This window comes from Salmo trutta, chromosome 23 (genome assembly GCF_901001165.1).
Source record: "Salmo trutta chromosome 23, fSalTru1.1, whole genome shotgun sequence".
Classification (NCBI taxonomy): Eukaryota; Metazoa; Chordata; class Actinopteri; order Salmoniformes; family Salmonidae; genus Salmo; species Salmo trutta.
Window position 1 is genome coordinate 15,030,536 of NC_042979.1, and position 72,089 is coordinate 15,102,624.

Genomic DNA, 72,089 nt, shown 5'->3' on the forward strand with positions numbered 1-72,089 from the left:
AGTCAATAAGTATTCAAACCCTTTGTTATGGCAAGCCTAAATAAGTTCAGGATGCAATTGTCTGTATGGTTCCTCAGTCGAGCAGTGATTTTCAAACAGAGATTTAACCACAAAGACCAGGGAGGTTTTCCAATGCCTAACAAAGAAGGGTACCGAGAGCAAGGAAACCGGTCAGGGATTTCACCATAAGGTCAAAGGAGGCTTTAAAAGTTAGAGTTTAATGGTTGTGGTAGGAGAAAACTGAGGATGGATCACTAACATTGTAGTTACTCCACAATATTAACCTAAATGACAGAGTGGAATTAAGAAAGCCTGTACAGAATAAAGATATTCCAAAACATGCATCCTGTTTGCAATAAGGCACCAAGACAACATTGAATGTTCCTGAGTGGCTTAGTTACAGTTTTGACTTAAATCGGCTTGGAAATCTATGGCAAGACTTGAAAATGGCCAATGGTCAACAACCAACTTCACAGAGCTTGAAGAATTTTTACTCCGGAAGACTGCCAAAGGTAATTAACATGTGTGAATACTTATCTGAATGAGATATTTCTGTATTTTATTTTATAACAACACTTTCACTTTGTCATTATGTGGTATTTTGTGTAAATGGGTGAGAAAATTTATAAATTTTTATACATTTTGAATTCAGGCTGTGACACAACAAAATGTGGAATAATTTCTCAAGGCACTATATGTACTCAGAGTGCCCCCCCTGTGGCGTGTCATTTATCTGGAGTCGACAGTGAAACTTCTACCGTAACTACTTGACACTGATTGGTATGACAGGTGATGGTACTAGCAGAGGTGCATAAATATGGCAGCCCCCATGCACTTACCACAAATTCCTCTTTTTGCTAAGGTCCGTTGCTCTTTTTTTGTATGTTCATTTGCATAGTATTCATGATCCCAATTTTAGCTTCAAAGTTGATTGTGCTGATTTATTGGCACACTGAACCATGTTGCGCACCGTAGTTTAAAAACTCAATGTATAGTGCTAAAACAATGACACCATATCTGCCATCCTAATACACGTTCGCCATTGATAGCACAGGAAAAAGGCTGCTCCTCTACAGGGATTCCCTATGCATGGCAGTTTCCCAGGGTCTTCTGGGTCACTCTACCTGCAGGTAAGTCACACTTTATAAGCAACACACTGCTCTGTCATCATGGGTGACATCTTTTCCATGAATGGAACGATGGTCATTATGATTTAATGAATGTCATTCATTCATAATGCCACAGAATGTCCCTATATATTATCACTGGGTTACATCAGTCTTTTACAATGGGTGGCAACATCAGTGACTCATCAATAAGCCACACCGATTGTTGTTATTTGTTGTTCAGATCCAAATCTCCTGGATCCCATACTGCAGTATAGTTCTCATCTTCACCTTCTTCTCCACTTCAACCAGTCATTCAAGTCAGCAGCCTTCACCATCGGCGCACCCTCAACTGGCTGGTGCTGTTCGTCCACCTCATAGTGGTGAGCACATCAGCCTCTCTCTCATACCTTGTCACGTACACAAACAGGTATAACAGGGGTACTGTAAGTATTATGTGACGGGGAGTATCTAGATTGTAATTACACGGTAATTCCATAGGTATCGGGACTCTTATTTGTTAAGTGGGACCGTGGCAGCTGATGTCATACACATGCATTCACAGTATGTTTATACACAGGATAAGTTGGACTACTACTGTTTGCTGTCTGGGGTGTTTGGGTGGTACAACATGTCTGAGACCAGGAACCTCACCACGATGGAGATATGATTTATTTCACCTTTATATAACCAGGTAGGCAAGTTGAGAACAAGTTCTCATTTACAATTGCGACCTTGCCAAGATAAAGCAAAGCAGTTTGACACATACAACAACACAGAGTTACACATGGAGTAAAACAAACATACAGTCAATAATACAGTAGAAAAATAAGTCTATATACAATGTGAGCAAATGAGGTGAGAAGGGAGGTAAAGGCAAAAAAAGGCCATGGTGGCAAAGTAAATACAATATAGCAAGTAAAACACTGGAATGGTAGATTTGTAGTAGAAGAAAGTGCCAAGTAGAAATAGAAATAATGGGGTGCAAAGGAGCAAAAATAAATAAATACAGTAGGGGAAGAGGTAGTTGTATAGATGGGCTAGATCACTGGCGAGATTCACAGGATGCATCCCAACAGGGGATCCTCAGGGGAGGGATAGACTTGACCTCATTAACCCCATCATATCAAGGCACGCACAACCATCAAACTCTGAACATTTGCCATCATCAATGACATTGTGTCTGACTTGTACATCGTTGTGTCCTTCCTGTTAAAACTCCTCTGTAAAGATCTGCCCCACACCCAAGCCATTTCCAGTCTAATGACACCTTAATGACAAATCAATAACTTTCACCTTTGGGATGGTGAGTACAGTGTGATAAAACTGTTAATTCTCTGGGTCCTCTTTAAGAAATGTGTTTAGTATTGTGATCAGGCCCAGGTCTCTGTGGTTATCAGGCTCTGGCCCCAGGCAAACAGGCGCTAATCAGGGAGGGAGAGGTTTTACCTCTGACACTCCTAAAGTCAGCATACTGTATGTGGTTTACTGATGAACAAGTTACATCCCTTAGGGAATGATTCAATCAGCTCGCCTTGAGTTTCTTATTAGTGAGTCTAGGCTGCCATACACAGTTTAATTGTTTGATTTATTACACTCATTTTGAGATAGTATTTTTTTTTCCATTACTGTGGTGTTTAGGATTATTATCAGAATGATTCAATGTGTTCTCTCTCTCACCTGTATTCGGGAGTAAGTGTTATAGATATACAGGTAACTGCAAACATAAAGGAAACAATTGAGTAAATAAGGGATACAAAGTGTATTGAAAGCAGGTGCTTACACACAGGTGTAGTTCCTGAGTTAATTAAGCAATTAAAATCCCATCATGCTTAGGGTCATGTATAAAAATGCCAGTTGCCCATTATTTTGGGTACCACGGCTAGAAGAGATCTCAGTGACTTTGAAAGACGGGTCTCAAAGGAGCATATGGGGGTGTTTGTGTGTGCGCGTGCGTGTGTCAGCCACCCACCCATCAGAAATCTCAACTCAATTGAACACTTATGGGAGATTCTGGAGCTGCGCCTGAGAAGGGGTTTTCCACCACCATCAACAAAACACCAAATGATGGAATTTATCGTGGGAGAAGGGGGTCTCACCCCTCCAATAAAGTTTCAGACACTTGTAGAATCTATGCCAAGGCCCATTGAAGCTGTTCTGGAGGCTCGTGCTGGCCAACGAACTATTAAGACACGATGTTGGTGTTTCATTTATTTGAGCAGTTACCTGTATGTGGCCTAATGTAAAACGAATTGTTGTTTTCTTTAGTACTTTCATTGTGTTGTTGTTTTTTGAAAATCTTCACTCATATCGCAGAAGTGATATCAGCAAACTCAAGCCATACGCACGTTCCTCTCTGCGTGTGTGCGACTGATTACATTATCTCGGTATTTTAAGCCAGTTTCCAGACCGCTGTGAGTTTGACCAAGTCATAGACAAGATAGGATGCAGTAGGTCCCAGAGTCCCCGCACCCACTTTTAACTACCGAACCACGAAGCTTAAAGCAAGGGAGTGGCTGTTTACTGACGTGTAGTGAAACCCTTTACGCACAGATCTGCGTATTTTGGAGCATTAAAAGCCTCTCCAGTTAGAAAGCTTCTAGTGAGATGACAGCTAGGACTTCGGCTACCCATGTCAGATCTCACTATCCCCCTATCTAGAGAGGCTGTTACAGCGACGACTATGGAGTATCCGACTCGGATTGTGACAGATCAACCTACTAAATCTGATAGAGACCCGAGCATTTCACCCGATGTGCCCTTGGTGAAGAACATGGAATATCAGCACAAGTGAGTTATTATTTGATGTAGCATAATATTTATTACACCCATAAAGATATGACATGTGTAGCTCAGTATTGGGCCCAATCCTACACTAGTGCTTACAAAACTGGTAATGTAGTATAAATGTGACACAAACTGTAGACTGTAGAGGCCAGTCCAGGTATGGTTATATCATACAGGTTTGCATAAGGTCATAGGGCATGTCCTGTGTCATATACACTAATTGGCTCAGCTTATTTTTTTTTCTTCATTTTTCAAATACTTGGAGAAAATGTGCTTTCTGTTTTTTACATGAGCATTTTATAACTGTGAAAATTTTGGAAAATGTAGCCTATATGCTTTGTTACTGTGATCCAACACACTTGCTGTATCAGGTTCTGACAATGCACAGAGAGATTTTTGTTATTTAACTAGGCAAGTCAGTTAAGAACAAATTCTTATTTACAATGACGGCGTAGGAACAGTGGGTTAACTGCCTTGTTCAGGGGCAGTTGCCAGCTCAGGGATTTGATCTAGCAACCTTTCAGTTACTGGCCCAACACCCTAACCACTAGGCTACCTGCCACCCCAGATATCTGTCAGACAGATTCACATGACCTGTTCTGATTGGTGGATGGGAGTGGAGATTAGGAATGGTATGTGAGATCAGGGACGCCTTCTCTTTCACACCTCGATTGTAAGAGTCACTCATTTCTGTTCTTCCTCCACATTATAGGCTAGTTGTTTGGCTGTGCTCTAAAAGAGAAGAGCATCTTAGGTCTTTTCTAGCCTTGATACAAGTTCTCAGTCACCCAGGTGTAAACCACACTTGGGGGGACACTTCAATATCCCCTTACACCAGTGTTAGGTATATTATTTAACCAATTACTGTCAGTGAACACTATTCATGCTTCAAACCAGATATACTCCACCAGTAGCCTTGTTCATACCTCCCAGGCACCCACTGTCTCAGGGTGACTGTTGTCTCAGGGTGACTGTTGTCTCAGGGTGACTGTTGTCTCAGGGGGATTGTTGTCTCAGGGGGATTGTTGTCTCAGGGTGACTGTTGTTGTTCGCTCAAGTGAGGCTTCCTCAAGTGAGGCTTCCTCAGCAACACGCTTCCAGAACACGAGCTGTCAGGTGAATTATTAACAGCAACCCCATATGTTTGAACTGGCTGCTATTGGCAGGAGCTGGGGACAGACAGACAGACAGACGGGGTGAGGTGTAGGCCACTCTGACAGGAGGGAGATGGGGTTCTCTCCCCGGGTGTCACTGATAGAGGCTCCATATCACCTGGTGACACAGGAACCCCCTCTGAGGTAACCTTGTGAATGACTGAACTGATCAGAGTCCTGATTTGATATATACGAAAGCAATCTCTCTTTAACTAGTTTGGTAGTTCTTCTGAATACAGCAATCTATTTTCAGAAGTTGCCCATTCTGTCTTTTCATTGTGGTTTCCAAGTCTTTGTTCCATTCTTGATTGAACAAAAATATTTTTGTTCTAACATATGGATTTAGTTATTACATAGGCTATCCGTTACTGAAATATAAACCTGTTACTGATGATTAGGTGGAGTTCTGTGTGGTAGAGGCTAGAGAGAACTGACCACAATTTCTGCTGCGGCACCACCGACTGCAAAGTTTGATCACACGCAGAGTGTGCTCAATGAGTTGAATCAGGATACATTAATCACGGTACGTGACTGTCATTAAAAAATAAGCAGTGCCAAGTCTCGGAAATCCTTGCCAATACCACTGCAGCCTCCTAAAAAAAACATCACCTTAAATGGGTTTCCTCTAGAGTCTAGATGGACGTGGCTGTCCATGTTGGCAGGGTTGAAGACATATGTTAATGAACTGATAAGAGTAGGACTGTGATGATGTGATGTAGTGCAGTAGGATATAGAGCCCGATACGGCACTACGAGCTGAATGTGCAGCATAAGATATTCTTTAATGGTTGGTTCCCAAGAATATAGTTGGTGAGGCATATCCCAATGTGACCAGCATTGGGCTCAAGTTGATTGATTTCCATGGGCTTGAAGCAAGTTGAGTCAATTTGGCAAAATGAGTTCTACTCTTGAAGGTTTCAGCAACTGGTCTTTGACAATAGGTCAGATTTGGAGCCACATTCAAGCCATGCCATTAAATACTCTTGTACAGCTGATTGGGTATTCTGAAAAGCTTTGACATGCCCATCTGAGATCTGCTTCTCCTCAACTGGCCCCTGTTTGTCTCCCAGATAATCACTTCAGAAACTCCAACTGTCCTGTTTTCCTTTGATTACAGGGTGTTTGTCAATAGGAGTGTACCATTGGAGAACATCAAATGCTATGGCTTTGACATGGACTACACTCTGGCAGGTAAGTTCATCTATACTGAACAAAAATATTAAATGTTTCATAAGCTGAAATAAAAGATCCCAGAAATGTTCCATACGCACAAAATGCTTATTTCTCTCCAATGCACAAATTTGTTTAAATCCCTGTCAGTGAGCATTTCTCTTTTACCAAGATAATCCATCCACCTGACAGGTGTGGCATATCAAGAACCTGATTAAACAGCATGATCATTACACAGGTGCACCTTGTGCTGGGGAAAATAAGGCCACTCTAAAATGTGCAGGTTTGTCACACAACACAATGCCACAGATGTCTCAAGTTTTGAGGGAGCGTGCAATTGGCATGCTGACTGCAGAAATGTCCACCAGAGCTGTTGCCAGAGAATTGAATGTTAATTTCTCTACCACACGCCGCCAACAACATCGTTTTAGAGAATTTGGCAGTACATCCAACCGGTCTCACAACCTCAGACCATGTGTATAGCGTCGTGTGAGCGACGCTATACACATGTGAATAGAATCCCAGTGGTGGAGTTATGGTACGGGCAGGCATAAGCTACGCACAGCAAACACAATTGCATTGTATCAATGGAAATTTGAATGTGATCCAGAATGTGATCCAGAATGTGATCCAGATGTGTACAACAGCGTGTTTCAGTTCCCGCCAATTTCCAGCAACTTCGCACAGCCGTTGAAGAGGAGTGGAACAATATTCCACAGGCCACAATCAACAGCCTGATCAACTCTATGCGAAGGAGATGTGTCCCGTTGCATAACGTGAATGGTGGTCCCACCAGATACTGACTGGTTTTCTGATCCACGCCCCTACTTGTTTTTAAGGTATCTGTGACCAACAGATGCATATCTGTATTCCCAGTCATCTGAAATCCATAGATTAGGGCCTAATGAATTTATTTCAATAGACTGATTTCCTCGTATCAACTGTAACTCATTAAAATCTTTCAAATTATTACATGTTTTGTTCAGTATAGTAGCCCAGTAGACCTACTCCAACAAAGAGAAAATGTGATTGTACTGGTAAAGGGCCAAAAAAGGCAGACTTTTGGAGAAAATCTGAAAATCTATGTCTCATAGATTTCAGGTGTGTAATCAGGGGGGTATACTACAAAGCAGGATTAATGAGTAAACCCACTAACTTTGGTAAACAACCAGAAATAACTAGATTTCCTGATTCATTAAGAAAGATAAACTTAAATTTATTTTTGTTTGTTTGACTATGCCCGTTTCAAGCTTATCCTTAAAAAAAAGAAGTTATTTTAAAATATTTAGGCATGTTAGCTTGATCCTACTTTATAGTATACCGCTCAGAGCTATATTGAAAAGTATATGAGGATAGCAACATTGTTACATTTTCACTGATGAATACTGATTGTTCATGTGTCCTGTGTGTGTAGAGTACAAGTCTCCTGACTATGAGGATCTAGGCTTTGAGCTGCTCAGAGACAGGCTGGTGTCTATAGGCTATCCCCATGAGCTACTGCATTACACCTACGACCCTACCTTCCCCACACGGTGAGTTCTCTCTTCCTGTTGATCCCCCACACATTTGCATACTGTTTATTTTTACATGGTCAGTTTGGTAATACATAACATGACCCTTTACTCACAAATATGTGTTTTTTTTTTTTTTTACTTCTGTTCTACATGAAATAGAACTCCTTAGCATTGTGTTGACGCAAAGCTTGGTTAGTTAGGATGGGGCTCTTCATGGGAGTCTACTTATGAAATGACCCCTAATTATTTTTTTTCAAGTCATTTGTTGCTCTGTGCATTCTATTTCCTGTATCCTTGCCCCAGGGGGACACTATGCTGGAGAAACAGCTGACATTTTATCACTTCATCAGCAGATAGACCTCCTGCAGAGATAGTTTCTCCAAAGGCCTGGTAACAGTAGAATAACAAGATTGGTCAAAATAGAGCAGAAATAAAAAGTAACCTACTGATACTATCAAGAGCAGCCACAAATCTAAAAGATATCATCCTCTATCCCTCTCCCATCCATTCCTCTCTCTGCTTATCTCTGCATAACCATATCCACCCCTGGCTCTCTCTTCCTCCTTTTCATCCCAATCTCTCCTCCCTCCTTAGCGGCCTGGTGTTTGACACAATGTATGGTAATTTGCTGAAGGTGGACTCCAATGGAAACATTCTGCTGTGCAGTCATGGTTTCACCTTTCTAAAAAGGTGAGTGATACATCACAGGAAATGCAATAGTTTGTGTGTGTGTGCGCATGTGGACGGGTTTCATTATACATGAATAGTAAACAAACAACAATTTGACCCACAAGGTCAAATGCTATTTCTAGAGGGTATAGGGTTAGAATTAGTTTTAGGGTTAAGGTTAGGAGCTAGGGTTAGTTTTAGGGTTAGGAGCTAGAGTTAGGTTTAAGGTTAGGTTTTCAGGTAAGGGTTAGGTTAGGGAAAATAGGATTTTGAATGGGCCTAAATTGTGTGACCCCCACAAAGTTAGTTATACAAGACTGTGTGTGTGTGTGTGTGTGTGTGTGTGTGTGTGTGTGTGTGTGTGTGTGTGTGTGTGTGTGTGTGTGTGTGTGTGTGTGTGTGTGTGTGTGTGTGTGTGTGTGTGCGCGTGTGCGTGTGTGTGAGTATACGGTTTGTAATTCTGTAACAGGATGTCCTTGGGTCAACACTGTCACTGAGGGCACATCTGCACAACCACTTTGCAAAGTCATCTAAGCAGGGGAATGACACACACACCCGCACGCGCACACACACACAGCAAATCGGCATGTCTACTCAGTGGGTCATCAGGGTGAAACATGCTTCTGTCAAACATCAAAAGAGCATGGTCACAGAAAACCACAAGGTCAACATGTGACTATTTTCATGTCTCATTTAAAATACCATGTTTTCTGAAAGACCAATATATTATACACATCTTATCAAACTGAATCCACTGAATTTTGTAATTCTCTGCTGGTTTTTACATTTCATAGAAGAAGCAGAATACACTACCTGTGTGTAGGCTATACATTGCAGCTGTATGAAGGAGTTGTTTTTATCTTGTTGAGGGTACAGGAGATGGACTGACTGAGAAACTAGGCTATGAGATGACAGGGGGATGGGCTGTGGGTTGCCCTGCTCTACCAGAGAACGGAGGATGTTGGAGACCAAGGGAGCCTGATCCTGACCTTGGTCAGATCCAACTGTGAGCATCTGTCTCAGTAGGCCTACATACTGCCGTTATATTCAGCTTACAACATAAAACAGCCCCCGTGTTCCTGGTTGTTTCACGGAGGACTGAGAAATGAACGCAAAATATCCCCTGAAACTTGTGTTTCACAGCTAACATGATACTCCACAAGGTGTGCAGGAATGTTAAACGTTTTTTCTAAACATTAGTTGGATGCAGATATGCAGATAACCAGCTCACAAATATTAAAAAGTAGATTTATATCCACCGCCTGGTGCCGTGGGATTTGCGAATGAATGTCTGTATGTGTTTACATGTGTGTTATTGCATGATTACGTGAGTTCCTTATGAGTTCATCTTTGGGTTATTGTGAGTTGTATGTAGGACTATGTGTATTTAGTTTTTTTTATCATGAAAGATGAAAGACTATATTGATTATACTTTAGCTGGACATGTACATAGAGGGCCTGTGCCCATCTTCCAATCATATATCAGGATTTAGATGTCTTTGGGATCCCCTACCAGCAGCGGAGCTATCAAGAGGCTCTGGTTCCAGTTCAAATCCACTCAATCGCCACTGTATCCTTGCCTCATACTCTTATAGTGAGGCAGACTACAGTGTTACTTCAGTGGAGAAGGCCAGTGGATGTTTCTCCAGCTCTAGCTGAACGTCATAGTCAAGAGACTCCAAAAAGAGAGGTCTTGTGACGTTGATAGTGCTGGTGGGATACGTACATTCTGTCTGTTATCTTGTTATCTTCTGGCTCAGTGGGTTCTCTCTGAATGACTCATCATCCAGAAATGCTCCAATAGTAGCTGTTTGGTGTTATTGGGGAGGCTGTCAGACCAGCTTACTTAATGAGGTTCTACTCACAGTATGCATGTTTTTATCATGTTTACACGTCTTAATATGCATCTGTGGCTACTCCTTAATTTGCTAGTTGTACACATACTTTCCTACTCTACAGGGACAAGATCCAAGACTACTACCCCAACAACTTCATTCAGAGAGGCAACACTGACCGCTTCTATATCCTCAATACTCTCTTCAACCTTTCAGGTAGCAACAACAGTGTTATTTTGTGTAGTTCTGTACAATCATGCTGCAGATAAAGTGAAGTAGAGTTACTTTGTAACGGCCCTCCTGCTCCTCCCACAGAGACCTATCTGGATGGCTGCCTTGTGGACCTCTTCACCAGATGCAGCAGATACGAAAAGTGAGTGGACTCTATTATCCTCCTCCCTCTTCTCGTTGCCGACTCTTTTTCTCTACAGCTGTGGGAATAGTAAATCATAAAACATAAGTGAATAATGTGACTGTAGTTTCTGTCCTTATTTTCTTTATTTTTTTTAGCTGCCAGAAAGGCTTCAAACATGGTGACTTGTTCATGTCCTTCAGAAGCATGTTCCAGGATGTTCGAGATGCAATGAACTATGTTCATGATACGGTCAGCATTATACAGTACATTCACCACCCCATCCCGACACACATACTCACACATTATGAAACGTTACTGTCTGTGCCTTTGTGTAAAGACCGACTCTCTCCATTTTGTCATGTAGGGCAGTCTGAAGGAAAGCACTCTGAGGAATTTGGATAAATATGTCGTCAGAGACGTGAGTGAAAATAACTTTGAACCTCCCTTAATTGCTGTTCCATATTGGATACCTTTTTTGGATACAGTATATTGACCAAGTGCTTTGGACATCATTTATGAGACGATACCTCAACTAATTAGTGACGTTCAACAAAGTCTCTGAGATGACCTAAACTTTCTCTATCCAGAGGAATTGACCCGCTCCTTTTCTCTTCTTCTCGATAGCTAAACTTGCCTGTTCTCCTGACTCGTATTAAGGAGGTGGCCAAAGTGTTCCTGGCGACCAACAGTGACTACAACTACACGGAGGTCAGTTGTTAATCAAATCAAATCAATTTGTCACATACACATGGTTAGCAGATGTTAATTTAAGTGTAGCGAAATGCTTGTGCTTGTAGTTCTGACCATGCAGTAATATCTAACAAGTAATATAACCTAACAATTTCACAACAACTACCTTATACTACACACAAGTGTAAAGGAATGAATACGAATATGGTACATGGTACATGATGGTACATGATGGTACATGATGTCCATTCTATATAATACATGATGTCCATTCTATTCAATACATTCTATTCTATTCACTTTTATACTAAGGATGTGTCTTTGTTCTTTTCCCTAGGCTATCATGAAATACTTGCTTGAAACTCCACCAGGTGCCAAGGTTAGTCTAGGTGTCTCCAGTTTCAAATTAAGGAAAAGAGTTTTGGGGAAAAAAATACCATTCATTCTAATGAGCAATTCAACACTTTTTTTCTTAAGTACCCAAAGAAACCGTGGCGCGCCTTCTTTGACCTTGTCGTCGTGGATACCAGGAAGCCACTGTTCTTTGCCGAGGGAACTGTGCTGAGACAAGTGGACACGGTAAGAACGTTTCACTCATCATCACATGGTGTGTATAGAAAATATCCTTTAACACACCTCGCAATTAGATTCATGTTCTAATCCAGAGCCATATATTTAGAGTTATGGCAACTTTTAGAATTGTGTATATTGTTCTAATTCTATACATTCAGTTATATAGCATTGTTTAAATATTCCCCATGTAATGTTAATGGGGAGCTAACATGGCTGCCAAAGAATGTTGAATGTCATGTACAGTGCCTTCAGAGTATTCACACCTCTTGAATTTTTCCACATTTTTTTGTGTTACAAAGTGGGATTAAAATTGATTTAATTGTAAAAAAAAAAAAAAATGCTTATAATAATAATCTACACAAAATACTCTGTCAAAGTGTTCAACTCCCTGAGTTAATACATGTTAGAATCACCTTTGGCAGTGATTACAGCTGTGAGTCTTTCTGGGTAATTCTCTAAGAGATTTCCACACCTGGATTGTGCAACACATGCCCATTTATTATTTTGAAAAGTCTTCCAGCTCTGTCAATTTGGTTGTTAATCATTGCTAGACAATCATTTCTAGGTCTTTCCATTGATTTCAAGTAGATTTAAGTCAAAACTGTAACTTGGCCACTCAGGAACATTCACTGTTTTCTTGGTAAGCAACTCCAGTATAGATTTGGCCTTGTGTTTTAGGTTACTGTCCTGCTGGTAGAAACCAGATTGAACCAGGTTTTCATCTAGGATTTTGCCTATGCTTAGCTCCATTCTGTTTATTTTTTTATCCTGAAAAACTCCCCAGTCCTTAACGATTACAAGCATACCCATAACATGATGCAGCCACCACTATACTTGAAAATATGGAGTGTGGTTTGCCCCAAACATAACACTTTGTAATCAGAACATGTTTTGCAGTTTTACTTTAGTGCCTTGTCCCCCAACAGGATGCATGTTTTGGAATATTTTTATTCTGTAAAGGCTTCCTTCTTTTCACTCTGTAAAATAGGTTAGTATTGTGGAGTTACTACAATGTTGTTGATCCATCCCCAGTGTTTTCCTATCACAGCCATTAAACTCTTTAACGGTTTTAAAGTCACCATTGGTTTCCTTCCTCTCTGGCCACTGAGTTAGGAAGGACGCCTGTATTTTGTAGTAACTGGGTGTATTGATACACCATCCAAAGTGTAATTAATAACTTTACCATGCTCAAACGGATATTCAATGTTATTTTTTTACATTTTTACCCTTCTACCAATAGTTGCTTTTCTTTGCAAGGCATTAGAAAACCTCCCTGGTCTTTGTGGTTGAATCTGTGTTTTAAATTCAATGCTCGTCTGAGGGACCTTACAGATAATTGTATGTGTGGGGTATAGAGATGAGGTAGTCATTGAAAAAACATGTTAAACACTATTATTGCACACAGAGTCCATGTAACATGTTACAAATTTACTCCTGAACGTATTTAGGCTTGCCATAACAAAGGGGTTGAATACTTATTGACTCAAGACAATTCAGCTTAAATGTTTTATTAATTTGTAAAACTTTCTAAAAACATAATTCCACTTTGACATTATGGGGTATTGTGTGTAGTGGGGGGGGAAAAAACAATTTTAAATTCAGGTTGTAACAACAAAATTTGGAAAAAGTCAAGGGTGTGTATACTTTCTGAAGGCACTGTAAATGCGTCATAATGCAGAAACCACATTGGCCCAACTCTCTAAATACATGGCTCTGTTCATATCTATCCAACATAGAACACAGGGAAGCTCCGTATTGGAACATACACTGGAGACCTCCAGCATGGAACTGTCTACTCTGGCGGTAAGAATGAAAATGTTAATCCCAGCTAGCACATAACGATATGTTTCTTAGAGCTTGGTGAGAGTGTGGTTGTCCTATGGTTATTTTCCATACAACCTTCCCACAACTTTCTGGGAATTATGCAGGATAGTTCATTGGCTTTGGAACATTCTCAGCACATTTAAGGAACTTGACAAAAAACATGATATACTTTAACAGAATGTTTCCTAAAAGTTAAAACATGGTTACATGTCATTTAAATTTTGGAAATGTTCTAGGAACATTGGGAATGTTCTCAAATAGTTACGAGAACGTTAAGAAACAACGTTCTTCTGTGGAAATGTCAGTACTTCAGCATGACATTTCCTACAGGTTTTCTCATGGTTCTATTTAAAGTCATGTTCTCAAATTGTTCTGAGAATGTTAAGAAAACTTTCCATAAAAAACACAAGAAAACTTTAGTAACGTACAGAGAACCGTTCTAAGAATTTATTTAAAAACATATACATTCTGTTTTCAGCATCAACAAAACTCTATCTTAAGTGTGTTGGCCGCGCACACTAATTGGCTTAATGAGTGTTTATTTTCTTTTGAAATGGGGTCTGTTTGAGTAGACTAAAATGACCAGCTTTGTATGAGTAAAAAAAAAACATGGCATGCTAGCTCCATCCTGGTGGCACAGTGGACTAATTCCATGGATAGATAACAAAAGATCATAGGTTCGAATCTGACTGGCACCGTGCCACAATTAAAAAGAAATGCGTTTGCATGATTAATACCTAAGTAAATTAATTTCCATGTGTCCTATCTGTGCTGGTGTTCAAAACAGTTTACCAAAACTAAGCTATCAGTCTTATTGAAACATGTTCTCAGAACACTATTTAATTATCTTCATATAACCTATCATTTCTATTTTCAGAACATTACTAAAACCTCCCAGGAAAACTTTCAGGGAACCATAGTAAAACGTTCTCAGAACTTCCCTGAAACCTAAACATGTATGTTTCCAGAACAGGCAAAGTTTTCACTTCCGTTCTCAGAATTTTACCAGTCAGGAAACATATGGCTTCATTCCCAGAACCAATAAGAAACCAAAAACGTACATTCCCCCAACTTCCAAGCAACCAAGCTGGGATATTATCATCAAAAAAGGTAACATTCTAAGAAGAGGGACAGAGAGGAAATGGGAAGATAAGATAAAGGGATTAAGATGGTATTAAATTGAGAGAGGAATAGTGAGTTTCACCCATCTTGGTTTCAGTGGGAGTCATATCAGTGGGTGTCACATCTCCTCAACTTTCCATCCTCTTTTATCGGTCTCTCCTCCCTGCAGGCTCCTCAGACATTGTATGTGACCTGCTGGACGTGAAGGGGAAGGACATTCTCTATGTGGGTGACCACATCTTTGGGGACATCCTGAAGTCTAAGAAGAGGCAAGGTTGGAAGACCTTCCTGGTGGTGCCTGAGCTGGCCAGAGAGCTGCAGGTGTGGACAGAGAAGAACCGTGAGTACAAACATGGTCAACCTCCTCTTCATGACCTCACAGTGACCCTAAAACGGACCTATCATATACCACATACCACATAACGTGGCCACTTTACATACCTTGGGTAATGTAATCTTGGACACCATTTTGATGAGTGTCTCTTTTTCCTCAAGATCTCTTTGAAGAGCTGAAGCATCTTGATATATTTTTAGCTGAGTTGTACAAGTGAGTGGGCTTTTCCTTTGTTCTATGAGTGACACTCGCCTATTATTGCACTTGACAGAGCTGTGCATGATGTTGTCAATCTGACTGGCCTCTCTCCTCAGGCACCTGGACAGTAGCTGTAGAGAGTGCCCAGACATCACTGCCATTCAGACCAGGATGAAGGTAAACCATGCCCACTGACACATAATCCCTCTCTGAGAAATGTTCTAATACAGTGGTTCCCAACTCCAGTTCTCGAGTACACCCAACAGCACACATTTTTGTTGAAGCATCTGACAAAAAAAAAACCTGATTCAATAATAGTATTTACTGTGGTGTTTTTGCAGACCTCACTGTAGTATTTACTATAGTGTTTTTGTTTTATTATCTTGAACATAGAAGTGGAGGCTTTCTCCTAGAGGGCATCAATACTAGAGAAATAAGGTATATAGCTAAAGTATACTTAAGTAATAAGGTATGAGGGGGTGTTGTATATGGCCAATATACCACACCCCACCGTACCTTATTGCTTATTAAGTATACTATAGTTTACTACAGAATTATATAGTAAGTACTGTAGTATTTTATAGTTAACTGTAGTATTTTTTAATGTGGGGTACGTTGCCTTGTGTTTTACAGGTGGTGACCTATAGGATGGATCTGTCCTATGGGCAGATGGGCAGCCTGCTGCGGAGTGGCTCCAGACAGACTCTGTTCGCCAGCCAGCTCATGCGTTACGCTGACCTGTACTCTTCCACCTGCGTCAACCTGCTCCACTACCCCTTCAGTTACCTGTTCAGAGCCCCACCCGTCCTGGTGAGTCCCACCTCAGATATCCCTGTGATAATAACAAGGACATGCATCTCTTCTTGCATAAAATCTCTTGCTGAAATGACCATGAAAAAAAAAAAAATTCTTCCTGATGTTGTCCAGATGCCCCATGAGTCCTCGGTGGATAATCACCCCCTTGACTTCCCTTCACCTGAGTTCTCTGTTCTGGATCAAATCCAGAAGATAGCTGAAGCCAAGGTTGGACACTCATACCTACACAGCTATCTGTTAATTACAAATGTTGCATTTTCCGTTTAAATAAACACTGTATTTATCTGTTAAAATAGACAGTCTTGCTTTAAGTCCTGAAAAGGTATATCTTCGTAGTCCATATTGATTTTAAAATATAACCTTTATTTTCTTACAGAGGGCGAGTGAGGATAACACAGTGGAACTGAAAGACACGTGAGGATGTATTTGACAAAACAATTATTCCGTTTTGACATGACTGTTCCTCCAGATCAAGAAAAAAAGGTGTCTGTGTGTTTTTTGGACTGGCAATTTTTTTAAGACACAATATAAGACATATATAGCGCCACCTGCTGGAAGACAATTTCATAACTCGTTTTTCATCAATCACCCCTGCATTTTCCCCATGTGATCAGTTTGCCAAGGGTTGGGGAAAAGACCATTTGGATAGGCACTGATTCTAGGTTAATGTATATAAGTGAATATTTGTCTTAATAATATATGTATTTTTTTGCTTATCTATTTAGCTACAGTACTTTTACACGTCATATATGCAATACTGATTTTGTTCCCTGTGCAAATGTATGTTAACTTCAATGAGCATGTAAACTAAAACATGTTCAGTGACCATTTATAAAATGTCACTTGTTTGTGATGAATTATTACTCAGGTTGGCTCATTAGCCTATGTTCAATAAGGATGTAGCGAGCTCCTTTGTGGTAGATATGCTTGTTTGGTGGTTATTACTTGACCAAGGTTAGATGGATTTATGACAATTATTACATACAGTATAACAAATATTTACTTTTTCTCTTGTTGGCTACTCTTCACAGCATACCCTATTTTATTTTTTAGAATCCTAACCTAGCCTATGGGGACCATGTAATTAGCTGTTTGTCCTAAACATTCATAGATCAAATAAAAGTAAGGAGTCCAAAACATGTATCCTTTCTACAACGGTGAAACAAAATTACAGCATTTTGACATTAATTTGAGTGTAACAAACAAGGTTATTGAGGTGTATGTACGCTCTCTGCCCATTGGATGGCATCAAATCGCTGTTCTGCGCAAAACGCTTGCAGCCAACTGCACTGTATGCAAACCTATGGGTGGGATGTCATTTCTATAATCGAAACTTGGAAGACTATACTGTAGGTTCATAATGTGTTTCTTCCACATTCAAAATAACAGGGATTTAAACCCCTTTACCATCGAAAGCATTGGTTCATTGTAATGTGAAGTGGATAATGTAACTGAATTAATCGAATAACACACATATTGAATGTTCAAATAAGCTACAGTCATATTGAGGTGCAAGCGTGTGCTACTGGCCCAATGGATGTTTTTTTCGTTGCCTCTCGCCAGATCGTTGAAAATGTTAATAATATCCGATTACTGCATTTGCTGTCAAAATCATTTTCTTAAAGATTTGATTTTAGTAACACAGATTCATAGGCAGAATTTAAGCACGTAAGCTAAGTCATTTGCTCGTATATCCTAATCTTCCAAGTTTTCAGCAGTTTTAAATGATTTATTTAATCAACCTTCAAATGATACAAGAAATATAGGCTTAGTTATATTTACTACATCTCATAAATGTAGAAACCTAGGCCTAATTGGTCTTTTCCGGTTGAAAACATATGGCATATTCTTCCTATTTTCACTGCTAAAGGTGGCCCCACAGATTGAAGCTGGGTCACGTTTGGGAACACGGGTGCGTCATGTGTATCCACTTTGCCCTTGTTCCTCATTCTTCACGAGCCCTTTCTATACAATGGCCAATCATTGCAGTTAGCCGTGACTACAGTTACACAAGATTTAATTGCATATCATTGCTTTTCAAGACAAAAACAAGACAAAACTGTTCAAGGCAATGTGGCCTTTACATAGCCTACAATTTCCCAAATAGATCAATAAATAAATGAAATACAAATGATTCTTTAACTATACAATGAAGACCAATTTCAATGATGAATCAAAATATTTCAATGTACACTATTAGCATTTCATTATTCAGACTCAATCTAAATAAAGACAAAATAAAGTCAGGCATCTAAAGAAAATTAATACAACTATGGCAACAGTTCATTTTAACCTAATGATTAAATGTTTGCAGTTTTTTTTTAATCTTATTTCTCTCAAATAAACATATTTATTTGAGAGACCTCATTTATTCTAACAGCAGACCAACACAAAACCCCGATTAAAACCATAGCTTTTATTCACAGCACATGTACTCACTCAAAAGCATACATTTTAACATTATGAAAATGTTTTTGGGAATCAATTAAAAAAACGGTATTTTGTTTTTGGTGAAACAATTGGGAGTACTTTGTGTCTCAGACAGCCTTGTGAGACCTCTGTATGACTAGCTAATTAACTCATTAACTTATCCTCTGCAGTTAACAGGGTGTAATGGAGCTTGCCTGAGCCACACACAAGTGGTGCTCCAAACCACTGACCTGTTGGATTCAGTGCAGGACTCTGTGCTCTACCCAGTCAGATATGACTGCAGACACACACACCCATGGCACCGTCCCCCATTCCACGCATTCCAGGATTTCCCAGAAAGCAATGCAAGCAAGCCTCAACAAGTCACATTCTTCACTCTGGGGGAATTTCGCACAGTCAAGTGGTTGAGATAGATCTGCTCCACCTTACTAATACTGACTTCACTTCAAGATGAAATCAACTCAATGATTAATAAATATCTTGTCCCTCCCTAAAGCAAACAAAGTCGCTTTTTAATTAATATTCTTCAAAAATGTACAAAGCCTTGGTAAGTACACTACATGACCAAAAGTATGTGGACACCTGCTCGTTGAACATCTCATTCCAGAATCATGGGCATTCATATGGAGTTGGTCCTCCCTTTGCTGCTATAACAGCCTCCACTCTTCTGGGAAGGCTTTCCACTAGATGTTGGAATATTGCTGCGGGGACTTTCTTCCATTCAGCCACAAGCGCATTAGTGAGGTCAGGCACTGATGTTGGGCGATTAGGCCTAGCTCGCAGTCGGCGTTCCAATACATCCCAAAGGTGTTCGATGGGGTTGAGGTCAGGGCTCTGTGCAGGCCTGTAAAGTTCTTCCACACCAATCTCGACAAACCATTTCTTTATGGACCTTGCCTTGTGCACGGGAGTGTTGTCATGCTGAAACAGGAAAGGGCCTTTCCCAAACTGTTGCCACAAAGTCGGAAGCACAGAATCGTCTAGAATATAATTGTATGTCATTTATATGCTGTAGCGTTATGATTTCCCTTCACCTAGCCCGAACCATGAAAAACAGCTCCAGACCATTATTCCTCCTCCACCAAACTTTACAGTTGGCACTATGCATTTGGGGCAGGTAGCATTCTCCTGGCATCCGCCAAACCCAGATTTGTCCATCAGACTGCCAGATGGTGAAGCGTGATTGATCATGCCAGAGAACGCGTTTCCACTGCTCCAGAGTCCAATGGCGACAAGCTTAACACCACTCCAGCAGACTCTTGGCATTGCGCATTGGCGATCTTAGGTTTGTGTGTGGCTGCTCAGCCATGGAAACCCATTTCATGGAGCTCCAGACGAACAGTTCTTGTGCTGACATTGCTTCTAGAGGCAATTTGGAACTCGGTAGTGAGTGTTGCAACCAAGGACAGACGATTTTTATGTGCTCAGCTGTCCCGTTCTGTGAGCTTGTGTGGCCTACCACTTCATGGCTGAGCCGTTGTTGCTCCTAGATGTTTCCACTTCACAATAACATCACTTACAGTTGACCGGGGGAGCTGTAGCAGGGCAGAAATTTGACGAACTGACTTGTTGAAAAGGTGATGTCCTATAACGGTGCCATGTTGAAAGTCACTGAGCTCTTCAGTAAGGCCATTCTACTGTCAATGTTTGTCTGTGGAGATTGCATTAGCTGTGTGCTCGACAATGGGTGTGGCTGAAATAGCCAAATCTACTCATTTTAAGGGGTGTCCACATACTTCTGTATATATAGTGTAGCTGCAGAAATATCAAATAGGCTCAGTAACAGAAAATACATGAACCTAATATATTAATGGGACTGTCTGCTCAGACTGGCAGTTGATGGGGTTTTAAAGAGAAAAATAGAAACAAAAGTACACCAACATTGTGTGACATTGATCAAGGAGCTCGCCTTGAGATGTTCTCCAACACTTACACTTTTTTCTCTGTACAGTTAAGAAATGTTTAATCTTCCACTGAAAGAGAATTGCATTTGGCAGTTGAATGTTAGCTTAAACATAAATTTGATTTAGTTTTGTGCTAAAAACAGAGCTGAGTTTATAATTATTTGAAGCAAAACAATACATTTCCTGATGACACTCACAACCAACTTCCCAGCAGTCTGATCCTTTGAAGGGCTCCCAGATGAGGCACACACAGGAGCGCTCCCTGCACCCCCATCCCAGCTCACCCCATTCCCCACCACCACCATACACAGAATAGGACCTGCCTCACTGCATTCCTCCAAAACACTCCCCTCCCCCACCGATCTGCCTGCCACTACCAATGATGTATATACACCCTGGATTGCTGATCCTGTGTATTGGCCATTGAAAGGCTTTGAAGCCACTGGTCAGCCACATTGGCACTCCCTAGTAAGAGCAGTTCTACATAGGAATTATTTGAATTCTACAATATTTAAATTGAATGTTTCAAGGACAAAATGATGTGTATTTAAGTATTTATTTGTTGTTGTAGTGGGGACAGTAACATTAATAATCTCTAAAAATTTAACTTTAAGGAAAATATATTAATGTCTTCATTTTTTAATATGTTTCGCTAACATAATCTAATTTAAAAGTATGCATTGGATTAATGTGTCTGTAATAGAATAAATGTGACAAAAAGTAATGTATACATAATAATAAATGCATTTCTATGGCTTCCAATTTTTTTTTAAACTTACAACAGTGGGGGAGTGCCAAAATGGCGGCACAGTGGCTTCAACACAGCACCCCCTAATAGTCATCTAGTGTATATATAAACTATTGCCCAGTACAGAGGGTGCTCATTTACTTTGGGGAACTTACACATGGGTACACAACAAGATACTATCACTAAGTTACTGTACAACTTTTTAAACTGGCTTAAGAGACAGAAATTGAAGAATTTAATTTTTTTGCATTTTAAAAGGACATATTTTAGAAAACATCAAGAATCAGAATACAAAACAACTACACAGAAACAAATGTTGTCTAGTGTCTTGCCTTTAACTACATTGAAATATTTTCAGTCTTAGGATGTCATTTGTTTCCTAATTTATACAACTGTGCTCTACTGATGTTTCACTCACCACTATAACTACTTGGAATCTGGAAAACATATTTTACTAAATTAAATTAGGATGTTGGAGTGAGCTATTTAAATCTTTTTACAGTGCTATGTGGGCTACTTTTAGATGCTCCTGTTGAAAAGCACACTGGGGCCACATGTCTATAGTTCACAAGAGTTCACTACTATACTTCTGAAACACAGACTTTGAAAGCAATAAAACTATTCCTGTCTCACCCACCATCCCCTTACCACCAATTCAGAGAGGGCTGAGGCCAAATGCTATGACAATACTATTGCACTGCTAGAATGAATGGTACAGTAGTGCAACATTGTCAAAGCAGCTGACCTCAGCATGTGTCAGCACGTGGACATGGGGACAGCCATTCTCCATTGCCAATAGAAAAGATTCAGCTACAGCTAAACAACTTTTACATAAGCAGCCGTGTGTAGCTCACGTTTCCCATCAATAGTTTGAACATTACTTGGGTGGTTAGATTGCCATAAAATAGAATATAGATTCAAACCTAACAATTTTACAAATACCTGCCCACACCAGATGTAAAATGATCATAGCTGCAAAATACTGTTTAACTGACTCATAACATGTGGGCACAATAACATCTAAAGACATAAAGCTGTACTGACTTAAAATCTTCTGACAGCGGTCCACATGTTCAACTTCAGAAACAAACAACATAAGTTTCATCTTTGTAAAGTAGTTATTAAGGAGCCTGATATTTAGTGTTCCTGTAGCCTCACACACAGCCACATGTGTAGGCCCCTCATATTTATTGTCTGTCAACTCAGAGGGGTGAGAGGTTACGGCAATAGAGGGAGGTGTGGCTCTCCGTTTCATCAGCCAATGCCCTTTTAATATTGCACTGCTCATCTCAATGCCCAGTAGTACAACAGAAAAAGGGCAATGGACGACAACATGGACACCATCAGCCTCGTCTGAAGACAGTAGCTCTTCTTACTCCAATCCTCCTGTTCCACCATGACACTATCAAACAAGCAGTGGCTGATCAACTCTAATCTGCCAGATTAATTGACCCAGTTTAAAAACAAGAATAGGCTACTCCTCACGAAATATACAATGTTTAGAGAGAGTCACTATAGTTAACACCAAGTAGTTCAGGAAATGCAGCAATTTAAGAGAGGGAAATAATGACCGTTATCAAGAAGTAGTTTCTGGAGACAATTCAGAAAAAAACATGCAAGTAGACGACTTGCCCTCTAATTCACTCAAACATGTTTTAAAGGGAGGCCTACATTTTACCAGAACTCCTTTGCCAGAAAAATAGACGTTGAAAGCATAATTATCACATAGGCCTAAACGGTTGTTTATTTTCATTTCTTTCCCTTTAATACAAAACATTTGTCAATCATCTAATTACTTTATACAGGTTTAATTGTGCCTATATAATTTTGAGATGCATCATAAAAAAGATAAGTTGTTCCTCACACAACTGAGAGAAAAGGGGTTTTCCCTGAACTAGTTGTAATGAAATGTATTCTAATTCTGAGAACAGGTGGACATTTTGTTACTGTGCAACGTTTTCATGTAGACTTTGTACTCTTAAAACCATAGTTGAAACTTAATCAGGCACATTTATCATTTGTTCACTTTTGTGTTTAGACTCCGAAATCTTACCTCAACAACCAATAATGTATTATGCCTTTTTGTCGTATTATCTGTGCAACAAAATAACAACTCAGAGGTAGGCTATTTAAAAGATAATTAGATAAGCTTTAATATTTAAAAAAAATAATTTGTCAGCCATTCAGGCGATAACTTTTGAACATAGCATTTTGCTCAACTCATGAAATTCATCTACAGCTGCTAGTGAATAGACTACCTTAGGCCCTGTAATATAATAAACGTGGTATTACTTTATAACAAGACAAATAAAAAAATATGGAAAATGTACAAAACGAATAGCCTACGTGTAAATTGCAAAGTAGACCAGTGTTACCTCTGTAGCCCCCATGGATTACAATTACATAATTCAGATCTTTCACATAGGCCTAATACCAACAGAACACAAACTTGTCAACGAACCTTTGTTTTTCTTGAGCTTTCAACTTCTATTTCAAAAGGATACTTATCAGTAGCAGGAATGGATACAATCTGCAAACCAAACGTGCCAGCTCTCTCACTATCACACAGACGACTTGTTACATAGCCTACATGGACTCTATGCACAATCCATGATCGTGAATGTCGCTCACAATTCTAATAGCCAGCAAATTATACGTGGTGCATTGATTTAGGACTAAACATGCATTTTTCCTGATTAATCCAGAATGAGGAAAACACAAACTGGTCGAATCTTGTAGAGGGAGCTCTTCCTTGCCCAGTCTTTATAGCAAGGTCCTGATGCGCATGAAAATGATAAACCCTTCTTTTGATGTTCTCTTCCCTTAATTATTTTTAAATATCACTCTTCTCCACCCTTCCCAATTTGCCAGTTTCGCCCTGAGCTCCCGCCATTTCCGCCCAATACTACTCACACAGAGGACCCCCCAAATTCATAAATGATACCTAGCCAAGGGAGGGACCACAATCAATCCATCAGGCAAAAAAAATCTGAAAAGTTGACCAAAAATATAGGGACAAAACCCACTATGAACCACAACTATCTGTCCGCAACATTAGGAATTTCTCCCGCCATTTCAAAACGCCTAAGTATAAAGCCATTTCTCTCGCGCTTGTAGATAAAATAGCAAATCTTTCATGCCCAACCGCACGGCCTCCCAGATCCAGCCTCCATCTTTGACTACTTGACATTCAGAGGCTGCCGGAGCAAATTCCTCGTTTGCATGCCTTCTACTGATTGGCTTCTTCTTGCGCTAGTCTTTGCCGTATGATAAGCCATTGGTTTAGTTTCGAGGTGTTCAACGTTTTATCGGTTCCAGGATTGGTCACATAGGCTACAAGGAGCACCACAGCCTGTAATGAATGCATGATTAACTATCTTCCATTCACAAATTTCTCATCACCATTACTTTTCAGTACACTCTATCCACCCTTTTCGACTGTAAAAGTCACACGCGTCTTTAAATTGATTATAACAGGATTAAACCATATTGATTACGATAAGGCTATGCTTGTGGATGTTATTAGGGTCGAGGCTTTTTGACCAGCCAACTCAACAAAACAATATTATTATAATAATTTTTTACCAAAACTTAGTCAGATAATAGTTAACAATGTAATGCATTTTAATATTTGTACTACATTAAATATGCTTGTGTTGCCTTTTTGTCACTGGTGTCACCTATATTTTAATGACAATTCAGGCTTTCCAGAATATAGTTTGACTATTTAATTTGCTTATATAATCAAAGACAGAAAAGGTTCATGATAATATTAAGAAATGTTTTTGATTAGTAATAATGGACTTTAAACAAAAGCAATGTTTCTATAATAACACCAGTGATGGTAACCCCAGTGACTAGTACAACTTTCTTTTTGTTTTGCCATAACACTACACAGCTGATTCAAATGATCAAAGCTTGATGATTAGTTGATTATTTGAATCAGCTGTGTAGTGCTAGGGCAAAAAGCCAAAACGTGCACCCCTTGGAGTCCCATGTACAGAGTTTGGGAAACCCTGGACTAGTAACACCAAATCTTCAGAAAATACAGAATATCTAAGTAGGCAGCCACAGTAGCTCAAACCACACTTCTTAAATTGTAAATTAATCAGAAAACCATGTGATTTGATCAATTATTTTAATCAAATGTCCTTTTCCCCTTACTATAAACTGTGTAACACCAGTGACACATCCTAACGCTTCGCTTGAAATGACCAACTTAATCATCAAATTGCTAACAAATGAAAAGAGAGTGCAGACCCACCATGAACCTTTGACCCAGTAAGAAGTTGTCAGGATGTTGCATTTATTTAAAATGTTTTTATTATCATTATTTATTATTATTTTATTTTTTTATAGAAGGGTAACACCAGTGACATGAAATTGATATTTGTAATATTTAGTTGACATTTTAGTAATCCACTAAATAACTATAATACTTTCCTTTGTACTACGACATTAAAAAATAAATTGTTTTACTCAAAAGCACAACTTATAAGCACAACTCCTGACCCGAAGGACCAGACATTTTCCTGGTACTGACCGTATTCTACAATATGTTTGCAAAAAATGTTTGCAATATAACTGTCTTACATATGTTTTATTAACAATAAAACACTTCAATTTAAACAAAAACATATATTTTGTGTCATTATCTGAAATTTGTAGGTGTTTTTCCTGGTGGTTAAGGCGGGAGACAGGAAGCCACCATTTTCGTAGAATGATTGGCTTTAGGACATATGTTAACCTCAATCCCACTCAAGATATGTATAAAGTAGCCTAGTCTATAATAAATAGTTATTTGTGATTAACTAAATAACCCCATATTTAAAATGTTAGACCTATTAATATTTTAGTCAGAGATGTAGATATTTGGACATAGACCTCCACCCATCTAATTACCAAGATTTAGTTAATAAGACTTGACTCCTGCACACTTTTGTACACACAGCTATGCCACTCAAATAAGCAAATAATACATTTGACACTTCTTAAAAACACCCAAAAGTGTATGAATAGTATGTAATTGGGCTAATTTAAACTCTAAATGAAGTATAAGGACTGTTGTCTCCAGTAGTGACGACTGTTTGAATTGTTTCATGACTTGAATATAGACTATAGATTTTTGGGAGCTCTCAGGTTGGTTCATAACTGTGAAGAGGACCAGTGGGGCGGTCCCAGTAGGCAACTGAACCCTTGCAAAGCTTTGATTGACGCCTGGAGGAGAGTAGTGGGCTGTGAAATCTGGCATTCCTGATCAGGGGAGCTGAAATAATGGTATTGTCCTGTGGGGGAGGGCCCACTTTTCACCACCCCACCCTACCCCACTCTGAAGGGATCTGATTGTGCTGCCAATCGGCAAAAAATGTTTGATGTAAGGCGGGGCATGATGAATTCAGAGGGATACAGAGATATTATAGGAGGCCAGTGATGTTCTCTATCTCTTGGTTTACACATTGCCGTTAAACACCACAGAAGAGGAGTTCTTGGTCTCACTGTCCCTCTGTTTCTCACTCGTCTCTTTTTATAAAGCAGTAGGCTACAGAAAGTCTCTTCATCACCACTCCTTAGTTTATCAGAAGTAGTCTGATTAAACTGTGTTTTCTATATAAAAAGAGGAGAACAGACAACAGTCACGAACATTGATCAATGCTCCCGCTCTGGACTTTGAAGGGTTTGTGAAAGGTGCCACTCAAACAAGTTTCTTGGTAGCAAGTCTTCGTTGCCCCCCCAAACCTCATTCATCCCTCTTCGACCTTGTCTTCAAAGCCCCGGCTTAGTATGGGATGCAGTGTATCTCTTGCCATGTCAGAGCACAATACAGACCAAAGAGATCATTACAAATTAGAACTACTATCGATTTTGCTCAAGATTGCAAACTGACGTAGAACCTGAATAGAGAAACATGAACATTTTCATGAACATAAGTTACAATATGCAATAGATCAATCTATGAACGAGAATAGAGGGGAAGCTAAAGGAATGGAAAGGGGATGAGATTTGACAAGATACTGGCCAATGAACTGTCATTTATTGTCTCACTGAGATAAAGGTTATTGTTGGTCTGAGAGAGACTTGCCATGGACAGCAAATAAGAGGTATTGATAGGAAAACATTTGTGTAACTGCATTTATGGATTCCTAAGGGGAACTGAATTCAATCTAAAATAAATAAATGATTCTCTGGGAGAGAGAAGAGCAAGGTAGAGAATGAGATGAGTTTGAGTATTGCGACAGTAAAAAGAATCCCAGCAGAATAGAGAAACTTTCATGTGTCATCTCATAGTATCCAGAATGTTCACTTCAACCTTTCTAATAATGATTCATCCAATAAGAAATAAGCATCTGTTTATTCGTCTGTTGAGTTTTGTACCAAGGACTTGGGTTTGTGGCACAAACAAAACAAGATTATGAGTGGTAATGTAAATACTAAAATGTATTATGATAAAAACTATTATCTTGTTAATTAGATCTTTATTCTTACTATCATTATCAGTGTTGTTGACCTTATTATAATTACATACAAAATACATTAAACAAAAGACTTGTATAATCCATTTTTATAATTAACTGACTTATAATTAAATGAACTAATGAATGTATCTTTTGTGGCAGAATACCACTGATATAATCAATAATGCATTTGTACAGTCTAGGTTTTCAAGCTAGATATGTTCTGTCCTCCCTGTGCAAAGTGGTAACTTTAAAATAATTGAGAAAGATGATTTGATTCATTACTGTTTGCTCATTGCTATGACATCTAGTTATTAATTCAACTCTAAAAACAGAATTGCGTTGGTTATACATGTATACTCATTTCATTCATGTGATCAAGAATGAACATTAATACAAGTTTCATTTAAACTCCTTGATGTGATTGAAGCATTTGAATCATAATTGAATCCTAATATTTTCAGAATTGTACTTGATGAAATTGTGAACATGTTGATGTACTGTTCAACTCAAAACAACAAACATCAAGAGAGAATTGACTTTAGTTGTGCTTTTGGAAGGGCAATTGTATTTTATTGAAAAGGAATATCCTTCCCAAAATAAGATACATTTTGCAAATGAACAAAATATATTTTAAGATAACGAAATAAGTATTTTCCAACATTATATCACAGGTTTTCAGGGGTGTATTTACTTACAAACAAACTAAATATTTACCCAAACGCTTTAATATTTCATATGAAAATCTTGAATAAAGCTGGTCATAGATATTTATATATTCAATATTTAGGCAATTTACTGTTTCAACAAACCATTGCAAACATATGATTAAGAATGTAACAATTCAGACATGTTTATTTGATTATGCTGCTATTTAAGATTCAACGTAGACTGTATTGCAACATTTAGCCAAGTGTCTGTCTTCAAAGTATTAGTAACACTAAGGATAGACATTCCCTGCTATTTCTGCATTCCAAATAGAGGGAAATGAGCATACAATCCTCTACCCAGCTTTAGCTTTGTCCTATATATGACCAGTTCAAATTCTATCTTGACGTACCCCACACACACACACACACACACACACACACACACACACACACACACACACACACACACACACACACACACACACAACACACACACACACACACACACACACACACACACACACACACACACACACACACACACACACACACACACACACACACACACACACACACACACACAAAAAAAATCCAAGCAAATAATTAATAGCCTTTTCCAATAGCATATTTGAAGAGTGTGAATCCTGAAAAATGTGGTGAAATTAAATTTTTCATGCTTTGATTCTAAACTCTGAACTGTGAGATGTCATGGGGCTGAGAGGATCCTTTTAAACATTGGAGTTATTGTTCCCTTCTTTTTTCCAAACTCCCTTCTTCCTCTGCCCTTTAACCTCTCCCAACCCCCATCCCTCCATCCCCCATCTCTCTTCAGATTCTGCCTCATCAGGAGAAGGGCAAACAACTGATGGATAGTCATTGATAATTTCCCAACCAAAAAAATGTTAATGGATTCGTTTTTTTGGTGAGTGTGGGGGTGGGGTGTGAGTGTTCCCCATATTTCTCACACAGAGAGTAGACCCCACCTCTAGCACCCAGCCCCTGTGTGTGCTGTGTACCCGGTCTCTACCACAGAAGGCTCCCCTCCTCTCTCCCTCCAGAAACAGGGTCTATCCACTGCATGCATGACATTCCAGCTGTGTGGGTGGCACTGCCTTTTACAGCGTCTCCAGCAGAATGGTGACTGGTTCTGAAGCTCAGCACCACAGAAAACATCTCAGACGTTCCATCTTAAGCCTGACAGTTTCTCCAGGCGCTTGGGAGTGTTGCTTTGGAATGTAGTCATGGTTCAGCTGGTGAAGTTGGGTGAGAAGTGTTTGTGCAGCGTGTTAAAACGTTCAGAAGTTCATACAACTGATTGTGAAATTGACCAAAGGATAGTAGATCATTATAGGAGTAACTGGTAATGCAAGTGCATTTTTTAAAACAATTTATTTTTTATTTCATTTTTTAAAACTTGTTTTCAGATAAGCCAATCCCATCACATTTATATCCACCATCCAAAGCAAATGATGAAGGACATCATACTGGTAATTACATAAATCAACATTGTTGAGATTTATCTTCTTGTAAGAATGGCATTTTACATATACATATAAAGAGCAGCCCACTCGACCTGTCTCTTCCGCTCTTTGGTGTACGCCACGATTGTTTTTCTTTCCACTCTGTGACTGTTTGAGTCCAAAGGATGAAAACCCGACCACATTGACTGAACTTCAGAGGAATTCTTCACTTTATGTACTGAATGCCCTCCGGGTCAGAGGGCCAGAGGGGAATCCACTTGCGCCCGGGCAGGCAAACCTTATTTAAACAAGCCTGGAATTCCAGAGTGGAGGACATGATGGAAGGGGAGAGGAGGGGGGAGAAACCTCTCCCATTAGCATGGGTGTGAGCATGGGCCACAACCAGCACATGCATGCACACTTTGATAGTAGGCTACCTGAGTTGGGTAATTGTACTAGATTACCTGATTTTGCAGAAGTTATAAAGGCCTACAAAAGACTTTGTAATATGTTATTACTGAATAATAAACATGCTTATTCTGTAATTAGATAACATACATTTTTCATTGAGTATGATTTTTATCATTCTGTTTTTGACCATAATATGCTAACATGAGTGATGTCATTGTCAAAACAGTTCTCCTTGGCAGATAGAAAATAATGATTTGGCTCAGAAAACCTTACTCTCTCAAGAGTAAATCACTTCTCAATCTACTCAGTGGTTGGCTAGTTCTTGGGCTGCCCTTGTCTTAGATGAGGATTCCTGTGAAAGGGACTTAAGGACCTCTTCACACAGAACCCTACATTCCAATGGTGGGTTGACTCCTTATTTTAGGACACCTAGCTTGACGAACCGTGTTCCAGATGACATGCTACAATCCCCATGGCCCCGGTGGATTCGTCTAACTGGCAAATACGTGACGAGGGGCGGACCCTGGGAATTCAAAAGCCCCGGTCTTTCGCTCTCTCTGCCTTGACCTCACTGACCCTTCCCAACCTCCAATGTCCTGGAAGCCCTCTCCCTTCCTGCCCCCCCTACGACCACCACCTTTAACCATTTCAATCTGGTCCCTCTCCTTCTCCCACCAGCACTCCCTCTACTTCTGTCAAATGGTACAGAATTCCACGCCATATTTGCTAGGTGTGAGAGCCTTTAGATTGACAGGTATTTTGTAGTTATTCTGATAAATGTCTGAAGTGGACAAGGAGGGGTAGTTGTGGTTTCAGTAAGCTGGACATTTCAGCCAGGGGTCTGTAATAATGTCTTCTGGTAATTCAACCTCATGTTTTCACAGCCCACCCCCCTCCAACAGCATATTCAGATCCTGGGCAAATTCATCATCTTAATTCCCACTTTCCTATTTAGGTAGACAAGTGTAACCGGATCAGAGGTGGTGACTCAGCGGTTTTGCCACCCATCGCCACGCTTGGTCCAGTGGTCTTTCACACTGTGCTCTATAGAAATCCCTGACTCAGCATCTTTGGTGCGACACAGAAGCAGCCATTTTCCCACAGAAGGTAAAAAGGCTCCTCCATGCTAGAGCTTCCAATAATCCTTCAACGTTCTCTGGTGGACCTAGTCTAGAGCATGGAAAACAGAGTATAAAGGCATCTTTAGAACATAGAATGATACACATCAATTCTGTCAGACGCTCCGCAGGGGTCAAACACACAGGTAACATACTGTACCTTACAGCTTCTTAAATGGGTAGCCTTTCAGATCACGGGAGGCATACAAAACACCTGACACAGCCCAACAACACACCTCTTTCCCCATACAGATTGGTGGATGCTAATCAGGGCTACTTAACCAATCCACAGAGGGTACATGAGAAGACTCATGAGACCGTAGGCTTACTGGTAAAATACACAAGGGGGTACTCCCGGCAGAGCAAACTTCAGGTGGTGGTACAGTAACCGAAAAATGTTGGGAACCACTGACAGACCATCCAGTGCTTTAAAACCAATCAGCAGACACTTTCAGCAGTGTTCAAACTGAGAATATCAGTATTGTTTTAAGGTTTAGAAATAAAGGGCAAAAGCATCAAATACTAATTCTCTTGTGGGATCCTAAGTAAATTCTTTGTGAAGAATACCATATGCATAATTCACATGCAGTGTGGATGAGGGAGCTATTCATATCAGACTTGCTCATGTCTAGTTTCATTTTCAACCGACCTCAAGCATCTGACTTGGACAGTGTCGCCATCCAGTGGCATATCTTGGAAATACAGTATCTTTCCATAAACGGCATTTTGCTCATATTTTATTTCATAACATATTTCAACATTATTCCTTATTAAAAAAAACAGAATATTCTGAATATAAACTACCAGTAACATTGGCATCATCACAGAGTATGACTGAATTGATCAAACATGATCCCCTGCTAATGTAGCTAGTGTGAAAGTAATCTATGGAAAGGTCTCAACTTCCTCCCAGAGTAGCTGATACAGAACCAATACCAGTGTAAGTTGAACAGTGAGTCTGACATGACCCCAACGTAAGCCTGTATAAAAACAGCCGTACACAGGAGCCATACAGTTAGAGTCATGTTTATTTACAGCAGAATCCTGACAAGGGGGAGAGGCACAGGGAGGGGGATTAAGAAGACAAAATATTTTAGATTCAGCTCATCAAGGTCCATGTTTCACTAAACAGTTCTTACTTTATTCAACTTATTGTATACAGAATCCATTCAGCTGTAATGTCAATGCACCAAAAGAGCTAGAGCCCTCTGCTGCAAGGGAGGAGAGGAAAGAAACGAAACCTACAGCACTAAGAAAAAAAGAAAAGAAAAACGAATACAAAGGGGATAAAAAGAAAATCTTCCATAAAAAATGAAAACAAATTTTTCTTCAATTATTTATCACCATGATCGGCATTGTTTTTTTTTTTATACATTTTCTTTGCCAAGTCCATAAAGAGGCAGAGGGGAGTTATTTTTTTGTAGTTACATGAAGTCCATGATGTTGAGGCCGTCTGACGGTGGTCTGTCCCACAGCCAGATAATGTCCAGGTAATGATCAGCCAGACTGAAGTCAGGGCTGAACGAGTCTCAAATCTGCCAGCTGGCCTGTTGGGTCACAACTGTTCAGAGTCCTCCAGACCCCTGGCCTTTGTCCATGTAACGTTCCTCTGTGCAGCCTTGCTGGCAAAGCTCAGTGCCTTGGTTTTGGCCAGGAGAGAGTTTGAGCTGTTGATGCAGTCTGTGGAATGACACACACTGTACACTTGACATGCAAGGCCAGAGAACCAACATAAAAATAAATAAAAAAAAAAACAGGTAAAGAAAACCCAAGACAAACTGCATGTTCCATTCAAGTCTCGCTCTTCCTCTGATTCTCTCGCTCTCACACATACATAGCTTCAATGATATTGGAATTAAAGTATGATCTAACTGACAAGCACCACAAACTGTGGGAGGAATGACAATCCAAAAACTGCTGGGATACTAAACCTTTGACAGTAAAAACTAGCTATGGGTTAGTTTGAACCTCTCAGGGTCCATTGATTACAATCCTTTATTAAGCTGAATCCCTCAGGGGTGTAATAGAGATTTCCTCTCAAGGTCCATTAGACATTATGGAGGTAATGCTATATGATCACACACACAGACAGACACCTCCAGGTACAGACATGGCACATGTCAAGGGTTATCTAGGGGTTTCCCAATGTCCATTCTGTCACTCGTGGGAAGAAGTGTGTACACAAGGAAAACTCCCCCAGTGTGACTATCCTTCCAGAACAAAGCTGCGATCCAAGTCAGAGATTTGTCACTCCACGAGTCGAGTCATTGTCGATGTCTTTATACCTGTGCTGGATCTAAAACATTATTAAATTGTTCATAATGAAATAACACAATCTCTCATTCTATGCTCTCTCACACACACACACACCCAAACAACATGACACCCAAATGTGTGTGTACACATATTTACAAAGAGAGATGCATCCCCATCAATAGCAGGGACACATTCACAATTTATAATGCATCATTTCTGTATATGCCAAGAATAAAAATCTTTTCTAAATAAAATACATGTTTCTGTGATGGGGCAGCAAATGACAGAAGGTGGGAGATTGTTAGAGGGGGAGGAAGATTGAGGGTGTAGAGGAAAGAGAGAGGTGTTCACGGAACAGGAGGGGGATGGCAGAGACAGAGGGAGGGAGAGTGATGAACCATTCCTTCTTTCTCTCCCGTCGGCTGCTGGTCCTGTGCACCGATGTCATTGTCCTGCGTAGTGGCGGCAGCAGCAGCTCTGCCTACTCTCTCTGCGGTTCATACCAAATCATTCCAGAATAATAATTACAAGATTTGTAAATGACAAAGACCCAGTCACGTCCCACAACCAGTAATCCATATAAGGGGAGACCTGGCCTTGGAGTCCGGCAGAGTCAGTCAGATACATAAATGGGAAGAGATGGAGGGGTGGTATGGCAGTAAGACAGAGGGAGACCAAGAGCAAAAGGAGAGAGTGAGAGGCCTAGCAAAATGGAATGGGTCATGGGAAGGGAGGGGGGATGGAAAATAAGGAAAGGATAGAAAAGGAGGGAATATAGAGGGAAGGAAAGAGAAGGTCAGGAAATGTGAGAAAAGGAGGGAGACTGAGAAGAAAAACGAGTTGTCTGGCAATGAGGTCCACACACTGGTGTCCATATGAGAGGTCTGCTGCTCAGAGGATGGGTGGAAAGAATGAACGAGTGATGAGGACGAGGCCTCTCTTCAGTGCACACGCTCCCTCTACTCTCATGGTCCTCCCCACGCTGGCTGTGTTCCCAGGGTGCATCATACCTCTAGGAAGCGGGAGCTGCTGGCCTTGGTGTGGAAAGGCTCTGACCACATGCGCCGCAGGTCTCCCTGTAGGACACACCAGAGTTCGATTTTTATTTAACTAGGCAAGTCAGTTAAGAACAAATTCTTATTTACAATGACGGCCTACCCCGGACGATGCTGGAACAATTGTGCACCACCTTATGGGACTCTCAATCACGGCCGGATGTGATGCAGCCTGGATTTGAACCAGGTTCTGCAGTGACGCCTCTTGCACTGAGATGCAGTGTGAGACCACCGCGCCACTCAGGAGCCCAAGTGATTCCCTTTACCTACCACACTATTGAATGCAATCCTCACCCAGATGTGATATGGCCAAAATATTATATCATAGTATTTTGCCCCAAAATTGGATGGTATTTTAGTTTCTGAATTATAAAAAAGTTGTACATTTGCTTTATGAGCAGTGAGTGTTCCTAGGGTAGCAACATATACATTTTAAGTGATTTCAATGAGTCTCAGTTCTGATTGTTTTATACTGTTCAATTCAACCAAAACAAATTTCAGTACTTTTATAATTTCTGCATTTCCTGCACTCAATTGCAGTGGTGGAAAAAGTACCCAATTGTCATACTTGAGTAATAGTAAATATACATGAATAGAAAATTACTCAAGTGAAAGTCACCCAGTAAAATACTAATTGAATAAAAGCACGTGGTTTTAAATATACTTAAGTATCAAAAGTTTAAAAATCACTTCAAATTCCTTATATTAAAGCAAACCAGATGGCACCACTTGCTTGTTTTTTTATTTACAGATAGCCAGGGGCACACTCCAACATAATTTATAAACAAAGCATGTGTGTTTAGTGAGTCCTCCAGATCAGAGGCAGTAGATGACCAGGGATGTTCTCTTGATAAGTGCATGAATTGGACCATTTTCCTGTCCTGCTAAGCACTCACAATGTAACTAATAATTTTAGGTGTCAGGGAAAATGTATGGAGTAAAAAGCACAGTATTTTCTTTAGGAATGTAGTGAAGTAAAAATTGTCAAATAAAAACAACTTAAGTAGTACTTGAAAGTATTTTTATTAAGTACTTTACACCACTGCTCAATTGAGAAGTTCCACACTGCCATGTAGGGCTGCACAATATGGGCAAATAATCTAGGGTTTATTTTTAACCAAATGTTGCAATTGCGATTTGACTTGTGAATTTGAGCAAAACTGTTGGAATCATGGAAATATGACTATTCTAATTCTATAGTTCGAATATAATAGTGGCCACTTTGAATATAGTGTTGTTTGAGATGACAATGAATTAAAATGCCAGAGAGGAGTGATTGTGACAGGGTAAGAACTAAAGTGCTGATAAGTGTTTCCTAGGGGACCCTATAAGCTTTGGCTATATTGCAGGTTCTCTCAGCTACTTCACGTGGCTGACATTTCTTTGCTTTAGAAGATACTGTTGCAAACATGCCGATTTAAGTCTACACCGTCACTGGTAATATCCGGCTGTATTAGCTAGCTACGTTTGCTCTTACACAGTACATTCATTTGCTAGCTAGTATTAGCATCTCACAAGATTTAGGGCAACTTGCTAAGACAAACTAATGTAAGAAACAAACTAATAGTGTCATTATAGAACGCTAGTGGATTTATAATAAGAAGCAAAGTGAAAACAGCATTGTCGTCATCAACATTGTTACATGTGCTGCATTGACCATGCAGACTGAACGAAAGTCTCGTGGTTGAGGCACATCAAACGCGCTCCTTGAGTGACAGGGAGTGTGGCGAGGTCTGTGTGGAAAGTGGCACGGAGAGAAAGAGCGGAGAGAGATGACTCAAGTAGCGAAGTAAACTATAAAAATTGACATTACACACGGCGTATCACATTTAACAAACCAAACATTCAAATACCGGTATAGAAGGCAAAGTAAAAACCCAAACCGGTCCCTGCATCAATACCGGTATGTCATAAAATACCGTATACCTCCCACCTGTGTTAGAGGCTATCCTCAACATCCATTACCTCTGGTCACTGGCCTGGTGTCTTATCTGCCTTGAACCTGGATTACTCCTCTACCACTTAAGCACTGCCTCCATTGGTTCATCTCAGTCACTAGGCAGCTATAGGAGACATGTTCTAAAGACGTCAACATTTTTATCCGTTTGACAGGGGCAGCTTTTTGTCAAACTTGCAGAAAATGAAGTTGGAAACAGTGTTTCTCAAATAAATTGTATTTTTAAGGTACGCTGGGCATGTGACAATCATCACTCCACATTTAATTCTAAATGCCTACTGCTTGCTAAATCTATTTCAGCTATAATAATATTTCTTTGCAAGACAAGGAATTTCAAGAAAGCCTGAATTGCTTTGCCTTGCTTTTCTGGTTGGCTGAATGCAAGTTATCATCCAATTATTGAAAGATCTACAGGAGTGCAAGTTTCACCATGGCGATACATTGGTAGCTACCTAAGACATGAAACAGATAGGTGGGAGTTCACCTAAATGGATAATGGAAACACTTCATTTTTTATTAGACATTCTAGTTTTTTTGTTGCAAAAAAGTGTTTATTTATTTTGTGTGATGGCATTACATCCAGCTGTTTTTATCTAAACAACACAGTTAACTGGAAATGCACCGTAGCAGGCAATTGCATCCATTTTCTATGACAACTTTAAATGTCGACAAAAAAACCCCAACTCTACACAAATGAATGGAAACAAAGCTTCTGACTGTCAGCATTCAGTCTAAACATTTACACAAGCTTTGTGTCCTATAAAATGATTCCCCAGCAGTACTGCTATTTTGTCTGACCTCTTAACTTACATAAATGACTAACGCCATCACATTGTCCCCCACCGCTCCCCCCTTTTCCAGAACCCCCCCATATGTACCTTCAGGTAGGCCATGGTGAGCAGAGGCAGCAAGGTGAAGGGTACCAGGTAGAGCAGGGCAGGCTGAGCCGCGCGGTGAATTCTGGAGGCCACAGTGGCAGTCAGCAGGCCTGGAAGGAGCGGCGACAGGTCAGAAACACTCATACTATGGAGTTTAAGGTAGACTACACAATGTGACATTGTGTACAGAGGGAGGCTTCCCTGTACTGCATACACAATACAACTAAATTCAAAAATCAGCCAAGAATGACACTATTGTTGTTTAATTCTCTAAGCATGAAGTCACCTCCCTTTATATTATTGCCACTAGTCTAGTTAACCAGACAACAGCACCCTCTACTGACTGGGTTCAACAAGTCAGAATGTGGTTCTCCGTTACATCAGTGCTGCCCAACTCTGTTCCTGCAGAGCTACCGTCCTGTTTGTTCCAACCCTAATCTAGCACACCCGATTCGAATAATTAAAGGTAGACTTTGGGCACGAAAAAAAATGTCCAACTCCGCCTCTTTCTCAATTTTCAAACAGAAATGGGGTGTGCCTTTGGTGATTCATCGTTGTGCTACTCTGGTCATGCGCACCTACTGGAGGGTAAGCTCTCCAGGGACAGATTTGGGCAGCCTTGTGCTACACGACGGTTCCTCCCGTCTCCATCTCTCACCCTGTCCTTACCCACAAAGTATCCTATGAGAGTGCAGTGGAAGTAGGAGACGCGCCCCATGCGTCCAGGCGTGCCTGGTCCCCCCGCCTCCCCGCTGGCCTGCTTCTTGTAGTTGTCGTAGCGCAGCACGAAGCACAGCAGCAGCCCGGGCATCACTATGTCCCCAATCCCCAGCATGGAGAAGTGACTGCCTGTGGAACTGGAGGGAGAGAGGGATGAGATAGGGAGAAAAGAGGAAAAACACAGACAACCAAAACACGGTGAAGGGCAGGATGCAAAGAGGGTAATAAGGAGACAGCAGGAGGGGACAAAGCAGGACAGAGTGGGAGGAAATGCAAGCTTGAGTTTCAGAGCTAAGAACAGCTGTAGTGAATGCAGTTGGAGGTTTAAACATAGATCCACTCCCCACGGTGAGGCTGTGGTACCTGGGGAAGACCAGTTTGCCCGGCAGGGACAATCGGGGGACGTCGCGGCCCATCCCAGGGCCCAGGTGGAGCTTCCTGGAGAGCACGTCTAAGGGGTTGTCAGCCGGCTGGGTGGCCACCTTCACCATCACGTTGCTGTTGAAGATGTAGGCCGAGAAGAACACCTACAGGGCAGACAGAGGAGTTATCTCCGGTGGCTCAAGCGATCCTTGGAAAATAGCCATGTTTGTAGTTCTGTCTTTGACATGTAGTCTAACCACGATAAAAGTGATAGAGATGGCATTTTAGGCTCCACCATAGTGTACAGTGGAGAAACGGCTACTGTCCTGTTAGTTGGATATTTCCACGCCATCTATGGTGTGCTGCTCTGTCTACCTCAAGAAACATAAGAGACCTGGAACAGCGGCACTCGCTGTAACTTACGTCGTCACACGTTTAGTAAGCTGCTTTGACAGTGGCTGAATCTCAAACCGAACATTTGGCCCCTAAGCCCTTTATTGGAGTGGCCCTTGTGTTCGATAGTGATCGCTCAAGTCTGCAGGTTTTGGGCAAAATTAGAATTGAGACGATACGCACTCAATGTCACGACTGCCATAATTTGAAATCCAGTTGCAAGCAGAGTCTCCTGCGACTTGTCTTGTAGCATGACTCAATATGAAACATGGGCAGACACGAGTACTCTGATAGACGGTGAGGAAGCTGTAAAAACTCTGTAGCTACTCATGCACAAAATATGTGGCAGTATATTGGTCGCAAGTGACTTCATGAGCCAATTTAGCTGGTTGTAGCCTGTCTGATGTTAGCTAGAGTCACTAACAAACAGGGTTGGAATGGAATTCAAGCTAATGTTATGCAAGGATTTTAGCACCACTGCACAAGTAAACAGTGTGTAGTTCGGATGGGACATATTTACGATAGATGGACAGCTTGCTGATGAAGTTGTTGACCTATACTTAGCATTCCATACGTCACCATTTACCAAAGCACCAATCGCTATACTGTAATTGAGTCAGCTGAGCCCCGTGGGCGCGATACTGCACTGACTCGGAGAAGGACAGTTGCTGTTTCATTAAAACTTGTTCGTTGTGATAAAATAATGTTCCTTAGTGTTGCACTAGCTGGTAAGCTTTGACATGGCCTGACTGGCCCAGGCTTAGCAAGAGAATAGACAGGTTTTCGTGCACATTTTCAAATGTCAGAAATACTGCGTCTTCAAGCACTGAACTCCTTAGCTAGATTTAAAATTGTGTGACTAAGACCTTAGCAAAAACGTCAGAAATAGTAATTCTGTTGTTATTAGGTAACGTGCTGAGATTCATGGGAAGGAATTGCTGCCGAGGGCACTGAGTCAGCAGCGGATGCCACTCGATAGAGGTTTCTGAAGGGTTCAGTGGAGGTCTTGATGGCTCGACAAAGAGTTTGAGATGGACTCGATTGACTCGTGAACGCACACGTTGAGTGATCGAGTGCTCAAAGTATTCAGTTTGAGATTCAGCCATGGTCTACAGCTGGGGTCCTTTGTGTCTGATGACTCATGTCCCTGCTTGTGTTTTAGTGGTTGTATTTGGGTCAGCTGGGTGGAGGGAGGGATGGGAGCAGCCATCTTACCCAGAACACGTCATAGATAAGCAGCCCTGATAGCAGCAGGCAAGACACCTTCAGACTGGGTAGCCGTACAAAGGCTATCATGGCCACACACAGCCCCATGGCCAGAGCTGAGGAGGGAGAGAGAGAGAGAATATCAGACATATAAACACACAGCGCTGAGAGAAGGAGAAGAGAGAGAGACACAGCGCTGAGAGAGACAGGAATACCAGACGAACACACAGCTCAAAAAACGTGTAATGGAGCTCAGAGAGACATGAGATTAGAGAGAAACTAAAGGCAAACCTTACAATGGCAAGACAACGCCCCCTACCACACACAAACACAAGACAGTCATGACACACTGACATACCGTCCATGAGCAGCCAGTGTCCAGTGAGCACCCAGATCAGCACCAGCATGACAGAGAGGGAGAAGGAGAGGAGCTCGGCCAGAGTGAAGCGCCCACAGCAGCCAAACGAGATCCTACAGGGGGGCAGAGAGAGAGAAATGGTTTATACACACTGGACAAAACACAATCACTTCTCACTGGAAAATACATCACCTCTAAACGCAAGTCGATATGTACGGGGTCAAAAGTGTAGATACAGCCAATTTGAGTCAAAATGTCCTCAACACACCCACACACAGGGGTTCAGGTTGAAGAATTCCGATTAAGCTGAAAAATCTGAAGGCCAGATGCTTCACATTGTTAAACATAAAAAGGGGAATTAAAGACTTATCACATTATTGGTTGTAGGCCATGGCAGCCTCTCAGCTTCCTTACTTGTTTTGTGGTGAGCAGGGTCTGGTCAAGTACTGGCACATTGGCAACAGGAGGAACGCAAACGCAATTGTCGCAAGAACTGAAGAGGAACAACATAGAGGAAGATCAATAAGAGAACGAGAAAGAAATAGCAGCCAGACAGTTTGTTGTTTCGTTCCATTGGTTCCAGTCAGTTTAGCAGAGTCATTGTCATCATAAGAGTTAGTTGGGCGGTAGGTATCCAGATTGTCATACAGCCTCTGTACCCTGAAGGGGTATACAGTATTACTGAATGTGGACACTAGGGGCACTATTTAATAAAAACATTTGAATGTTTCTGCTGTAACCAAGAAGCTTGATCTTGACATCTAACCATTTAGCTAGCAAGTTAGCAAACCAAATGCATAGCTGAAGCCCTGAGCTGGCAATAATTTGACACATCTTAGACTTAACTTAGTTATAAGAAGTGGCATATACACCCCCCCCCGAAAACGATATTGAAAACCATACCGTCGGTAATTCGAAATATACCATTTATACCGTATACCGGGGTATTGCCCAAGCCTAATAAGAATTATGCAGAGAAAATGTTTCTGTTAAATCAATGCACCATATGACCCCATCAATATAACATCATGCTCTAAGGGAATATATACATGTCAGCTTGCCTTTAAGATGGGCAACAAACTGCTCTGTGACATTAAGGCGCCTGTCTGTGCCGTGTGACGGGTCAGGTACCTGCGGTGCAAATGGTGAAGACCACCTGGACAGAGTCGAAGAAGAAGAACATGACGAGCAGAGACACGGAGGCTCCTATGGGCAGGAACAGAGCCTGCGTGGAGTCTATGGTCTGAATACCTACAACACACAATACATGCACAAGTGAGAATGCTCAAACACACAGGGATTGAGAAAGACAAGTCACAGGCAGAGACAGGCACACACATTTCTGCATGTGCTGCATCTACAGCCTGCGTAACAGCAAACCAACCAACCACAAAATATACGGAATCCACGGTATGACGACTTCCAACTTATAAGAAAAACACACGCTCTGTATGTCTTATGTCTCACCAAATATGTGAGACTCACTGTTGTTTGTGTTGCCATTGTTGAAGGCCCCATTCGGGACAGGGTTACCATCCTTATCTTTTTCCTGGTTCTCACAGTCCATGTTTAATGATCTGCACGGGGAGAGATGGAGGGAAAGGTGGAGAGAGGTTGACTATCTGAAATAAAATCAAGCTTCTCACATTGCTATTCTGTCAAAGACTTGTTTTACAGTGACTGGATAGCTCATAGGCGCTCAATGTAATGGAAGTAACATGATAAAAGATGAGACCCACAGTGACCAGTGTTGGCCCATCTGTGATGGAAGAGGGTTGGACAGGGAAGACTGACCTGAAGCTGCCATAGACTATGAGGAGGATGGAGATGAGGAAGGTGGACACCTGGCTGGAGTCGACCAGGGAGTACGCCCTATAGACAGAGAGAGAGAAAGATTTTAGATTCCATTTCCTCCACAGACTAGGTTGAAGTCTGGCCCGAAGGGCTGTTCTTATGCACGTCGCAACGCGGAGTGCCTGGATACAGCCCTTAGCTGTGGTATATTGGCAATATACCACAAACATCCGAGGTGCCTTGTTGCTATTATAAAAATGGGTTACCAACTTAATTAGAGCAGTAAAAATAAAACATCAGGTCTGATATACCAAAGCATTCAGGGCTCAACCCACCCAGTATATAATAGAGTAAGCCATACTATACCTTCAGTGTTGCATACAGTGAGGGAAAAATGTATTTGATCCCCTGCTGATTTTGTACATTTGCCCACTGACAAAGAAATGATCAGTCTATAATTTTAATGGTAGGTTGATTCCAACAGTGAGAGACAGAATAACAAAAAAAAATCCAGAAAAACACGTCAAAATGTTATAAATTGATTTGTATTTTAATGAGGGGAAATAAGTATTTGACCCCCTCTCAAATCAGAAAGATTTCTGGCTGCCAGGTGTCTTTTATACAGGTAACAAGCTGAGATTAGGAGCACACTCTTAAAGGGAGTGCTCCTAATCTCAGCTTGTTACCTGTATAAAAGACCTGCAAGCAAATCAGATTCCAAATTCGCCACCATGGCCAAGACCAAAGAGCTCTCCAAGGATGTCAGGGACAAGATTGTAGACCTACACAAGGCTGGAATGGGCTACAAGACCGTCGCCAAGCAGCTTGGTGAGAAGGTGACAACAGTTGGTGCGATTATTCGCAATTGGAAGAAACACAAAAGAACTGTCAATCTCCCTCGGCCTGGGGCTCCATGCAAGATCTCACCTCGTGGAGTTGCAATGATCATGAGAACGGTGAGGAATATGCCCAGAACTACACTGGAGGATCTTGTCAATGATCAAGGCAGCTGGGACCATAGTCACCAAGAAAACAATTGGTAACACACTACGCCGTGAAGGACTGAAATCCTGCAGCGCCCGCAAGGTCCCCCTGCTCAAGAAAGCACATATACATGCCCGTCTGAAGTTTGCCAATGAACATCTGAATGATTCAGAGGACAACTGGGTGAAATTGTGGTGGTCAGATGAGACCAAAATGGACCTCTTTGGCATCAACTCAACTCGCTGTGTTTGGAGGAGGAATGCTCAAACATGGTGGAAACATTGGAAACATTATGCTTTGGGGGTGTTTTTCTGCTAAGGGGAAAGGACAACTTCACTGCATCAAAGGACGGGGCCACGTACCTTCAAATCTTGGGTGAGAACCTCCTTCCCTCAGCCAGGGCATTGAAAATGGGTCCCGGATGGGTATTCCAGCATGACAATGACCCAAAACACACGGCCAAGGCAACAAAGGAGTGGCTCAAGAAGAAGCACATTAAGGTCCTGGAGTGGCCTAGCCAGTCTCCAGACCTTAATCCCAAAGAAAATCTGTGGAGGGAGGTGAAGGTTCGAGTTGCCAAACGTCAGCCTCGAAACCTTAATGACTTGCAGAAGATCTGCAAAGAGGAGTGGGACAAAATCCCTCCTGAGATGTATGCAAACCTGGTGGCCAACTACAAGAAACATCTGACCTCTGTGATTGCCAACAAGGGTTTTGCCACCAAGTACTAAGTCATGTTTTGCAGAGGGGTCAAATACTTAATTCCCTCATTAAAATGCAAATCATTTTATAACATTTTTGACATGAGTTTTTCTGGATTTTTTTGTTGTTATTCTGTATCACTGTTCAAATAAACCTACCATTAAAATTATAGACTGATCATTTCTTTATCAGTGGGCAAACGTACAAAATCAGCAGGGGATCAAATACTTTTTTCCCACACTGTATGTCAACAATGCTTGACATTGGTCAGTTGTGTCATAAGACTATAATGAACATATTATTGAAGAGTATATTCCCATTTGGAATCCTGGTATTCATAATCCCTTTAGTCAAACCTTAAATGAAATCCCTTGACACCAAATCAATACATTTTCTTTCCTTCAGCAAGTAGAAAGGAACCTAAAAAGGAGCGCGACATACTAGTTGCTATTCATACTCTGTGTTCCTAACAGATGTTTGTTTTTGGTTTGGAGGACTGAATGAAAGAGTCTCTGAAAAATACACAATCAAAGAGGAGAAACCGTAGCCTAACCCTTACTGGCATTAATCTAATGTATGTGTATGTTCGTCTTGTTCTAGCCACATTTATTTATGCAGTTCTTTGTGCAACCAACAAGTAAACGTACAGATGGGGTGGGAATTACCAGGGACCTCACGATAGTACTACAATACGTAGGTGCCAATATGTATTGCAATTTGATAAACAGACCAGTAGTGTGCGTTTCATTGAGTCTTAATAGGGACACTGGCTATTGAACTGGGAAGGCTGTAGAAATAGCACAGGAAACATGTCAATGTCCCAGACAATTAATACAGCTGACTAACAGGAAGGATGGTGGACCATCTGTGGCACGAGAGCTGCAGCACAGAGACACTTTTATGGATTTAACATTCTAAACCCACTAATCTGCAGCTTTAACCTTATCTGCCAGACATGGCCGGCTGACAACTTCTGGTTTCCTAGAGATACGCCTCGGTAGTAGCAGCTTGAGCGTGCCTAAAAAGCTCATACACAAGCTAAAAATGATCAAAAATACACAGGGTTACAAATCTGAGGAGCGCATGAATAAACAGAGAAAAACAAACAGATAGCTGTTCAAATGGGATGTAGACTGCCTACATTCATCTCAGCTTTGGGTACTGGGTCATGCTGATGGAAGGCTGAGAGAGAGAAATCATGACCGGTCAGGTATCTGGCACAGTAAACCTTACCCTACATGTGTTACCAGCTGTAATCAAATCGGTTGGTTTTCATTAAAAGGTGTAGATGGGACCGGAGGCATGACCTCAGTGTTGTATGCCCATGGCAGGCTAATTATCACTGGTAAAGTTGTAGATCAACTAATAGGTGTCCCAGAGGGGGAGAGAGTCAGTGGAAGACGTGTTCCACTTCCTGAGATGAAAAATAAATAAAAGTTGCACCGGCAGGGCTCTACAGTACAACCATTTTACTTGCTTTTGTGCCCAAATATTTTGCTGTGCAACTTGGAATTTGTATTTAGGAACATCAATGCACCTAGAAAAATTTAAGAATTCCATCTTTAACATCTCAAATATTTTTCATTGTACTCCTTAACTGTATTTGTGCGCCTAGGCGCACATGCTCCATGTAAAAAGAAATTCAGCATAGAGCACTGACAGGTTCATCTCTGGGGGGGGGGGGGGGGGGGGGGGGGTAAATAAGAGCATAATGGTTGCACTGTGCAACCCTGCCTTCATCGGAGAGGTGCAGGTTTGACCCCTGACCCGTCTCATGTCCCTCTGTAGCCAGCCCTGAGAGAGAAATGTTTCCTGGCGTTAAGAGGACACCCCCCCAAAAGAAACAGTAGTATGCGTTCTTCATAACTATGCATCCCATTGCCTGCCGTATGACTGCGCTCCAACCCTTTAAATTACACCCCTGGAGAAGTGTTAGGAAACACGATGAAACGGCATCAATCATACGTACTTATGAGCTGTGAAGCGTAAACTTGCAAGGTAACGCGCCAATCACTACCATAACAAATCACAGGGCAAACTAAAAGCTAATGCATTGCCCTGTTGACAAACAAATACTCTCAAACACGCTGGAGAGAAATGTTCCTTAGCCCATCAATGGGCCTGACTATCTCCTTTTCAAACCAGGAGATGCAAAATCAACTTCTTCCATAAAATATTCAGATGCAGAGGGGATCTGCATCACCCCGCACTAGAGATGACCCCATTTAGTTGACTGGACAATTGTTTGGTCGATAGGCAGTTGGTCGACCAAGATTTTTAGTCAAGCAGTCAAAAATCTATACATTTGTTTTTAATGGCACACGAGACACCTGTCTGATTCAGCTCCTGTCTGATTCAGCTCCTGTCTGAGTGGACTAATCCATTGGAGGCCGCGGGGATGGCACACCAGTAGGACTACATTTACAGTTCATTTCTACAATGTTTGTTTGGTTACGGTAATGTTACTGCATTCAAAACATTATTACAGTCTTACCGTTCTCATTGTAGGAGTGGACATGACATTTGCAGAGGGCACAACCAATTCTAGACTTGTGAGAAACCGGTTTTGGTTTATTTCATTCAATTTATGAGTGGTCATGCTCGGATCTGGTGGAAACATTTTTTTAAAATTAAATAGGCCTACCTGATTCCTTGCGCCAATAGCGGTGTCTGTTAGTTTTCCGTGCCAGTGAGCTCCTGAGGGCCCAGAATATTTGAAACAATGATGTAAAGTTTGCTAGCACTAGCTTCAGGTGGGACCAAGTTGATACAATGTTTCAAGTTCCTTAAAAAAAAAAAAAAAAAAAGAGGCTGTTTTGTCAATTTGATTTCTAGGATTTTTTTGTTGTTTTTTTAAAGTCAGGATATTGTCTACCAGCAGGCTACAAGGTTTATTTATTAGCTTTATGTAGGCTGTTTCGACGTATTGGCAATAGGAGTTACTATGGGGACCCATGCCTAATCTTCTCAGTCTCCTGAGGGGGAAAGGTGTTGTCAGGCCCTCTTAACGACTGTCTTGATGCGTTTGGACCATGATAGTTTGTTGATGTGGACACCAAGGAACTTGGAGCTCTCAACCTGCTCCACTACAGCCCGTCGACGTTAATGGGGGCCTGTTCGGCCCTCCTTTTCCTGTAGTCCACGATCAGCTCCTTCGTCTTGCTCACATTGCAGGAGAGGTTGTTGTCCTGGTACCACACAGCCAGGTCTCTGACCTCTCTATAGGCTGTCTCGTCGTTGTTGGTGATCAGGCCTACCACTGTTGTGTCGTCAGCAAACTTGGTGTTGGAGTCGTGCTTGGCCACGCAGTCGTGGGTGAACAGGGAATACAGGAGGGGACTAAGCATGCACCCCTGAGGGGCCCCAGTGTTGAGGATCAGCGTGGCATGTGTTGTTGCCTACCCTTACCACCTGGGGGTGGCCTGTCAGGAAGTCCAGGATCCAGTTGTAGACAGAGATGTTTAGTCCCAGAGTCCTTAGCTTAGTGATGAGCTTTGTGGGCACTATGGGGTTGAACGCTGAGCTGTAGTCAATGAACAGCATTCTCACGTGTGTTCCTTTTGTCCAAGTGGGAAAGGGCAGTGTAGAGTCCGATTGAAATTGCAGCATCTGTGGATCTGTTGGGGCGATATGCGAATTGGAGTGGGTCTAGGGTTTCCGGGATGATGGCGTTGATGTGAGGAAAATATATACAGTACCAGTCAAAAGTATGGACACACCTACTCATGCAAGGGTTTTCCTTTATTTCTTACAATAGAGCTGTTCTTGCCATAATATGGACCTGGTCTAACCAAATAGAGCCATCTTCTGTATACCACCCTGACCTTGTCACAACTGATTGGCTCAAAGGCAACAAATTAACTTTAAACAAGAAACACTTGTTCATTGAAATGCATTCCAGGTGACTACCTCATGAAGCCGGTTGAAAGAATGTCAAGACTGTGCAAAGCTATCATCAAGGCAAAGGGTGGCTACTTTGAAGAATCTCAAATATTTGTTTTACACTTTTTGGTTAACACAATTCCATAGTTTAATGTCTTCTCTGTTATTCTACAATGTAGAAAATAGTAACAATAAAGAAAAACCCTTGAATGAGTAAGTGCCCAAACTTTTGACTGGTACTGCATATAGCGTTGAAGTCAGAAGTCCACATACACCTTAGCCAAATAAACATTTCAACTCAGTCTCACAATTCCTGACATTTAATCCAAGTAAAAAAAATTCCCTGGTCTTAGGATCACCACTTTATTTTAAGAATGTGAAATGTCAGAATAATAGTAGAGAGAATGATTCATTTCAGCTTTTATTTCTTTCATCACATTCCCAGTGGGTCAGAAGTTTACATACACTCAATTAGTATTTGGTAGCATTGCCTTTAAATTGTTTAACTTGGGTCAAATGTTTTGGGTAGCCTTCCACAAGCTTCCCACAATAAGTTGGGTGAATTTTGGCCCATTCCTCCTGGCAGAGCTGGTGTAACTGAGTCAGGTTTGTAGGCCTCCTTGCTCGCACACGCTTTTTCAGTTCTGCCCACAAATTTTCTATGGGATTGAGGTCAGGGCTTTGTGATGGCCACTCCAATACCTTGACTTTGTTGCCATTTTGCCACAACTTAAGAAATATGCTTGGGGTCATTGTCCATTTGGAAGACCCATTTGTGACCAAGCTTTAACTTCCTGACTGATGTCTTGAGATGTTGCTTCAATATATCCACATGATGCCATCTATTTTGTGAAGTGCACCAGTCCCTCCTGCAGCAAAGCACCTCCACAACATGATGCTGCCACCCACATGCTTCACGGTTGGGATGGTGTTCTTCGGCTTGCAAGCCTCCCCTTTTTCCTCCCAAAATAACAATGGTCATTATGACCAAATAGTTCTAATTTTGTTTCATCAGACCAGAGGACATTTCTCCACAAAGTACAATCTTTGTCCCCATGTGTAGTTGCAAACTGTAGTCTGGCTTTTTGATGGCGGGTTTGGAGCAATGGCTTCTTCCTTGCTGAGCGGCCTTTTAGGTTGTCGCTATAGGACTCGTTTTACTGTGAATATAGATACTTTTGTACCTGTTCCCTCCAGCATCTTCACAAGGTCCTTTGTCGTTCTGGGATTGATTTGCACTTTTAGCACCAAAGTACGCTCATCTCTAGGAGACAGAACACGTCTCCTTCTTGAGCGGTATGACGGCTGTGTGGTCCCATGGTGTTCATTCTTGCATACTATTGTTTGTACAGACGAACGTGGTACCTTCAGGCGTTTGGAAATTGCTCCCAAGGATGAACCAGACTTGTGGAAGTCTACATTTGTTTTCTGAAGTCTTGGCTGATTTCTTTTGATTTTCCCATGATGTCAAGCAAAGAGGCACTGAGTTTGAAGGTAGGCCTGGAAATACTTCCACAGGTACACCTCCAATTGACTCAAATGATGTCAATTAGCCTAACAGAATCTTCTAAAGCCATGACATCATTTTCTGGAATTGTCCAAGCTGTTTAAAGGCACAGTCAACTTAGTGTATGTAAACTTCTGACCCACTGGATTGTGATACAGTGAATTATAAGTGAAAGAATCTTTCTGTAAACAATTGTTGGAAAAATGACTTGTCATGCAAAGTAGATGTCCTAACCGACTTGCCAAAACTATAGTTTGTTAACAAGAAATGTGTGGAGATTTTGAAAAACAAGTTTTAATGACTCCAACCTAAGTGTATGTAAACTTCCGACTTGAACTGTATATGGAAAAATAGACGTTTTAAAATACGACTCTCGGTCTACTAAGATTTTTTTGGGGTCGGGGAGAGCACTACTCACCAAATACATATGGATAGAAATTAAGACGCCTTGACTGCATAAGTATTCAAAGGTCTGCTTGGCGTTGGTCTAAGCAAGACTTAATGGAGGCTGCTAACATTGTGTTTTGCGGAAGTAGCCTAATGCCACAACACTCATCCAGCGCCGTGCTTTCAATGAAAGGCAATAGCGAAAAAGTGCTGGTTGCATTACAATATTGATAGTCTAATCCTACTGCAGAGGTCTTATGTCTTTAGACACAGCTAGCCTACCTAATATCCAGGAGATATGGCAAGACATTCGGCTGTGCAAATATTCAATTATGCATGTTAATGTACATAAAATGTTAATTGAAAATATAAAACATACATGTGTGAACTTTCATAAGGCATTCACTATAGGCCTAAAGAATCCTGTTAGTCTACTACTGGAATTGGGCTGATCCTTTGGCACCAAAGTCATCCTTTCCTGGTAGAAAACCAGGCCCCGAGTTCATATAAAAAGAATTGTAGTTACGACTAGCCTACTCTATTTTAGAGCCCGACCGATTTATTGGTTGACTGATACTAGCCTTTCACCAATATATACACTTCACAAAAATATAAAACGCAATAATTGGAATGATTTTACTGAGTTACAGTTCATAAAAGGAAATCAGCCAATTGAAATAAATTAGGCCCTAATCTATTGACTTCACATGACATGGGTGGGCTTGGGAGGGTATAGGCCTACCCACTGGGGAGCCAGACCAAGCAAACAGAATGAGTTTAACCCAACAAAAGTGCTTTATTAGAGACAGAAATACTCCTCAGCACCCCTTCCCCCGACGATCCCGCAGGCGAAGGAGTTGGATGTGGAGTTCCTGGGCTGGCGTGGTTACACGTGGTCTGCGGTTGTGAGGCCAGTTGGGCGTACGGCCAAATTCTCTAAAACAACGTTGGAGGCGGCTTATGGTAGAGAAATGAACATTAAATTATCTTGCAACAGCTCTGGTGGACATTCCTACAATCAGCATGCCAATTGCACACTCCCTCAAAACTTGAGACATCTGTGGCATTGTGTTGTGTACCAAAACTGCACATTTGAGTGCCCTTTTATTATCCACAGCACAAGGTGAACCAGTGTAATGATCAAACTGTGTAACTAGCTTCTTGATATGCCACACCTGTCAGGTGGATGGATCATCTTGGCAAAGGAGAAATGCTCACTAAATGCAGATGTAAACAACGCTGTGCACAAAATGAGAGAAATAAGCTTTTATTTTGGCTCATGAAACACAGGACCAACACTTTACATGTTGCTTTTAGATTTGTGTATCTGCGTTTAATCCACTGAAAAGGGCCGATACACAAATGTTGAGAATGACACAAATATAAATGTTCAGAAAGTCTGCTGCCTCAGTTTGTATGATAGCAATTTGCATATACTGCAGAATGTTAAGAGTGATCAGATGAATTGCAATTAATTGCAAAGTCCCTCTTTGCCATGCAAATGAACTGAATCCCCCAAAATAACATTTCCACTGCATTTCAGCCCTGCCACAAAAGGACCAGCTGACATGTCAGTGATTCTCTCGTTAACACAAGTGTCAGTGTTGACGAGGACAAGGCTGGAGATCACTGTCATGCTGATTGAGTTCGAATAACAGACTGGAAGCTTCAAAAGGAGGGTGGTGCTTGGAATCATTGTTCTTCCTGTCAAATACGCTTACCTGCAAGGAAACATGTGCCATCATCATTGCTTTGCATAAAAAGGGCTTCACAGGCAAGGATATTGCTGCCTGTAAGATTGCACATAAATCAACCATTTATCGGATCATCAAGAACTTCAAGGAGAGCGGTTCAATTGTTGTGAAGAAGGCTTCAGGGCGCCCAAGAAAGTCCAGCAAGCGCCAGGACCGTCTCCTAAAAAGTTGATTCAGCTGCGGGATCGGGGCACCACCAGTACAGAGCTTGCTCAGGAATGGCAGCAGGCAGGTGTGAGAGCATCTGCACGTACAGTGAGGCAAAGACTTGGAGGACGGCCTGGTGTCAAGAAGGGCAGCAAAGAAGCCATTTCTCTCCAGGAAAAACATCAGGGACAGACTGATATTCTGCAAAAGGTACAGGGATTGGACTGCTGAGGACTGGGGTAAAGTCATTTTCTCTGATGAATCCCCTTTCCGATTGTTTGGGGCATCTGGAAAAAAAGTGTGTCCATAGAAGACAGGGTGAGCGCTACCATCAGTCCTGTGTCATGCCAACAGTAAAGCATCCTGAGACCATTCATGTGTGGGGTTGCTTCTCAGCCAAGGGAGTGGGCTCACTCACAATTTTGCCTAAGAACACCGCCATGAATAAAGAATGGTACCAACACATCCTCCGAGAGCAACTTCTCCCAACCATCCAGGAACAGTTTGATGACGAACAATGCCTTTCCCAGCATGATGGAGCACCTTGCCATAAGGCAAAAGTTATAACTAAGCAGCTCGGGGAACAAAACATTGATATTTTAGGTCCATGGCCAGGTAACTGCCCAGACCTTAATCCCATTGAGAACTTGTGGTCAATTCTCAAGAGGCAGGTGGACAAACAAAAGCCCACAAATTCTGACAAACTCCAAGCATTGATTATGCAAGAATGGGCTGCCATCAGTCACGATGTGGCCCAGAAGTTAATTGACAGCATGCCAGGGCGGATTGCAGAGGTCTTGAAAAAGAAGGGTCAACACTGCAAATATTGACTCTTTGCATCAACTTCATGTAATTGTCAATAAAAGCCTTTGACACTTATGAAATACTTGTAATTATACTTCAGTATTCCATAGTAACATCTGACAAAAATATCTAAAGACACTGAAGCAGCAAGCTTTGTGGAAATAAAAAATTTGTGTCATTCTCAAATCTTTTGGCCACGACTAAGACGCAGAGAAAACACTCAGCAAAAAAAAGCAGTTAATTGAATGACTGCATTTCACTTTCTCCGGGGGGCACTCTTTACATGGCTATAAGCCCCATCTTGCCTTGCGCTACAGTAAGACTGGACCACAGAGGTATCACCTGGCCAATGCAACTACACCAGTTACATAAGAGTGAACTACCACAGAGTTACTGACGAACTGTTACTTCTTCTACGGTGACCGCAAAGTAGATAGAAACCAAAAATGTGCATTGGCCATATACTGTTACACAAAGTGTCATGTTAGGGAGTTGGGTGTCGTGACAAACAAAGAACATTCAAATCTGTGGTAACATCAATGTTACAGCCCTTTAGTGAAGCCAGCAAAATCTGGTGTGCTATATTTGCTCTTTGTGAAGGGCATTCTTCAAGCACTGCCAATCAAATGTTTTCTGAGATAGTAAAAAGCTTAGCAAGTTACAAAGTAACACTTTGTAGCTACGTTTTGATGCATGGTTTCGCTTGATAAGGACGGGTCTAAATTCACATTTTGACACCCCCATTTCCACGACAAGTTCTAGCTAGCTAGCTAACTCGCTGTGCGAGAGTACTTTGAATTTTGAGAATAATGTTTTTCCCTTTCATTTTACAGTCATTTGACAGACACTCTTACCCAGAGCAATTAGGGTTAAGTGCCTTGCTCTAGGGCACATTGGCAGATTTATCACCTAGATGGCTCTGGGATTCAAACCAGCGACCTTCCGGTTACTGGCCCAACGCTCTTAACCGCTAAGCTACCTGCCGCCAGAATTCAGTGGCTACTGCCCTACAAAGAAATAAGATGTAAACAACTAAATACCAATACATTGAAAAAGTGTACTGTGTCGTTGTTTTCCAGCTGGTTAGCACGAGGCAGCTCATTCTTCAGAGCCTAGACAATTTCTTTGCTGGAATCAGTGCAGTTAATCCTCCTTTTTACAAAAGTTTTCCCATAAAAAAATTGCAGTGCTTACATGATTGTTCTTTCCTGAAATTTAAGAAATCATCTTTGAGTATCTTCGTGGGGCTGTTTTAAGCACAAAAAAGTTAAATCCAGTTCAAAAAATAAATAAATAAATAGGCAGATATCGCTCATCTGGTCATATTTCCACTAAAATCAGATTTGGATCCAAAAACCCCATATCGGTCGGGCTCTACTCTATTCATGCGCTCTGCCAAACAGGAATAGCCAGGCCCGATATGCCACACTTGTAATTAGTTTGAGAAAAAGCTGGTATCTCCTGTCCATTTCATTCATTCAGTCAGTAATACAGAAATGACTAAAGCCGTCTATCAGGAGAGGGAGCGGCGTCATGTAGTTTACTGTTGAAACGGGATAAAAGGTCAATGCTACGCCTCGTTAGTGGTGTTATGGTCCAGCCAGTCCCAGAAAAGACGTGTTCCTAAAGTCTGCATACAGACTTACTGAGATGTATTTTTCCCCATAGGGCTTCCGCACACACACACCACAGCTCTCCCTCTCTACCCTGAACAAAAATATAAAACGCAACATGTAGTGTTGGTCCCATGTTTTATGAGCTGAAATAAAAGATCCCCAAAATGTTCCATACCTGTTAATGACCATTTGTCCTATGCCAAGATAATCCAGCCACCTGACAGGTGTGGCATATCAAGAAGCTGATTAAACAGCTAGATCATTACACAGGTGCACCTTGTGCTGGGGACAATAAAAGGCCACTCTAAAATGTTCAGTTGTGTCTCACAGCACGCCACAGATGTCTCAAGTTGAGGGAGCACGCAACGTGCATGTTGACTGCAGGAATGTCCACCAGAGCTTTTGCCAGAGAATTGAATGTTAATTTCTCTACCATAAGCCACCTCCAACGTCATGTTTTAGAGAATTTGTCAGTACCTCCAACCAGCCTCACAACCACGTGCATGGCGTCGTGTGGACGAGAGGTCTGCTGATGTCAACGTGCCCCATGGTTGCGGTGGGGTTATGGTATGGGCAGGCATAAGCTACGGACAACGAACACAATTGCATTTTATCAATGGCAATTTGAATGCATGTGACGAGATCCTGAGGCACTTTGTCGTGCCATTCATCCGCCGCCATCACCTCATGTTCAGCATGATAATGCACTGCCCCATGTTGCAAGGATCTGTACACAATTCCTGGAAGCTGAATATGTCCCAGTTCTTCCATAGCCTGCATACTCAGACATTACACCCATTGAGCATGTTTGGGATGCTCTGGATCGACGTGTACGACAGCATGTTCCACTTGCCGCCAATATCCAGCAACTTCACACAGCCATTGAAGAGGAGTGGGATAACAATCAATAGCCTGATCAACTCTATGCGAAGGAGATGTGTCATGCTGCATGACGCAAATGGTGGTCACACCAGATACATGGCCCTACCTTTTTTTAAAGGTATTTGTAACCAACCAAAGCATATCTGTATTCTCAGTCATTTGAAATCCATAGATTAGGGCCAAATCAATTTATTTCATTTGACTGATTTCCTTATAGGCGCTGATTCTCAATACAATCTCTGAAATTGTAGCATATTGCCTTTATAATTTTGTTCATTATATATTCCATTTGCATAACATTATAAAAAGCATGCTGGTCTATATCCCTAACAGAGCTGTAAAACACCATTAACAGGCACCTTCTGAACCAGCCACCGTAGGCTTGCATTCCAATGAGAAAGGGTTAGCCCGGCCTTCTCCGTTGCCAGTCTTGGATTTAATTCAGATCAAATGAAATAATTGTTTTCAGAGACTGGTAATACATCTCCAGACAGTGCTTGGACATTTATAAACAAATATAAAATCCCCACTGAAGTCAAAGTAATGGATTGTATTAAGTAAAAAAAAAATGATATACAGCAAGTAAACTGGTCAAGTTGTCCCTCTGAATTCTGCTCACATGGATGAGATGGGCTAAATAAATGGAACATTTAAAAATCAAATACAATCCTGGAATGTTGAGGGCTGGACAGAAGCCCAAGGGCCATAAGACTTCCTTGTTTGGGAGAAACAAGGCTTCTATAACACAATTCCAAAACCGTACACCACCAAGCCAAAGGCATGCATGCTTTGGTCACCGAGGACTCAGCCACCAAGCGACAGAGGACAAGGATTAGTTTCTCAAAACATGTTGCTATAGCAAATGACTATTGACAATTCTGATTGACCCACAAAAATGAGTGCTGGTTTGAAATTACATCATTATTCATGGTAGCCCTACATGAGCAAAACAATCAGAACCTCTCAAAAATGTCTGTATACAGAGCATTTGTGTAGGATATTACCCCAAACGTTGTGATAGACAGAAAATCAAGAGAACACCTCATGACACTGTCAATGCTGAGGCTGTTGTAAATTGCAGCATGTTGGTAGAATTTTTACATTTCACTAGGTAGTTGCCACCAATTAGGCAATGTAACAATTGCAATGTAACAATGCTTCCTTGTAGGTCTTACAAGACCGGCATGGTAAAATATTGTGCCTCAGTCTGACCTCATGCGCTTCACTAGAGGGAAATCTGAGTGAGACCATGTACCAGGATGGTAGGTGCAGCTAGAGAATTGCCAAACTCTGGTTAAAAACAACTCGTATTTAATCTACTCAGAAGGGTTGCGATTTAATTAAGTGGTACGTTTTTATCTTAACTTCAAATCACATCATTTTATTAGTCACATGAGCGAATACAACAGGTGTCGTTCACTTTACAGTGAAACGCTTACTTGCGAGCCCCTAACCAACAATGCAGTTTAAAAAAATACAAATAAGTAATTATGACATACATTTTTGTAACCAAGACACAGAACATACATTTTAAAAGATAGAACGGTCAAAACACTATTAGGCTGACCATGTGTGTTGCTTATTATAACTACATAACATAATGGCTCTGGCATTACAGTATTTTAGTTCTACTAAACCTGGGGGGGTCACTATTTTCCAAACATTGATCACCAGGAGCAGCATACTTATTCCAAATACACTTGGTCTTAGTGGCATAACCTAAATGTTTGCCTCCACATCAATACTTAAGACAGAAGAAAATACTACTAGTAATTTTGAGATGTCACAAAATTAGACTTCAATAATTCCATGACCTGCAGCACAAGACTTCAATTAAAACACCTAAAAAAAAAAAATTGTAGGCAAATGACCCGATCTCCAATTGTGAACAAGAGAGACATTACATGGACTGTATCAGTCAGCCCAATAAGTTACTATACTGGTCTGAATGGCATCTATCGCAATCATACATTTAAAAATAGTGTAGGCATTGTACAAAATAGAAAATAGTTAGCTATCATTATGGCACATGTAACTACTGATTGCTAACTAGCTAGCTAACAATGATGCGGGAAGATACACCCAGATCTATAAAGACAATGCCTTATTTAGCTAGCTACTATTTAGGACAATCAATATTACCTAGCTAAATTAGTTAGTGAACTAGCTAAATTAGTTAGCTGTGTTGAATAGCTAGCAAGTCAGCTGCGCACTTAATTGCTAACAAAATAAAAAATGGATGGCACAACGTCCCTATCTATTCATCTGACGCGATAAAACACCGGGCGTGGTATAAATAACGTTATCACAATGACATTTCATGAATTAAGGTGAGCTTTTCTGCCTAGCAAGCGTAAACTGTCTGGCTAACGTTAGTTACGATAAGCTCTCTTTGTGTGCAACTGGCTACGAGAGGTAGCAATAAGCTATTTATTTGAACAAATATTGTCGAGGGGCTTAAACTATTTCAATAATATGATGTGGGTATGAGTTGGCGAACCAACGTTAACTAGCAATAACCTTGCGCATTCGTCTAGCTTAAATATGCCACTGAACCCTTTTCGTAGTTCTAAAGCAATGGTAATGCCACCAGGGAGACGAGTCTGAGCTAACTTGCGGCTAGCTGGCTAGTTAACCCCGTTCACGCTAGCCTACTGTAACTTGGACCGTAGCAAGCTAACGTTCAGTTCACTAACACAATTTGAAGAGGGCCATCTCATTCTAACTAAGCGAAAATAGCGGCTGATTCATGTAGGAACGAGATATGTTGCTGTATCTATGTGAATTGCAGTGTAAAAATGGCATAACTACACCAATCAATTCAGTCTGGTTAGCCAATGCCTATGCGTACTCACCAAGAAGAGTAGCCTTGTTCCGCCATGTCGCCGACGACAACAGTGCAGTGGTGGGTTCCGCGACTGTAGAGATTCGTGTCCCTGTAGCAAAACGGTAGGACCTGGTGGACACAATTGCCGCCTTTACTTCAAGATTGGTCTTTTTAACAGTCACTATTTGATAACAACATGGCGATGTACACCAGCCCCCAGACCTGCTAGCAAACACCAGCCGAATAGCTTCCAATCGAATTACAATGATGGTTTGCTAGGTGGCCAAGACAAAGCACGCCGAGGAAAAAACCTCAATATTTCATCAGTTTCGCGAGTGTCCTGCCGTCTCACTGCCCCCAAGCAGGCCCGAGTCTCAACGGATCCTACACTCGCTGTAAATCCATATTTAGGGGGTGTTTTCTAGCGTCTATATTCAGATATTCCCTAAGTCTGCACCCTCGGCTGTAATGGAAGCCGCGCAGATAGCTTTATTTTCTATGGCGAGAGAGTCACGGGCACGCGCAATATCGCCCTTGCAAGAGAGGTTTACACAAGTACCTGTGTGAAGCTAACCACAATAAGGATTAGCCACAATAGTGGAATTTGCGGTTTGACTTCAAAATAAAAGCTCGCCATTGAAATTGATTCAAATAGTGGAATCATGCCATATTTGGACTAGATAATGCTAATGAACAAGGTCGGAATGTTGTTATATAAATTCAACAAAATACAATAATTTGTTAATTTGACACGAAAAAATCCTCTGTGGATGTATTAGACGTATATGCACTGTCCAGCCTAAGCTATGGGGTATCAGCCTACTCAGTGACACTCACAGAAGACAACTGTGTAGAGGTTCCACAAATGTTTAGCTACAGCCTTCCCTGTAGCTCAGTTGGTAGAGCATGGTATTTGCAATGCATGGTGTTTGCAATGCCGGGGTTGTGGGTTCGATTCCCACCGGGGGACCATGTATGAAATGTATGCATTCACTGCTGTAAGTTGCTCTGGATAAGAGCGTCTGCGAAATGACTAAAATGTAAATGTATTATTATTGTGGGACTCTAAAAACCAGTGCGAAATGAGCCACATTAAATATTCAGCCTATTATATACATATTGAACATTCATATTGGACTGGACAGCCTAAATTAGAGATTGTGCACCCATGAAAGGGGGTATCAGCCTACTCGGTGACACCCACAGAACACAATTGTGAAGAGTTTCCATAAATATTGCACAGTCTTACCTATGGATCTCTGGAAAATAATTTATTTAAATAAATGCTGATTAAAACATTATTTATGTTGCAATTTGTCATTATTGGGTATCTTAAATGCTGTCACCAAGTAGGCTGATACCCCATTTCATGGACCCAAGATCCATAGGTAAGGCTGTATATTGCAATATGAATGTTCAATAGAAAGTATGTTGACTGGTGAGCTTAATATGGCTCATTTCACACTGGTTTCAAATGCACGCACCGATTTTTTTGAAACAAATCATTTTTAAAATTTCACTTCACCAATGTGGACTATTTTGTGTATGTCCATTACATGAAATCCAAATAAAAATCAATTTAAATGAGAGGTTGGAATGCAACAAAATAGGAAAAATGCCAAGGGGGATGAATGCTTTTGCAAGGCACTGTATAATAGACACACATGCTTTATTCAACGTCAGTGGAATGTCATTGGTAAAAACAGAAAACAATAATGGCCCATGCAAGCCGCTCTGCGGTACACCACACTCAACCTTATTTGCATTAAAGAGGATTCCATTAAATAAAACCCTGTGTTCTATTAAATAGGTAACTCTCAATACATGATAAGGCAGAGGGATGTAAATTCACATCAGTTTTTCAGCAATAGGTTATGATCAATGATATCAAAATCTGCACTGAGGTCTAACTAAACAGCTCCCACAATCTTCTTATTATACATTTCTTACATTCCATCAGTCATTTTTGTCAGTCAGTGACAAGTGTGTTGAATGCCCTTCCCTATAAGCATGCTGAAAGTCCTTTGCCAATTTGTTTTCTGTAAAATAACATTGTATTTGGTCAAACACAATTTTTCCCCAAAGGTTTGCTAAGCACCGGTAACAGGCTGATTGGTCGGCTGTTTGAACCATTAAAGGGTGCTTTGCTATTCTTGGGCAGCGGAATGACCTTTGCCTCCCACCGTCTTCTAGGCATAAATTGAAGATGTGGCAAACAGGAGTCGCAATGTATTCCACTACCAACCTCAGCAATTTACCATCCAGATTGTCAGTACCAGGTGGCTTGTCCTTATTTATTGATAGCAACAATTTTGTTAACCTCTTCCACATCAACTTTGCGGAACTCAAAACTACTATACTTGTCTTTCATTATTTGGTCCGATATGCATGAGTATGAAAGTTCAGTGTTTGTTGTTTGCATGTCATGCCTACGTTTGATAATCTTGTCAACAAAAAAGTTATTAAAGTGGTTGGCAACATCAAAGGCCATCTGCCTTAATGAAGGATGGAGCTGAGTTCGCTTTTTGGCCAAGAATTTCATTTATGGTATTCTTTTTATAATTTATCTTGGTTCCATTGTATAGTTTTTTCTTCTTTTTGTTTAGATTAGTTACGCGTTTTCTCAATTTACTGTGTGTTTGCCAATCTGCTGTGGTCAGACTTATATCCTATTCTCTTTGCCTCATCTCTCTCAGCCATACAGTTTTTCAATTCATCATCTATCCATGGGGATGTGGCAGTTCTAACTGTCAGTTTCTTGATAGGTGCATGTCTATCAGTAACCAGAAGAAGAAATATATCATGAACATTTTAAGTGCATCGTCAGGTTGCTCCTCATTACAAACATCAGACCAACAAATCACATCTTCGACATATGAATCATTGCAAAACCTTTTGTATGATCACTTATACACTATTTTAGTTCCAGTCTTTGGAGCTTTTATTTGTAATTTTTAGATATGGCTATTATATTATGGTCACTGTTCTGTTTATAAATATCCTGGTAGGTTGAGTGTTAACCTGAACCAGATTACAGGCATCGGATACAGCTTAAAGCTTATTTTTGAGTGGACAGCTTGATGACAACCAGTCAATATTTAGGTCACCCAGAAAATATACCTTTCTGTTGATATCACATACATTATCGAGCACATACTGTATAGTCCAAATACTGACTTTTAGCACATGGGGGTCTATAGCAACTTCCTACGAGAATAGCCTTTAGGTGAGGCAGATGAACCTGTAGCCATATTAATTCCACATCATATGACATGAGATCCTCTCTCAGCCTAACAGGAATATGACTCTGTATATATAAGTACAGTGCATATAAGTATGCCCCCAATGCAATTTTGAAGTGTAATATATCCACAGTGCGATATCAACAGATATATATATTTTTGTTGTTGTTGTCAAATTAACTAATTATTGTCTTTTGTTTAATTTCTATAACAACATTCCAACCTTGTTAATCATTATCTAGTCCACATGTGTCAAACTCATTCCACAGAGGGTCGAGTGTCTGCGGGTTTTCGCTCCTCCCTTGTACTTGATTGATGAATTAAGGTCACTAATTAGTGAGGAACTCCCCTCACCTGGTTGTCTAGATCTTAATTGAAAGGAAAAATTAAAAACCTGCAGACACTAGGCCCGTCATGGAATGAGTGACACCCCTGGTCTAGTCCAAATATGGCATGTTCCACTATTTTTATCACTTTCAATCACTTTCAATTAGGACTTTTATTTTGAAGGCGAACCGCAAATTCCATTATTGTGGCTGAAACGTATTGAGGCTAGTTTCACACAGATTACACAAGTAACGTGTGTTCACTGAAGTACAATGGAACTTGAACTGGGTTCTTTCGCTAGTTAGCAGTGTGGAAGCAGCGGAGATACCACGTGGGTCAATGCACCTCAATACCACTTGAACCATATTATGTGACATTTTACTCTTTGTTAGTCAATTGCATTAATTAACAAACACACCATTTTAATCATTAAACAGAACTATGGACCTAGTATTGGTACCTCCAAATGAGGCAGTCATATTTCTGATCAGGGAGTGGACAATTCCAGTCAATTGAGTGAACATGAGACCATTCCAAGCACCTCTCCAATTATGTGAGGAGCATATATATTGTGATCTACTGTATCTCATCCTTAAGAAAGAAAGAAAGTGTCCTTTCTATGATGATCAATCAATGTTCAGATTATTAAAGAGGAAATATTGTTTAGCCTTGAACTCTTGAACTGAGCAGAGATCTGAGATGGTTCATGCCATAGCTGATGCCTAGTATGCTATTTGTGAGCTGTGGTACAACCTGTTAGTTTCACCCTAGTCAACTCAAAGACAGTGGATGCAACAGCCATAGGTGACCACAGTGACAGGCCACCTGTGAATGCACAGTGCACATGGGGACAGGATAGTGGGTATGGTGCCTTTTCTGGGGATGAAAGAAGAGGCGATACATAGGGTCAGTGGAGATTTTAGCATGTAAAACATGTAAATTCATGATTCATTCCTTCCAAACCACTCAATGTTGAATTTGTGATTTCCAACTTGTTGTGGAATGTTTATGTCGAATGGCCGATGAGCACTGATGCATTTTATCTATAATTTCTCTTCATTATTTCTCATCATATGACAAGGATTAAAAAGGATTTGCCAGTAGATTGTCAACTTGATTCATGATAATGACTGCTAGCTAAGATTTTGAAAGTATGATGTCCAGTATGATGTTCAATCAAAGCTACTGTAGATATAACGGGATTTGACATAATTTTATCTGTGGCCAATGACCTTGAGCCATCTTGGATGGGCACTTCTAATGTAACTCTATGGCAGCACCCAAGGGGCATGAATTTTCGAGCTCTACCCTTAGACTTGGCGATGACGTACTGTCCCCATGAGTGACAGAACAATGAGCCAATCACGGCGCAACGCTCCATATTTTCTGCTGGCTTGCCCCACCACCATAGAAGCACTGAGGTAGGCTGAAACACCTGCATTAAGGAGCTGCTTTACTCAAGAAAACAAAAAAGAGACCATGTTTGTATGCAGCTTTATGAGATATATATATATTTTTACATTGTTTGCAAACTGATATGTGACACGTATTAATGCCAAAATAACATGCAAAACAAGCCTGTTTATTTAAAAATTCTTATTTTTTTGCTAAAAATCTGGGGCTCAAAATAGATGATGGGTCGCCTCTGCATAGGTTCAGGGATTCCCTCTCCCCAAGACATATCAGCCTAGGATTACCAAAATCTGCAAGGAGCTGCTGTTCTTAGAGATTATGTACAATCTGTTCCTACCAACACAACAACAGATTTAGGGGGCAAGAGAGGCATCCTTCAGTATTTACCACAAGCTTACTTTAATTCACTTCCCTAAAGGCTCAACTAAGTCAACAATTATCTCTTATAATATATGTCACAAAGTCCTGCATTGTGTCATTTGTGGCCCCTAGATGTCCACCGTCTACATTTTGATGGAAGTCCATTGTATGTTACAGGGAGATGGGGTGGGAGGCGGGGGACAGGGGCAATTTATTACATTTTTTATCAGGACTCCGCAGTCTGGACAGGACTGAAGCCTGAGCCTTCCTGTGTTGAAGGCCCATCATGTCAATGTCTCTCATCCAGATACAGGCCTTAAGAGGCCATTGCTTCAGCTAAATTGATGCAGTGGTGATGGCTTCTAGAGGCCTCTGTTAGGCTATGTGAAATGAGGAGGTATCTGGTGAATAAATCAAGCTCCAACTCACCACTTCCCACTCCAAAATCCACTCTGTTTTCAAAATTGTTGTTGTTGCCCTGGACAAGTATATCTGATTCAACTTGTTAACTAATCATCAAGCCTTTGATGAGTTGAATCAGGTGTGTTTGTCTCTGGGGCTACAAAAGAAATGTGTGAAAAATGTGTTCTGTAGGGGGTATTGGAGGACTGGAGTTGGGAAACAGTGGCCTATGCTATGTGCACCATGTAGTGAAGTTCCTAGTTAATCCATTTAGTCTCTAATTTCAACATCACAAACTCAACTTCTTTACTTATTTTGTACATAATGTTGCCGCTACCGTCTCTTATGACTAAAAATAACTTCTGGACATCAGGACTGCGATTACTCACCACGGACTGACAGAATCCTTTTTTTCCTTTAACGAGTCTGACGAGCCCGACGTGAACGATATACTGCTTTCTCTGGAACAGGCCCAGATCCCCCTTATTTGCATGAAGAGAAGGCGGAGAAAAAGGGTCCAGAGGGCGGGGCTGCCTTCTGAGAATTCGTAGGCGATCGAATAAACCCCCACTGCCTTCCATTCTGCTAGCAAACGTGCAATCTTGGGACAATAAAATAGATGACCTATGCGGAAGATTAAACTGCCAATGGGACATTCAAAACTGTAATATCTTATGCTTATCTTATGAGTCGTGGTTGAACGACGACATTATCAACATACAGCTGGCTGGTTATACGCCGTACCGGCAGGATAGAACAGTGATGTCTGGTAAGACAAGGGGCGGCGGACTATGTATTTTTGTAAATAACTGCTTGTGCACAATATCTAAACAAGTCTTGAGCTATTGCTCACCCGAGGTAGAGTATCACACAATAAACTGAATACCACACTATCTGCCTAGAGCGTTTTCATCTGTATATTTCATCTGTATTTTTCGTAGCTGTTTAAATGCCACCACAATCAGAGGCTGGCACTAAGACAGCATTGAATGAGTTGTATTCTGCAAACAGAAAAATGCTCACCCCGCTCCTAGTAGCTAGGGACTTTAATGCATGGAACCTTAAATCCGTTTTACCAAATTTCTATCAGCATGTTAAATGTGCAACCAGAGGAAAAAAACTCTGGACCACCTTCACTCCACACACAGAGACGTATACAAAGCTCTCCCTCACCCTCCATTTAGCAAATCTAAAAGGGGTCAGATGAAGAAGATGCTAAGCTACGGGACTGTTTTGTTAGCACAGACTGGAATATGTTCTGGGATTTCTCTGATGGCATTGAGGAGTACATCACATCAGTCATTGGCTTCATCAACAACTGCATCAATGACGTCGTCCCCACAGTGACCGTACATACATACCCCAACCAGAAGCCATGGATTACAGGCAACATCCGCACTGAGATAAAGGCTAGAGCTGCCGCTTTCAAGGAGCGGGACTCTAACGTGGAAGCTTATAAGAAATCCCACTATGCCCTCCGACAAACCATCAAACAGGCAAAGCGTCAATACAGGACTAAGTTTGAATCGTACTACACCGGCTCTGACGCTCGTCGGATGTGGCAGGGCTTGCACACCATTACAGACTACAAAGGGAAGCACAGCCGAGAGCTGCTCAGTGACAGGAGCATATCAGACGAGCTAAACTTCTTTGATGCTCGCTTCGAGGCAAATAACACTGAAACATGCATGAGAGCACCAGTTGTTCCGGAAGACTGTGTGAACACACTCTCCGCAGCCGATGTGAGTAAGACCTTTAAACAGGTCAACATTCACAAGGCCGCAGGGCCAGACGGTTTACCAGGATGTGTACTGCGACCATGCGCTGACCAACTGGCAAGTGTCTTCACTGACATTTTCAACCTCTCCCTGTCCGAGTCTGTAATACCAATATGTTTTAAGCAGACCACCATAGTGCCTGTGCCCAAGAACACTAAGGTAACCTGCCTAAATGACTACCGACCTGTAGCACTCACGTCTGCAGCCATGAAGTGCTTTGAAAGGCTGGTCATGGCTCACATCAACACCATTATCCAAGAAGCCCTAAACCGACTCCAATTTGCATACCACCCCAACAGATCCACAGATGATGCAATCTCTATTGCACTCCACACTGCCCTTTCCCACCTGGACAAAAAGAACACCTATGTGAGAATGCTAATCATTGACTACAGTTCAGCATTCAACACCATAGTGCCCACAAAGGTCACCAATAAGCTAAGGACCCTGGAACTAAACACCTCCCTCTGCAACTGGATCCTGGACTTCCTGACGGGCCGCCCCCAGGTGGTAAGGGTAGGTAACAACACATCCTCCATGCTGATCCTCAACATTGGGGCCCCTCAGGGGTGCGTGCTCAGTCCCCTCCTGTACTCCCTGTTCCCTCATGACTGCACGGCCAGGCACAACTCCAACACCATCATTAAGTTTGCCGATGACACAACAGTGGTAGGCCTGATCACCGACAACGACGAGACAGGCTATAGGGAGGAGGTCAGAGACCTGGCCGTGTGGTGTCAGGACAATAACCTCTTCGTCAACGTGATCAAGACAAAGGAGATGATTGTGGACTACAGGAAAAAGAGGACCAAGCACGCCCCCATTCTCATCGACGGGGCTGCAGTGGAGCAGGTTGAGAGCTTCAAGCTCCTTGGTGTCCACGTCACCAACAAACTAACATGGTCCAAGCACACCAAGACAGTCGTGAAGAGAGCACAACAAAACCTATTCCCCCTCAGGAGACTGAAAAGATTTTGCATGGGTCCTCAGATCCTCAAAAGGTTCTACAGCTGCACCATCAAGAGCATCCTGACTGGTTGCATCACTGCCTGGTAAGGCAACTGCTCGGCCTCCGACCGCAAGGCACTACAGAGGATAGTGCGAACGGCCCAGTACATCACTGGGGCCAAGCTTCCTGCCATCCAGGACCTCTATACCAGGCAGTGTCAGAGGAAGGCCCTAAAAAGGACTCTAGCCACCCTAGTCATAGACTGTTCTTTCTGCTACTGTAGGGCAAGTGATACCGGAGCGCCAAGTCTAGGTCCAAGAGGCTTCTAAACAGCTTCTATCCCAAAGCCATAAGACTTCTGAACACCTAATCAAATGGCTACCCAGACTATTTGCATTGACCCCCCCCCCCCCTTTTACACCGCTGCTACTCTCTGTTGTTATCATCTATGCATAATCACTTTAATAACTCTACCTTCATGTACATATTACCTCAACTAAACGGTGCCCATGCACATTGACTCTGTACCGGTACCCCGCTATTGTTATTTTACTGCTGCTCTTTAATTACTTGTTACTTTTATTTTTTATTCGAATCCGTAATTTTTTTAAACTGCATTGTTGGTCAGGGGCTCGTAAGTAAGCATTTCACTGTAACACCTGTTGTATTCGGCACATGGGACTAATACAATTTCATTAGATTTTTTCAGAGATTGATGTTAAAATGAATTTCCTTAGTTCTTGGAAAGGGGAACAGTCAGAGAGATCAGCCAGTAGAATCTACATTCTATCACATCTTTAAACATGTTATAACATATTTTTTACACTTCCTGTACAGATTCAGTTATTCAAGAGGCTGTTTCATGTAATATACAAGTAACCAAGCTCCATTACTGTTACATTACTGATTGTTACAAAGTTGTAAACTTTTCATAACACCCAGTTACAGTTTCTGAGGACCCTGATGCTTGGGTCACCAGTGGTAACATTGACGTGAAGCACTACCTGTAGTACGCAGAAAAGGGATGTTGTTGTAGGTGTGTTTTAACACTCTGCAGTCGTGTGTGTGTGAAAGAGATAAGCTCAAAGCTCTGTTTGTTTGCACAAGGCTTTGCCCCTTTGTGAGATACATGACTTCCATATGCATATGGCGCAGCAAGTCAAATGCATGGCAGCTGTAATTCATAGTAAGTCTACAGTATATAATACAGTCCTATTTTTGTTAATGCAATACCATTTTTTGGGGCCAAACTGTAGAACGGTAATACTGTTGTAATTTAAGTTAGATACATCTGTTTTGATGCATCGCAAAACAAAATTCAGAAGTGGATTAGAGTGCAATAAAATTACAAAAAATATGTAATGCAGACTTTCAGAAAAGGATTATTGAAAACGTTTGTCATAGCTAGCTAGCTATATGACCCCTCTCCTATTGTAATGTTCTAAGATTTGATATAGTTGGGTGAAAAAATTAAATATATCGATAGGATACATTCTTATATTTGGCCACTAGATGTCGGGCTTTACATTCAAACCAGGATGGAGCATGTATCAAAGCAGAGGATGAGAGCACATGAACCATAGAGGACCAGATCCATTCAGTGTATGGTTTTTACCTGAACCGCTGCCATCGATCATCTCAACAACCCATCTACATTCTCACATCCCAGAAAACGACCACACAAACACAATGCAACATCAGGGACTTGTATTAGAGGCACCAACGTGTTGCTGCATCATCTGCTTGTCTGTCTTCTAATTAGAGTAGTCTGAATATTATTTTCCTTTTTATGCCTAAATACATGTTTTTCAGTGAGGAAGTGAGCTAGAGAGACAAACAGAGAGAAGAGAAGATTGAGGAAGCGGGAGATAGAGATAGAGCGATGCCTGCTGTTAGATTTTATCTAGGTCAACAGGGGGAGTGCTCATTCTCTGATGCACGTCTGTGTACCAAATCTGTGATTGAACATTTTCTGTTACTCAGGCCTGCCACCCACTGCCTCTGCTCTCTGCTCTCATTGTTTCATGTGTCATCCCTGCTCATTAAATACCCATTCATCACCAGTACATCTGTCCTAGCTGCCATGATGTAGAGCATCCAAGCTCTGGTTGGGAATGTATCTCTCTTAACCATTTTATGTGGAAGAATCTTTCTCGCTCTCTCTGTCTAATGAAGGCCAAGGGCACAGGGATGAACTTCTCGAAGGAGAAGCACAATCAGAGTTATATCAATGCAGCTAATTTTTGGAGAACTGGTGGGTGATCAAATATGTAATCATCTCACCAACGGCACTGTGATCATTTCTGTTTCAAAACCCCCCTGAAGGAAATTAGCAGTGGTTTGAAAATAATCTTAAGAGAGAGCGAGTGAGAGAGGGAGATGTAGAAGAAGTTGTGGTGGTGGGTCATATCAGATGCTGCACATCCTGTTCACAGCTGGGCGACAGTCTCTCAGGCTGATTCAAAACACCTGATTACATTTCTGAACTGATTATTAAAATGGGGTCTGAACACAGTGTCAGTATTGTAGTGGATGCAGAGAGAGAGCTCCAGCCTGCCGATCATGTAGTGTAAGGGGAGCGACATCCCTGTTAACGCTGTTAACACTGCCACGCCCTGTTCCTCTGTCTGATAGCATTATACTCTTTTACACCACATATCCCAGACCGTAAACCTTCTATGTTATCGGAAGACATGCATTACCCATTTACAGCAGCATTGGGTGCCTGACAAAAATGTGAGAGATTGGCTTTCTTTTCCATAGTACTAGTACATGCTTATGTATAACATGCGCCAAATACAACTTGTGTAGACTTTTTATTTGACCTTTATTTAACTAAGCAGGTCAGTTAAGATCAAATTCTTATTTACAATGACAGCCTACCAGGGAACAGTGGGTTAACTGCCTTGTTCAGGGGCAGAACAACAGATTTTTACCTTGTCAGCTCGGGGATTTCATCCAGCAACCTTCCGGTTACTGGTCCAACACTCTAACCACTAGGCTACCTGCCGCCCTGTAGACTTTAAACTGAAATGCTTGCTTACTAACCTTTTCCAATGATTCAGAGTGTAAAAAAATATTATAAAAAATAAATAGTAACTAATACAAGGAATAAAATAAAATATACAAGAATTGAGCTATATACAGGGAGTACCAGTACTTGATCAATGTGCAGAGGTACGAGGTACTTGAGGTTCTTGATAAGGACAGGAGTCCGAGACAGGGAAGAGTGTGGGTGTCAGGGGGAAGCTGTTTGACACAGTACAAGCTGTGCCGTATCTGGACCTTTCTCTGGTGGATGTCCTTAGCAAACCTGACCTTTACAGGAGTCTAGCTTTGCTGTTCCTGTCACATTTGTGCCACCTTACCCAACAGGTGTTGGGTGGCATCGCTGCCACGGGGCGGGCAGCAGGTATTATCCCTGGCTGTGCCACACAATACCAGACACCTGAAACTCATTCTCAGGGACGGGATCGACAACAACAATGGCTGTTTTACGAGATCCGTACAGATTTGAGTCACATTGTCTGGGGATGGAAGATCTTCTTCGAAACTGAAAGACACTGCTTGCCTTAAGTGGAACAACAATGCAGATATCACATAGTGAAATGATACAACAGGGTTACTCAGTTGTCACTGATGCCGCTGTGATGATGCAATGTTTGGAAACGGAGAGGCTGGTGTCCTGGTGCTGTGGCTGAGGTGGCGGTCTGCCTGTCTCCTAGGGCGGGCTGGGTGGCTGGGTGTGTCCTCTTGCTTGGAGCTCCTCGACTCTGTTCTGCTTGGCTCCGTACCGCTGGGCTCCAGGGTTCTGTGGGATCCGGGGGAGCCGACACTGTTACAATGTCTGATATGAGAGCCTGATCAAAGCTGCCCCGTTCCGCCTGACCGATTTCCACAGGATTAAGGATTAGAGAGACAGGAAGCTGGGAGAGCGGCATAGAGACCATCTGAGTGAGAAGGGGAGAGACAGAGGAAGGGTGAGACAGAATCAGAGGGATAGAGGGAGAGAGAGAGATGAAGCAATAGTGTCATAGAGGGTAGAGAGAGAGACAGAGGGGAGAGGGGGGATGGGTCACGAGGGACACTGGAAGGGACAATCATTATTATGAATCTGTATCTAGTACTTGTATCTGTCCCTAAATGAGAGCAGCGGTGCAGAGCAGGGACACAAAGGGTTGTTCATGGTGACAAACAGAACAATGATGACAAACAATATTGAGAAGGTTACCTCTGGCTTTTAAATAAACAATACTAGTACATTCATGTTTCATGTTTGTCAGGAAATACGTGACAAATATGTTTACAGTCTACAAGAGGGCAAGTTGGAAAATGGCACTAATTTTTTGTTATTAGCTGGATGTGTGCTTGTGCTTTGCGGTGCTGCAAAATGTTTCTGTCAATGATATGACATTGATAGCTGGTGATCATTTGCCCTTTCAGTTCATCCTCTATTACTGGAGATGATGCCGAGAAAGTGAGAGCTCTGCTAAGAGGATGAACACAAGATATGCAGAACTGGTTGCATGACTTAAAGGTTTCTAAACAGATACATTTCCTGTATATGATCAGATATGCTTCTTTGTCAAAATGCTACTTTGTCAAAGACTGTATGTCTCAGTCTTTTTCCCCCACACACACTTTAATTTACTCATAAGGGCAAATACCTAGACATTCTAAATGTAGTTTACAGTAAATCCACAGTAAATCTTTCAATGACAGCAGAATCATCAGCATAACAGAGATTTTCCTCTGTAGATTGAAGAAAGCCATGTGACTAACTCACACAGGAAGTACTGTATGTATGGGCACCAGAGCAAATATTGTATGCCTTGTATTTTCAGGTGAGATCAGAACTAAAGTAACAAAGATAGACCACAATACTGACTTGGGCATTCTCTGAAACTGTATGTACTTTTGGTTAACAGCTGTGTTTTAATCCTCAATGAAAATAACTGTAGGCTACGCACTTTGCACCAGTGGCAATGTGTGATAAATCAGGCCATGTATGTCAAATCAACTGTATGTGTAAATGTAGGGCACTTATCTATTAAATCCTATTAGGTATAAGATGACAAGATGCTATACATACATAAAGACTGTCACAAAGACCGGGTTCTGTTGTAGGTGAACCACAGGAGGTTGGTGGCACCTTCATTGGGGAGAACGGGGTCATGGTAATGGCTGGAGCCATCCGCCCCTAAGCAGCCTCCTGTAACTGGTGAACGTGTTGTGGTGAAAGTTGCATGACAGTGGCAATGAATTGGGTCAAGAAGACATTGTTTTCATATGAGGTAACCTCGTCTCCAGGCTTGAATTGCTAGCGCGAGCCGACTGGTGCGTGAGATTACTTACGAGGCAACTTCAGAGAGGCTTTTTCATGCCAATTTTTCATGTCATTACTCGAGAGATATTGGAATGACAGGACCAATTTTGGTGGCAAACTGTGGATTGGGTATAGAACAAGAAGGCCCGCACACTGTTAAAGCTCCCAATTCATCGCTTTATTGACATTTGTAAACGTTGTCATAAAGCAGTGAATTGGGAGCTTTAACAGTGTGCGGGCCTTCTGTTCTATACTAGTATTCTTTATTAGCCCAGCACCTATGTTTTTTAAAGATGTGCGTATGACCACAAACCTTTCTAAACTGTGGATTGGACCATATCCCCTCTCTATCTTTAAGTTTTGCCACGTCACATTGTCTTCTTGGAGGTTGGTTATAACTTTCTAGGAGAGAGACAAACAGGTTAAGCCCGTCCCTTCCTCTTCATTTCTAGCTCTCTGCCACTTTACCTCTTTTGAACTCAAAACACTGACAGATTACTG

At 41.4% G+C, this 72,089-nt stretch overlaps 2 protein-coding genes across 10 annotated transcripts; one reads left to right on the forward strand and one right to left on the reverse strand.

The window, feature by feature from the left end:
- Window positions 1-1,638: 1,638 nt before the first annotated feature.
- LOC115159460 (cytosolic purine 5'-nucleotidase) lies at window positions 1,639-17,285 on the forward strand. 6 transcript variants are annotated; one of them, XM_029709182.1, is made up of 19 exons: window positions 1,650-1,800; window positions 3,768-3,896; window positions 6,164-6,237; window positions 7,631-7,748; window positions 8,325-8,420; window positions 10,359-10,450; window positions 10,550-10,607; window positions 10,745-10,838; window positions 10,954-11,007; window positions 11,214-11,297; window positions 11,617-11,658; window positions 11,757-11,858; window positions 13,589-13,655; window positions 14,968-15,138; window positions 15,294-15,345; window positions 15,447-15,507; window positions 15,964-16,140; window positions 16,258-16,353; window positions 16,523-17,285. In XM_029709182.1, the coding sequence occupies exons 1-19, from the start codon at window positions 1,673-1,675 to the stop codon at window positions 16,562-16,564; spliced, it is 1,737 nt and encodes a 578-aa protein (XP_029565042.1). In that variant the 5' UTR covers window positions 1,650-1,672; the 3' UTR covers window positions 16,565-17,285. The 6 variants fall into 6 exon arrangements, with proteins under 6 accessions (XP_029565044.1, XP_029565045.1, XP_029565042.1 ...); XM_029709184.1 differs by lacking the exon at window positions 3,768-3,896 and having other exon boundaries at window positions 1,639-1,800; XM_029709185.1 differs by lacking the exons at window positions 16,258-16,353; window positions 16,523-17,285 and adding an exon at window positions 15,724-15,768 and having other exon boundaries at window positions 1,645-1,800; window positions 15,964-16,058.
- A 15,044-nt stretch (window positions 17,286-32,329) lies between these two features.
- Window positions 32,330-58,347, reverse strand: sppl3 (signal peptide peptidase 3). 4 transcript variants are annotated; one of them, XM_029709190.1, is made up of 11 exons: window positions 57,820-58,347; window positions 42,300-42,377; window positions 41,991-42,082; window positions 41,637-41,756; window positions 40,920-40,998; window positions 40,506-40,621; window positions 40,157-40,263; window positions 38,549-38,712; window positions 38,135-38,322; window positions 37,466-37,575; window positions 32,330-34,651 (listed from the first exon to the last, which is right to left on the reverse strand). In XM_029709190.1, the coding sequence occupies exons 1-11, from the start codon at window positions 57,843-57,845 to the stop codon at window positions 34,580-34,582; spliced, it is 1,152 nt and encodes a 383-aa protein (XP_029565050.1). In that variant the 5' UTR covers window positions 57,846-58,347; the 3' UTR covers window positions 32,330-34,579. The 4 variants fall into 4 exon arrangements, with proteins under 4 accessions (XP_029565050.1, XP_029565048.1, XP_029565051.1 ...); XM_029709188.1 differs by having other exon boundaries at window positions 41,973-42,082; window positions 57,820-58,346; XM_029709191.1 differs by having other exon boundaries at window positions 40,506-40,618; window positions 57,820-58,345.
- Between the last annotated feature and the right edge of the window lie 13,742 nt (window positions 58,348-72,089).

Coding starts and splice junctions, on each gene's coding strand:
- LOC115159460 (XM_029709182.1), top strand. CDS start 1,673: ATGTTTATACACAGGATAAGTTGGACTACTACTGTTTGCTGTCTGGGG. Junction 7,749..8,324: donor GACCCTACCTTCCCCACACG/GTGAGTTCTCTC, acceptor CTCCCTCCTTAG/CGGCCTGGTGTTTGACACAA. Junction 11,659..11,756: donor AAACTCCACCAGGTGCCAAG/GTTAGTCTAGGT, acceptor TTTTTTCTTAAG/TACCCAAAGAAACCGTGGCG.
- sppl3 (XM_029709188.1), bottom strand. CDS start 57,845: ATGGCGGAACAAGGCTACTCTTCTTG. Junction 42,083..42,299: donor ATAGTCTATGGCAGCTTCAG/GTCAGTCTTCCC, acceptor CTCCCCGTGCAG/ATCATTAAACATGGACTGTG. Junction 40,264..40,505: donor ACACTGGCTGCTCATGGACG/GTATGTCAGTGT, acceptor CTCCCTCCTCAG/CTCTGGCCATGGGGCTGTGT.